The sequence below is a fragment of the Papio anubis genome, chromosome 18 (genome assembly GCF_008728515.1).
Source record: "Papio anubis isolate 15944 chromosome 18, Panubis1.0, whole genome shotgun sequence".
Taxonomy (NCBI): Eukaryota; Metazoa; Chordata; class Mammalia; order Primates; family Cercopithecidae; genus Papio; species Papio anubis.
This window is the reverse complement of record NC_044993.1, coordinates 64596144-64668232: the sequence shown is the minus strand read 5'-3', so window position 1 is coordinate 64668232 and position 72089 is coordinate 64596144. Positions and strand designations below refer to the sequence as shown.

Sequence of the window (72089 nt, the reverse complement as noted above, 5' to 3'; positions counted from 1 at the left end):
CTTGTTCTTGAAAAACAAATCTTCCCCATGATCCAGTGTTTGAACCAATTGTAGCCTGCACCCCACTACTCACAAGATGGTCCAGAGACCCACAGCAGTGGCAACACCCTGGAACTTGTCAGAAATGCAGAATCTCAGGTCCCATTCCCAACCTCCTGAACCAAAATCTTAATTCTTATACAAGACTCCTAGGCGTTTCAAGGGTTTACTAAAGTGTAAGGAGCCCCAAGTCTAGGCCAATCAGACATCTCTGCTCTGAGGCCGAGGCCTGTTATGGAACTGCCTAAGAACATGGCTAATAAAGGAACAAGGTGAGGTTTGAACTCATGCCGTCTGATTGCAGACTGAGAGGTTGGTCCCTCTATTGTGTGGACTGGCAAGCATGAGGTGCCTTACTGAGATAAGCAGGCAAGGACCTTGACCCTCAAATTATGCACAGCCTCACAGTGGAGAGAGAGAAACAAACAGGAAATGTTGATGCAGAAAGCTAGATGCTGTGACGACAGGTGGGGGTGCTATGGCAACGCCATACTCAACAAGGCCTAGGATTCACCAAGAGCAAATACTTTCTAGTACAAGGAGATAAACGCAATGTGTTCAGGCAAGTGCACATAGCCTGGAATAGGGCTCACAAAGTTTGGGAGAACAGCTGAGCAGGAGCCGTGGGAAGGAGTGAATGAAGCTCTTCAGGTGGCCAGTGGCCAGATTGAGAAGGTCAGCAAGCCCGGTACTCAGCAGCCTGCAGAGATGACGAAGATGCTCACTTTTGCTGCAGGGAGCTGCTGCTCTAGGACAAAGCCTACAGACCTCCCCCTGCCTCTCATGGGGATAATACTCAACAGTTACAGAACTTTCTCATGCATTCCCTGAAGTGATCTTCATGTGACCCTAAGAGGCAAGCACGGAGCCCTGTTGTACAGACTAGCAAGAAGTGCAAAGAAAGTGAGTGACCCAAGTTACCATGTGGCATGCTTTAGAGTGGATACACAGTGGAAAAAAAAAGGCATTTTCCTTCATATCTGATCAAGCAGAGGAGTTGCTCCATAATTGTCAGGTCATTTTTAATTTTTTATTTATTTTACATTTTTTAATTTTACATATTTTCATTTATTTACATATTTTTGAGATGGGGTCTTGCTCTGTCGCCCAGACTGGAGTGCAGTGGCACAATCTCGGCTCACTGCAACCTCCAGGTTCCAGCAAGTCTCCTGCCTCAATCTCCTGAGTAGCTGGGACTACAGGTGCGTGCCACCATAGCTGGCTAATTTTGTGTGTTTTTAGTAGAGATGGGGTTTCACCATGTTGGCCAGACTGGTCTTGAACTCCTAACCTCAAGTGATCCACCCACCTCCCAAAGTGCTGGGATTCCAGGCATGACCCACCACGCCTGGCATCAAGTCATTTTTTAAATGTTGACATATTTACCTTCCCTACTTCTCTCCTTTGTGTTCCCACGAAATGGACTGGGAGAGATGCTTAATGATGAGGAAATCGAGGCACAGAAGGGATAAGCAACTTTCTTAAGAATCTACAGCAACTGGCCACGCTGGGGAAAATGTCTTAGTAACACCAATCGTCAGCAGACACTACTTATTACCAACAATGTTATCAGCCAGGCTCTTTGTTACCATTCTCTCATTTAAATTTTTCATCAGCCCTAGGATTGGGTATCATTTGTGTGATGATTGTGTAAACAAGTTGGCTCTCTGGAATATTATGGAGTTGAGGAGGACCATGCTCAGAACCCAGGTCCCAAACCCACATCCTTTGTCACTAGGCCATCCTGCCTATGGGCCTGCCCGTGTCTCTCTTCTACCCAGGCATTTCACTGGGACACACATGGCTTTTATTTTCCTGTTCACTTTGATAAATACACCTTTCCCGTGTCTCACCTTATACGAGAGTTGGAATTCAGTTGTGAAACATGGGCACCCGCTCTGCTCTCAAGGCTAGTGACAGCAATCCCGAGGAATCCTGAACTCAGAAGGAGCCACAAGACAGCAACAGGCTGGAATGACGGATGTTGCAGCCCCGAAAGCCAGCTCAGTCTATCACTTCACAAACAGAAACATGTCTTTAATTATATCAGTTAGCTCAGCACAGGGAGGGGGTCTGGAGACAGATGATCGGAGTCTCCAAACAAGCAAGGCTTTTCAAGCTGTGCATCAATGCGGCGGGTGCACTTAATTCCATTTGTCACCTGTTTGACAGCCGTCAACCCCTTGATTGAGCTGGATGAGCTGACATCATGCATTTAGCCAAAATCATCAGGCTCCTATGTTTTGATTTTTAAGCTTATTGATGTCTAAAAGAAAAGGAAGAAAATCGAATCTCTCGGGATCAAAGTTTCTGTTGAGCAGAAAGAGTGTTTAGTTTTATTGGCCACCTGCTATTGGGGATTATTGCACAATAGCACTCTGCAATGATTTTTTGGAGAGAAAGTTTCATTCACTGGCGGGGTGAGAAAGACAGGCATTAAGTACCTAGTGCAGTTTCTGGCACAGAACTCAACTCAAAACATGAGAGACTCTGTCAGTTGTATTGTTGTTACAAGCAATAATGTAAACCTTTTCAATAAACCCTTGTTTCACTGCTGTATCCCCAGACTTAGCACAGTGCCTGGTACATAATAGATGTTCAATAAATACCTGTAGATGGAATGAATGAATGATGAATGAATAAAAGCAAGCAGATGAGTATTATAATTCCTGTTTGCAGTGTTTGTCATTTGTAGTGTGTAGTGTGTTTGCAACAGCACGTCAGGAACCAGAAACGCGGATGGTGTGGCAAATGAACCTGAGTGCTTCATGAATGGATAAAGGGTTCACATGCAGATCACTTTCAAGCAGAGTGCCAAGCACAGGGCAACTGTCAAAAGACTGCCTTTAGCTGGGCACGGTGGCTCACATCTGTAATCTCAGCACCTTTCTTTTTGGCTACCCGGCACCTGAAAAATGTTCCCTCCTTTGCCTGGGGCATTCCAGGCAGAGCTCAATTCCCACTGTAGAAGGTAAAGATGCCAAATACCCACTTTCTCGGGCCTTAGCAACCACCAGGCTCTGCCAATCAGCTGTGCCTGCTCCAGAGTGATACTGGAGCTATGGGCACCAAAAAATGAGGGACAAGAGCAATCCATTTTTAAAACAGATGCTGGTGGTGGTGGCGACTTTTCTGATTTCCCTGGACACAAAGGGCTGCTGGGCTAACAGTACAAGTAAGGCTGGGAGAGACGGCAGCCAGTTCTGCTGGGAGATTCTGGGAGCTGACGCTGCTTGCATAGCTCTGAGCCTACTCCTTGACCCTCTAATGGAGAGCTTCCTTACAAACAGTCAGGCTTAGCTTGTTACCTACAACCAATGTCCATAACCATTCATTCTGTCGCTTCCCCAAGGTCACAGCTACTAAGTGGCAGAGCCAGTTAACAATCCTAGGTCTAGAGATTCTAAAGGCCACGCCCATCTTCACTGAGCTTCTAAAAAGAAATAGTCTGTCATTAAACCATGTGGCTGCAGAAGATGCTAATTGAATGTCTGGTTTGAGTCAATCATCTTTCCCCCGGTTGGTGCACATACATGTCACGTAGAGATCTGGACCAGTGGGCACGTATGGGTGCATCACACAAGCTTTTTTGGGGATACTCTGTACAGAGGCCAGCCTGGCCATCTGGGACTCAGGGTTCTGGTTAAAAGGAGAAATCCATTTGTCCAGCATTAATCAAAAGAAGCCTTCAAACTCAGGCAGAACTGACTCAATTTTTAATTGGGTTCAAGTCAGATAATTACTCAGCTGCCCATAAAATTCATTTTAACTTATTAAATGGAGCTTCCAAAATAGCATTGCTATGGAGTGTGGCCAATTGCATGGGTAATTTGTCTAAAGAAAAAATACATTGGTCTGAAACCTGAATCCTTTCTTGCCCAGTGGCTGAAGGACTTGGGCAAGTGATTCAACCTTTCTGAACTATAGTTTCCTTGTCTTTAAATGGGTATATTTATATCTGCTTCATGGCAATGTTGTGGGGACACATGAGATATTTATGTAAACTAGCACATGGTCTGGCAGAGAGAAGGTGCTGGGTAAGTAGTATAAGAAGAACACCCTTAGGACAGATTCCCAGAAGTCAAATGAGTGAGTAAAACTGCATGGAACAGTCTTCAGCGTTCTTCATTTAGATTCTCACTTTTTTTTCCTAGAGGGTTGTACCAATTTTCACGGCCACTGACAATTTATAAAAGCACCTATTTTGTAAAAGTTTTTAACCAGATCTTTGCCAATTGATGAGGGATGCTAAGCAACAGTAACCAGAAACGTGAATGGTGTGGCAAATGAACTTGAGTGGTTTCCGAATGGATAAAGGGTTCACATATAGATCAGTTTCAACCAGAGGTGCCCTGCCAACCATAGGGCAATTGTCGAAAGACTCTGCCTTCAATGGTATGCAAAAGGAGCGTATTTGGAGCAAAAGTAGCATCCACATTATTGTGCATCTGAGCTTAGATCGTAACTTTAAAAAAAAAAAAAAAAAGAGACAGGGTCTCACTCTGTTGCCTATGCTGAAGTGCAGTGGTGCAATCCTCACTGCATCCTCAAACTCCTGAGCTCAAGCAGTCTTCCAGCCTCAGCCTCCCAAGTAGCTGGGACTACAGGCATGCACCACCATGCCTGACTAATAGATCATAACTCTTAAAGTTGCAAGGGACCTGGCAGGCTCATCTAGCATTCCCTTAGTGTAGGGATTACTGAAGCCAAGGAATCCGAGTATTTGAAAGACAGTGTCATTAGGGAGATTACATGGCAGGTGGTGAAGTTGCCTTTGTGTGAATTCCCAGAACAAAATGCTTTAGAGAAACAAGAAAAATAGAAATTAAAGAACATGGGATGAATTCTGCAGCCACAGAAATCCTGACTTTTCCTGCTAGAGTAGAGAGGACGACCCTTCATCTACCCATTGCAAGTTGAAAACATGAAATCATTCACAGCAGAAACCTCCAGCCATGTGTTGATTTGTGAAGTTCTTCTGGCTTTTTCTCATGATCTGGGTCATTCACAAAAGGGCTTTTAAAAACTTTGAAGTCACAGAGAACTGTGTCCTAATTCTAGCTTTACCATGTACTATCTGTGCATCCTGGCTACTCTGCCTTAGTCGGATTTCTCATTCTCGGATTTCTCATTCTCAGGTTTCCCATTAGCCTGCTTTGCCTGTTTACATTGTGTGCCTGTTAAGACTGAGTTAGTGACTCTTGCATCAGAGTACTCTGAGAGCAATTTGAGAATCAGGCTCCTTTCTGTCCTCTGCCAAGTCCATCAGTTGGGAGAAAACTATTATAGACCCCCAGACCCCCAGCTTGTTGGTATAAACAAGAACAATGTCCCAATTCTTTTTTCTCTTTTTTGAGACCAAGTCTCACTCTGTTGCCCAGGCTGGAGTGCAGTGGCACGATACGGGCTCACTGCAGCCTCTGACTCCCAGGCTCGAGCCATTCTCCTGCCTCAGCCTCCTGAGTAGCTGGGATTACAGACGCTCATCACCAAGCCTGGCTAATTTTTGTATTTTTAGTAGATATGGGGTTTCGCCATGTTGGCCAGGCTGGTCACGAATTCCTGACCTCAGATGATCTGCCCGCCTCGGCCTCCCAAAGTGCTGGGATTACAGGTGTGAGCCACCGTGCCCGGCCAACAATGTCCCAATTCTACTGCACCTGGGTGACTTGCAAGTGTACTGTCAAAGGACCTATTGAAGGTGGTGGTCAATCTATGTTTTGGAGATATGAATGGCACACACCTGTTTGCACCTGATCCAAGCAAATAATGATGCGTGATGTACTTGGGCCACCTGTTCATCTCGTCAAGAGCAAAAATACCTACCTAATGCAATTTGTTCGGCAGCCTCTCAACAGGGGATGCCAAGACTCCTTGAACATTAAGTATATTAATGTCCCCCTTTGGAGAAGATGTTCACTTTTAACCAATGTTAAATTCTTCGGCAGCAAGTTCTGGCCAGGAAATCTGTCCCTGAAGTGGGGAAAAGGATCCAAGTGTTCAGCTGAGCAGCGCCTCATGAATAATTTCAATTTCTTCTAAAAAGGAAAAAACAATAGAACTTCATCGCTTGTTGCATCCATGACTGCATGCCAAGGCTGTTTGAACCAATCGTTCCAGCCTGGCAGGGGAGCATGCCTCTGTCCCAGAAGGATGGTCCTAAATGATTTATGGCTGTGGGACATATACCCTAATGCTTGTCTTTAGAAACAAGGCTGCTGGGGAGAGAAGATCTAGAAAGAAATCTGATTGCAAACTTCTAATTAATGTATGTTTTATTTATGCTTATGAAGCCTAAAATATTAATGGAGGCAAGTGAATGCATAATTGATATGCCCCATAGAAAATATGTATTACAGTGCATGTACAGAAAACTCCAAATGTCCTTCTGTCGAAGATGTAAGAAGAATCCTGCAGCTACTGGCAACTTTGGAGTGCTCGGCATTACTGAAATTATTGAAATCTCTGTATTCTGGCAGTTGGTATCAAAAGAATGTTGTTTTCAGTATCTTGCCTTTTGGATGAACATACCATTTCTTTGGAGGAGAAGATGAGGTTAAGAGAGATCTAATATTAGTGGAGTACCTAATATGTGATTAGGCAAGTATTTTTCCATGCTAATTTCATTTAACCCTCATGACAATATCAAACCTATTATGAATCCTATTTTATGCTTGAAGAACTAGGATGCAGAAAGGTAAAGTGACATTTCCAAGGTCACACAATGAGTGAACAAAAAAGCTGAAGTTTTAAACCTATTCTTTTTATACCACAGCAATAATTGCTGCGGGCAAGGTTCATTAATGAATGCTACAAGTAGTGGGTGACGAAAGAGTGTGTGGATGTGAATCCTGGCCCATCATTCAGAGAAGGAGATTGTAAGCAAGCCACGTAATCACTCTATGACTCAGCTTCCTCATCTGTAAAATTGAGATGATGATGGTACCTACCTCATGAGTGATAACATATAAAACCTTAGGCTGGGCACGGTGGCTAACACCTGGAATCCCAGCACTTTGGGAGGCCAGTGCAGGTAGATCATTTGAGCCCAGGAGTTTGAGACCAGCCTGGGTAACATGGTGAAACCCTGTCTCTACAAACAGATAAACAAAACTACCTGGGCATGGTGGCGATGCACCTGTAGTCCCAGCTACTTGGGAGGCTGAGGTGGGAGGATCACCTGAGCCTGGGAGGTCGAGGCTGCAGTGAGCTATGATTGTGCCACTGCACTCCAGCCTGGGTGACAGAGTGAGACCCTATCAAAAAACAAAACAAAGAAACAAACAAAACACCTTAGCATCTGTCACATAATGAGCATGTGATAAACTAGATATTATTATTATGACTACTTGGTGCAAGACACTGCGTTAGACATCAGACAGTCTGACATATAAATGAATTATTATACTACAGGGTAATAATAATTTTAAATTTACCAAAACTTGCAGGAACACAAAGAACAAACAGAAATTCTTCCCAGGGATATGAGAAATGCTTGATAACAGTGCTGATTTTAAAGGGTTTTGATAACTAAGAGTTTGTCAAGTGGAGAAAGGGGGAAAGGCATGCCCGGTGGGGGTTACAGCCTACACAAAAGCCTGAGGCTGTGCCCTGGGAAGAGCAGGAATTTTAGCATAGTGGGAGCAGAGATTACACTGCCGGTCAGGGAGCAGGGAGGTAGTAAAGGTGAAGGTCTCTGTAGCTGACGCAGATGCAACACACCTTCCCTGCTCTCCACCAATACCCCTCTGCACCCTGCTAATGCAGCAACATCAGAGTCTCCCCAAGAGTCTTGAGGTTACCTTTTGGCTTTTGCCTGTTTTTTGAAGAAGACTTAGCTGTACAGCACAGAATGAGCTATCTGACTTCTCTAAACCATTTTTCAAGCAAAACCATCTACATCTCTTCATCCCCATCACCATCACAAACAGCCCAGGCCTCCAACATCTCTCATTTAGGTGGTTCCAAAAGTCTCCTAACTGGACTCTGCACCCACTTGTATCCATGCCCAATCCCTTCTCCACCGCAACCACAGGGTCTTTGAAAACACAATTTTCATCATTCCATCCGACTTTCTTCAAACCCTTCCATTATTTCCATTGTTTCTGTAATAAAGGCCATATTTGTGATTATGGCTTGGAAGACTGTGCACAATTTGGACCCTACCCACATGTCCAGCCTTACTTTAGACACCTCATTCCACTCCAGTCACTCTGATCTTCTCTTACTTCTTCCAACCTGCATGTTCCTTTGCACTGCATGGTCACTGCCATTCCCTCTGCATGGAAGGTCTCCTTGCCCCCAATCCCCACCCATCCTCTAGTTAAGCTCTTTTCACCCTTTATAACTCAGCTCAAGTATCCTTTCCTTAGTGAAAACTTCTGACTCTTTATAACAAGTCCAAATCCCCTATGATGGCCTCCAACACATGGGCCTCTCCTTAATAGCACTGGTCACAATTAAAATTCCCCAGGGAGTATTTTATTACTTCTGTTTCCATGAGAACGTGAAACACACCTGATGTTGCCAACCGTTAAAATCCCAGCAACTGTCACAGTGTCTGACACACAGTAGAGATTCATAGATATGTACTGAATAAATGAATGAATGAATGATGCATTTCTAGTCTCCCAACTCCTGCATCTGATAAGACATGATTTTTTCATTTAAAAAAAAATGTGTATTGAGTGCCTACTATGTGCCAGACGTTGTCCTAAAGTGCTTTGTGTACAGGAAAGCAAAACAAAGATCCCTGCCCTTGGAAAGCTTACATTCCAGCAGGGGAGACAGACAGTTGACAATCACATCACAGGCAAATATCAATCACTTAGTAGTGGGAAGAGTGCTGTAGAAGCAAGAAGAGGTGCAGCAGGATGAGGGCGATAAGCAATGCCAGTCACAGAGGCAGTTTGCAATATGAAAGAGGGTGGTGAGAGTGGATTTCATTGAGAAGATGACATTTGCACAACAACTTGAGGGAGGAAGGAGTGAGCCAAGTGGTACTTGGAGGAAGAGCATTCCAGACAGTCTGGCCAAGGTCTTACAGTGAAAGCATGTCTGGTATGTTCAGGGAATAACAAGGAAGCCAGTATGGTTGGAGCAGAGAAAATGAGTGGGAGAGACTGGGAAATGGGGTCAGGGTGAGAATGAGGCACCAGATGTTGTAAGAAATTAGATATTTACACTGAGTGAATTGGGGCACCATTAAAAGGTTTTATGCAAAGGAAAGATATTAAGGAAGATGTGATTTGAGTTATGCTCAAGTGGCTGTGTTGAAAATAGACCACGAAGGGGAAGGCTGAGAAAGAAGGAGAGAAACCATTTGGGAGAATTTGTGGGAATGGATGGCAGATAATGGTGGGTGAAAACACAGCAGGAGTGGTGGAAATAGTGAAAACTGGTTGGATTTTGGATATGTTTCAGATAGAGCCAACAGTTGATAGACTGGATATGGGTAGAAAGAAACAGTGAAATCGAGAATGAAGCAACTAGAATGACAGCTTACCATCAAAGTTGGAAAGGATACAGGAGAGCAGGTATACAGTGGTCTAGTTTGGGGCCCTCTGGTCTTGAGATGCCTGTCAGACATCCCAGGGGAGAGACCAAGTAGGCTTTTCTGTCCATGAGTCTGGAAAAGGCATATTCTTCAATTCTTTTCTTTTTGTTCTTAGCGGTAATTTGTTTTCTTCTTATAAACACTTAGGAATACAAAGGGAGGAAATTTAAAATGCACCAGCAGATTCATTTGGATGAGCCTTTTGAAAAGAGTATTAAGTCAGGTCATGTAACTCCCTGAAAAATGTATCTAATGGAAAGGCAAATGATGATGATGACAATGGTAATGATGATTTTGATGAAGATAATGGAAAGAGAATATAAGGAATGAGCTCAGAGACAATAAAAAGGAAAGGAAGGAAGGAAGGGAGGGAGGGAGGGAGGGAGTGAGAGAGGGAGATGGGAGAGAGGGAGATGGGAGGGATGGGGAGGGAGGGAGGGAGGCAAAACACCATTTTTAGGCATTCAAGTATTCAAGTGGCAAAGCGATTCTTTATCTTTAAGGAAAAAGTGGCCTCCTTGGGGTGGAGAAAGTAGAATAACAGCCAGATTAATGTATTGGGTTTGTCTGTTTCTCCAAAGTGAGTGCTGATCAAGGAATGAACTCTATTAGAAATCCCAGAAGCTTCATTAGAGTTGAGTTTACTTATCTGCCTTGGAGACAACAGAATGCCCAAGGTTCTCCCTGAGGCCCTAAAGTGCACAAAGGCTCTTTTTCTTTTTTTTTAATTTATTTATTATTATTATTATACTTTATGTTCTAGGGTACATGTGTATAACGTGCAGGTTTGTTACATATGTATACTTGTGCCATGTTGGTGTGCTGCCCCATCATTTACATCAGGTATAACTCCCAATGCAGTCCCTCCCCCCTTCCCCCTCCCCATGATAGGCCCCGGTGTGTGACGTTCCCCTTCCCAAGTCCAAGTGATCTCATTGTTCAGTTCCCACCTGTGAGTGAGAACATGCGGTGTTTGGTTTTCTGTTCTTGTGATAGTTTGCTAAGAATGATGGTTTCCAGCTGCATCCATGACAAAGGACACAAACTCATCCTTTTTTATGGCTGCATAGTATTCCATGGTATATATGTGCCACATTTTCTTAATCCAGTCTGTCACTGATGGACATTTGGGTTGATTCCAAGTCTTTGCTATTGTGAATAGTGCCGCAATAAACATCCGTGTGCATGTGTCTTTATAGCAGCATGATTTATAATCCTTTGGGTATATACCCAGTAATGGGATGGCTGGGTCATATGGTACTTCTAGTTCTAGATCCTTGAGGAATCGCCATACTGTTTTCCATAAGGGTTGAACTAGTTTACAATCCCACCAACAGTGTAAAAGTGTTCCTATTTCTCCACATCCTCTCCAGCACCTGTTGTTTCCTGACTTTTTAATGATCGCCATTCTAACTGGTGTGAGATGGTATCTCATTGTGGTTTTGATTTGCATTTCTCTGATGGCCAGTGATGATGAGCATTTTCTCATATGTCTGTTGGCTGTATGAATGTCCTCTTTTGAGAAATATCTGTTCATATCCTTTGCCCACTTTTTGATGGGGTTGTTTGTTTTTTTCTTGTAAATTTGTTTGAGTTCTTTGTGGGTTCTGGATATTAGCCCTTTGTCAGATGAGTAGATTGCAAAAATATTCTCCCATTCTGTAGGTTGCCTGTTCACTCTGATGGTAATTTCTTTTGCTGTGCAGAAGCTCTTTAGTTTAATTAGATCCCATTTGTCAATTTTGGCTTTTCAAAGGCTTTTAATGGGAGAACACAATGAGAAAAGAGAGGAGAAGGCAACCCCAGTTCTACAGAGCAGGTCTCATGGGCTAACCACACAGTGCATAATGGGTATCATCTTAGTTAATCATCACAAAAACTCTGTGAAGTGGGAATCAACTCCTTGCTAATGAAGAAAGTAAGGCCTAGAGGTTCTGAGTGACTTCCCCAAGGTCATGTAGCTCTACGATGGGGAGGCTGGACAGAAACCCAATTCTTTTCTGAGTTCAACTTGAGGATTTTTTCACGATGCCAGACAGGATCCCTTGAAGGGGACTTTGAGGTGCTAGTAAAATATCCTGAATAATTAGGTATCGAGAGAGTGGTAGAATATATACTTGGCTTCCCTGGAAGCCTTTAGAATGGCTACAAATGGATGCTGATCCCGGTGCCAGCTTCAGGGACCAATAGACCTACTTTGTACGACTTTTTTTTTTTTTTTTTTTTGAGGTGGAGTCTTGCTCTGTTGCCCAAGGCTGGAGTGCAATGGTGCGATCTCTCAGCTCACTGCAACCTCCGCCTCCAGGGTTCAAGCGATTCTCCTGCCTCAGTAGCTGGGACTACGGCTGTATGCACTATGCACCAACCAGCATGCCCATCTAGTTTTTTGTATTTTTAGTAGAGACGGGGTTTCGCCCTGTTCTCCAGGCTGGTCTCGAACTCCTGAGCTCAGGCAATCTGCCCGCCTCGGCCTCCCAAAGTGCTGGGATTACAGGCATGAGTCACTGCGCCCAACATCTTGTACAACATTTGTATAAGGTTTTGACTCACAAAGCTCCATTGTGAGGCCTTTCCACCCTGGACAGAGAGCTTTATCTTTGAAGACTTTATCTTTGAAGAATGATGTCTGCTTTGTCATGCCGTATTCCCAAGAGCCCTGTATATCTTAGGAGATCAATAGATAAAAAGTAGTTAAGTGAATAAATGCAGCAAGATCCTGAATCACTAAATATTCTATTATATTCATTATAGTTGTAATACTGTGAAAACTTTGTTTTATTTTTAATATGCTATGCATGTATCCATGTTTTTTGGGCACCTGCTATCTGCAGTGTGTTGGATAATACAGACTTGCTAATTAGCAGAAACTTGGCCTCTGCCTTCGAGAAACTCACATTCCAGAGAGGGAAAAAGAGATCAAATCACAGACTGCATTGCTAATTATTCAATTATCATTCCAGGTGGGGAAAGTACAACAAAGGGAAAGTCTGCAATGCTTAGAAAGCCTATCACAGAGAAAGAGGTCCCGGTGCAGAGATATCTGGGAAGGCTTCCATGTGAGGAGACAGTGACAATGAGATGAAAAGGAAAAGTGCAAGGTTGTTTTTTTTTTTTTAATTTAAAAATCAAAATCACCTAAGCTCTTTGATGTTCTGGCTCCTCAACCGTAGAGAAAAATAATGGCTGAGTTTGTGCTCCCAATATGGGAGGGGCACCCAGCCAGTGTTAGTCTCCTTTCCTCTCCCACGCTCACATTTTCACCTAATTCCCAGGTCAGGAGTGGGAGCCACTTCCACTGCAGCATTCAGCAGAGACCTCTCCCTTTTTGCCTCCCTCCAAACTGCCTTCTTCCCATCCCCAGACACTTCCCTTCCATCGGGAGAGCCATGCTTCAGAGAGGAGATGAATGGGGTTCCCTCTCCCCCTAAGGGATTATCATCAGTGTCACAGCCACAGCAGGGAAACTAGACAGTGATAGCTCTGTGCTGTCATTTGCTTTCACAGAGCAGACAGTGGCCTGATGTACGATAGCCTTGAGCTAAGTTCATAGTGAAAGGAAGGCCTTGGAGGCTTGCAGGCCTGGACTCCCACTTAGCTCCTCCCTCGGGGCCATTCTTTCCGCTCTGCTTTACTGGTAGCCATGGTCTCCAGCAATGAGTCATTTTCTCTCAGATGCCTGGACTGATTATTCCTGGTGGATTCAACAGAAGAATCCAAGGTCAGCATGGACAGATCCTTGCACTAGCTTGGAAATCAGACAGATGGAGTAAACTCCCAGCTCAGACCTGTGGCCTTGGGCAAGCTGCTTCCCAACTTATGATGCCATATTGGAAAATGGAATTTTACAGAAGCTACTTCCCAACTTATGATGCCATATTGGAAAATGGAATTTTACAGTAGCTGCTTCCCAACTTATGGTGCCATATTGGAAAATGGAATTTTACAGAAGCTACTTCCCAACTTATGATGCCATATTGGAAAATGGAATTTTACAGTAGCAGTGCTTACCACCTGGGTTGTTCTAAGGACTGAATAACATAGTTGGTAAGGTGGGTAGCTCAGTACTTGGCAAACGGTTAACCAAATCATTGCACATCTACTGTCAGTTTGGAGTACATCCTTCTACATCATTTTCCTCTTCATCTACAAAAACATATACATATTTGTGTGTTTTTCCTCTTTTTCTTATACAAAAACTATGTATATATAATGCTATGTTATATGCAAATATACAATTATATATGCATATTTATTACATGTAGAATGTATTATTTTGGGTTTTTTTCTTTCATTATACAGTGGCAAAGAAGAATGTATTATTTTGTAAATTACTGTTGTTTACTCAAAAATATAACGCTTCTATTGCACTCAAGGAGATCTTCCACATGCTCACACATAAGCTCATATATAAGCTTACACACATATATAAACATCTTCTTTATCCTTTCTAACTGCTACCTAGTAGTCCACAAAGTGGAACACCATAAAAGGTTGATGGACATTTAGTTTTGCTCCCTATTTTTCACTATTGTGAACTGTGTAGCTACTAGCATCTTCATACATCTTTTCTTACGCATATGTGTGAGGATTTCTCCAGCACAGGTGTCATTTCTAAACAATGAGACACAAGTCAAGGACTTGAATCCCTCTTCCCACATTTGGGTGTGGACCATATTTGTTCTTAGCATATGGAAAACTGAATCAGATTAAATTGTGATTACAATTTCCCTTTTTCTTACTTCCGAACATTATTTATTATTATTACAGTATTTGCATAATTTGTATATTGCATTACAAATTCCTTCTAGCCTAATAATATATAAACATTTATTTAAAAATAATTGTTTTTAAATTTTTGTATTTTGACATAATTCTAGGTTAATGGGAAATAACCAAATACAGATAGATGTTAACAGATAAACAGTTAGATAGATAGATGATAGATAGATAGATAGATAGATAGATAGATAGATAGATAGATAGATAGATAGGTGCAGTGACTCATGCCTGTAATCCCAGCACTTTGGGAGGCTGAGGCCAGTGGATCACAAGGTCAGAAGTTCAAGACCAACCTGGCCAAGATGGTGAAACCCCATCTCTACTAAAAATACAAAAATGAGCCAGGCATGGTGGCGGGCACCTGTAATCCCAGCTACTCAGGAGGCTAAGGCAGGGAATTGCTTGAACCTGGGAGGCAGAGGTTGCAATGAGCCGAGATCATGCCACTGCCCTCCATCCTGGGCAACAGAGCAAGACTCCATCTCAAAAAAATAAATAAATAGAAAAACAGATAGATAGATGATTGATCGATAGATAGATAGATAGATAATAGATATCCAGATACCCTTTACCAAATTTCTCCCACAAGCATCTTGCATAACCTTAGCACAATTCTTAGCCAGGAAACTGACATTGATGCAATCCACAGAGCCTATACACATCTCTCCTGTTTTATATGCACTCATTTACATGTGTGCCTATGTTTCTGTGTAATTTCATCACATGTGTAGATTTGCTTAATGATGACCACAATCAAAACCCAGCATTGCTTCTTCACCACAAGGCTCCGTAGTGTTCTCCCTTTATAGCTGCCTGTGACCCCCGCCCCCTGCCAATCCCCAATCTGTTTTCCACCTCTATAATTTTATTTCAATAACATAATATAAATGGAGCCATACAATATGGAACCTTTTGAGACTGGCTTTTTTCACTCAACATTATCCTCCAGTGATCCATTTAATTTGTCAAGTATTTCCATAGTTCCTTCCTTTTTATTGTGGAGTAATATTCCAGCTATGGATGTACCACAGTCCGTTAGCCACTTATTCATTCATTGACGAACACTTGGGTTGTTTCTGGTTTGGGACTATCGTAAATAAAGCCTCTAGGAACACTGGTGGACAGGCTTTTCTACACACCTAAGTTCTTATTTCTATGAAAGAATTGCTTATCTGACACTGGCAGGGTTCTATGGTGAGCAAGTTTCATTTGCAAGAAACTGCCAAACTATTTTCCAATCCATTTTGCATTCCCATCAGCAACATATGAGCGATCCAGTTTCTCTGCATCCTCACCAGCATTTGATGTTATCACTATTTTTTATTTTAGCCATTCTGACAGGTGTGTAGTGAAATGTCATTATGGTTTTAATTTGCATTTTCCTACTCTCTTATGATGTTAAGCATTTTTTCATCTGCCTATATGCCATCTGTATATCCTCTTAGGTGAAATATCTCTGCATGTCTTTTGCCTATTTTTTAATCGGAGTCTTTGTTTCTTTACTGTTGAGTTTCAAGAGGTCTTAACAAAATTTCTCTTTTTAACTTTCATTTTGGAATGCCAGATGTGCTGAATAAGAATTCTGATCAGAAGGACACTGCCTATGGAAATGGGGAAGGACTATGCTGAGCCTCATTTAAACAATTATCATGCTTCTCTGTGATGTGTAGTTCCACTTCAGGATTCCTTTCTATCCAATTTTAAACCAACAGTCCATTGTGGACTTTGAAAATGTGTGATGGAGAAAAAAATAATTTTAAATGACAATAATCAAAATTCTCTGGCAGCCCGCAGTGTACTCCTGACTGACCCATCACCCGGCACTGAGCCATGAGTACTCCCATCTGATCCCTTAGTGGGCTCTCATACATCTTTCTTTTATAAAAAGAAAGAAAAGCATATATGATTTTACATATTGCCAAGAAATGAAATGTGTTATGGGCAGAAGTGTAGGTTCTGGAGTCAGACAGCTCAGGATAAAATCCCAGCCACATCACCTAGTAGTGATAGTAGGGCTACTTGGTATGGTTTTGCAGGTTGTGCACTGCATACATTTCCCTCCCACGATTTAGGGAGATGAGTTGGAGCTGAAATACAGATTGCTTTGCGTTTGCTAAGCTATGCAAGCCAGTCTGGAGGAAGGGGCTGCTTCTTCCTTGTGTAACTATGAAAATCACTTGCCAAGCTGTACACTGGTATAGCTGTACCTGCCAGAAAGGGCATCTTGTTCCAATTCAAAAGGGAATACCAGTTTCAATTTGCACACAGGCTCTTACAGGCTAGCAGGGGCCCTATGCTGTGTCACCTTGATCAGGTTGCTTAACCTCTCTGGGCCTTAGCTTTCTTATCCTTGAAATGGTGATAACAGTCGCATCTATCTCAAATGATTGTTGGAAGGATTAAGAGGGTTAATTCCTATAAAAGGCTAGACCTAGCATCTGGCATATGATAAATGCTCAATAAATGTCATTGTTGTTAGTACTACTATCTTTTAGTGATGTGGATGGACTGGCTCACCCACACAAACCAGTCTGCAAGCCAACAGTTGGAAAATGATAGTTCAGTATATTGCACAAGATCAGGACAATACAGCTCTTTATTAAAACTGCAGCACTTCTGACTTATAGTCACAAAATGCTTCAAGGAACAGAATGCTCCCCTGATCTTGGGACTGGGGAGATGAGTCGATGTGGAGAGGCTGGCAGAGTGTCCTTCGTCCTGGAGTCCAGCCAGGCTGGCTTTAACATTCCGGGTCAGACACCCAGCCGCAGGCTCTCTCCTGCCAGCCTAGTGTGCTTCTTCTTCAAACAGTTTATTTATTTTTTTCTATTTCTTGCAAGATGTAGGATTTTCTTTTCCTTGAGAAAATCCCATCTGTCCTCTGCCAATATTTTCTCTCCCAGAATAATAGTCTGAATATCTGAAAAGTTCTTCATAAGCTGACTTGCCCATTGGTTTCTAAAGTCCAGAGCAGGGAAAAAAAATCATGTTGAAAGCATATGAAACATGCAGGTTCTTGGACCCTGACCCTGGAAATCCTGATATAGTAAATCTGGAGTGAAGCTCATGCATTTTTGTTTTTAACCAGCACTTTCAGGTGTTTCTAATGTTTAGTTGGCCTTGTCCAGCCCCTTTAACACTCCGAGGGCTGTGATCAGCTCCAGGTCACACAGTAGTGCGAAGCAGAGCTGAGATTAGAACATAGACTTCTGTGTGGTGTTATTTCTCAGCAAGGTGCAGCTGCCCCTACTACTTTCTCTTCCCTCACCAGGCTTTTCCCCCTAGTGACCTTAGGGGCCTTAATTGAATGACCTTGGATGACCTTGAATGCTTCAAGGTCCACTCCACCCCCAACCCACAATAAAACTCACAGGCTCAGGGTCGGTTCCTTAAAGGACATGACTTCTGGATTCAGTGGTAAGATGCTCATCAATTCCTACCTGCAAAATCCCCAAAAGGGAAAAATGTTTGAGCCTATCTGGGGCACAGCAAAGAGCATGGGGCAAAATGGAGTGTCTTCACCCTTACAGACAACACTAGGAGGTGAAGAAATTCTGGGGAATGGGAAGAAAGGGAGTATCTGGGAGGCTTATCCAGTGAACGGCCCATTAGCCCATTCAGTTACTTCATGAAACATCCTATGCATGAAATATTAACTGAAGATGGACTGGTTAGCAGTTACTGTGCTAAGCCCTTGTTAGGACCAAATTTGGCTATGGAAAAAAAAAAAAGAAAGAAATGCAATCACTTTTGTGTGGACTGCAAAACCTTCCTTAAAGATAAATAAAACATTCATCCTTGAAAATGCACATTCAAATTGTACATAGATATAGACACACTTGTGTGGACAAAAGCAAACATACATCGGCACACCAAGTGGGCACACATTCATACGCTTACAAGCAGATATGTACTGCCACATTAAGAAGTACACACACATGCGCACACACAGACACACATGCACAATCACAAGTGCAATTTCCTATCTACCATATATGTACAAAATTGCTTAAAATGAAACGTATTGCACTGAATTATTATCTCAGTCACTGGATGGTGAGTTCTTGAGGTTGGGAAACAGTGTCTTACTCACCTTGGTAGCCCCAGGGCTCAGTACAGGGACTGGAATAGAATAGACATTCAGCAAAGTTGTGTTAAACTTTACTGAGTACAGGCCCACACACTTGGACCTGAGCTAAAACTGTCCTCCCATGGATACAGATGTGAGTTCCTTCAGAGGTTTTTCATTGCATCAGCGGAAATCAGGCCTAACTGTGGATGTAAATATCAAGGCAAAATCAGATTGCCTTACTTGCATTCCTATTTGAGAAAGCAGCAAAAATGCTCCCCAGGCTCCAAAATTGATGGCTATAAAAAAGGGGGAGCCCAGAAGAGCTACTGAGCCTGCACCCCACGTGGGGGCCCACCCCACCCATGGAGGCTCAGAACCCTAGCCAACAAGTAATGATCACCCCCATGGGTGGGTCCCCACTCCCTGCCACGCTTTCCCAAACATCCTGTATTTGTCTAAAATTAGCCCTTTCTGGTCTGTGCTTGAGAGAAAACCTTTAGTTCCTCTATTTGTTTTTTGTGACAACAGTAACACATTACCACAACCTGGGTGGCTTAAAACAACAGGACATTTGTCTCCTCCTAGTTCTGGAAACCAGAATTGAGGTGTCAGCAAGACCACACTTCCTCTAGGGGCTCTAGGGAAGAATCCATTCTTTACCTTTTCTGGCTTCTGGAAGCCATCAGAGTTCCTTGGCTTGTGGCTGCATCACTCCAATCTCTGCCTGCATGGTCACATGGTCTCTTTCTGTCTGTCTAATCTCCCTCTGCCTCACTCTTATAAGGACACCGATTATTAGATTTAGGAAACACCCAGAAAATTCAGGATACTGTGGTTTGAACGTGTCCCCCAAAGTTCATGTGTTGGAAACTCAACCCCCAATGCCGCAGTGTGGAGAAAGAGGACGTTTAAGAGACGATTAGTTTATGAGGTCTCTGTCCTCATGGATGAATTAATGCAATTATCACAGGAGTGAGTTAGTTGTTATCAAGAAAGTGGGTTCCTAATAAAAAGGATGAGTTCAGTTCTCTTTTTTCTCTCTCTCTCTTTCTCTCTGTCTCTCCTTCCCTCTCTGTCTCTCATACTCTTGCTCTTCTTCTTTTTACCATGGGATAACACAGCAAAAATAACCTCAGCAGATGTGGGCCTCTCAACCCTGGACTTAGAGAAGTCCAAGAACTGTAAGAAATAAACCTCTATTCCTTGTAAATTACCCAGTCTCAAGTATTCTGCTATAGCATCACAAAATGGTCTAGGAAGCAGAATAAACTCCCTCTCACAATCCTGAATTGCGTGACATCTGCAAAGACACTTTTTTTCAAATAAAGTCCTATTCACGGGTTCCAGGTTCAAGAAATTAGGTCATGGATATATTTCGAAGGGGAGCAGGGGAACCCCAGAAGCCCACTACAGTATCTACAATCACAAAGCTGGTAAAATAATAGGAAAATATTCTCAACTTCAACTTTTTGAGCAGAGTTTTATCTAAACTGACAGGGGAGCTAAGATCATTTTTAAGAAAATGCAATTTATTTTTATGGACTGACTCGCCTCATTTAGAACTATCTTAGACAATACTGATTGATTACAAAGCTTCTTATGCCAGAAATATTTCAGTATTAAAAAAAGAATATATTTTCACACCCACTACGGTCCTGAACAGAAAGTGTGCACATGTGATTTTTTTCTTCTATGTTCAACCAGAGAATGGCAGAATGACTATCTCTCACTCCCTTCCAGAGAGAGCTGGTTCTCCTTTGGCCAACAAGCTTTGGCAAACCTCAATTTGAGTACAGCTCAGTCTATTTGTTCATTTCACTATAAATGTAACTTCTGCCATTATCGCTTCTCTGGTGAACACTTTTGACTCGAAATGGCTGAAGAAGCCACAAATGAGTCTGGGAAGAGTATTACACTGAAGGTTACAATGTAAATTTTACAGTGGCTTAAGGCAAGTGGATGTCTTCAAAGAAATAAAGTCCAGGAAAGAGGGTACAGATGGGCAGTTCTTAGAATTCAGTGGAGACCTTTTGGAATTATAATTAGCTTCTAGGCATCGCTCACCCTAAACGATGTGGCCAACTGACTGTGCATGACCCGTGACTGTAGGACCTTGGCCCAAAGCTCTCCATATCTTAGAGAGTCTGAGAAGGACCAACAGGGATAATATCACCTTCACAGAGACTGTGGAATCACCTGGGAAGTGCAAAGAAAGAGAGAGAAAGAACAGGAGAGAGGAAGGGAGAGGGGTTTCCAAGATCCCCACCCTAGAGATCTTTCTCCAGTTGATCTGGGGTGGTACCTGGAAGCTTTGTATTAAAAAAAATTTTTTTTCACTCCCTTACTTAGAAACTTTGACCCAGGGCCAAGCTCAGGAGCCACTGCCACATAGAACCTACTTTAATGAACAGACGAAAAGCTGTTGGCACTAAGCATTGATTTTCTGTCGCTCAAATTTCTTAAGGGCAAAGATCAAGTCTTCTTCATACTTGAAGTCTTCAGTGACTAGCGCAGTGACTTCCAGGTAACAAGAATCTATAAAGCATGTTGAAATTGTAACATTAGGAATACATGTTCCAATGTGTGTGTTGAATAATTTCTTGAGTGACTTGGCCACCTCCTCAATCTGCTATATAGAGAATCAGGGACAGCAGTGCTTGGGGAGGAAGAATCCAGAGGTGAGCAGTTTTGGTCAAATCCCCACTCTGGCATTTACTCTGTGACTTTGGACCAGCTGTTTAACCTCTCTAGGCCTCAGTTTCCTCATCTGTTAAATGGGAATAATAATAACACCTGTCTTTCAGTGTTATGAAGGATATATGTACACAACCCAGTGCCTAGCACCTAGTAAGCACTCAACAAATGCTAGCTGTTACTAATAGAATTATTACTAATTTGCATACATTAAAACATGCCAGTGATCTCCATTGCTCTCCATTATCCCTACGGTTAAGCAAAAGAAAAGTGCCTTGGCCTTGCATAGTAGACCCTCTCAAGAGATTTTAGACACATTGTCTGTCACCACTAACCTTCTGATAATACTGAATTGCTAATGGTTCCCCACATTTAGTGTGCCCCTTTTCACCTCGAAACTGTACATAGCATTAATCCTTCTGTTCCCACTCTCTCCTCAGTTCTCTCTGTCGGTGATCTTCTGCTGAACTTTAAAATGGTAATTCAGTTGCTCCTCTCCTCCAAGAAGCCTTATCTCCCTGCTAGTTCTTCCTTGCTTCCTTTATAGAATCGATAATCCTCTCCCTTATCCTAGCTCCATATTTTGTCTTCACTTATATCTTTAAACATACTACATTGTGTTGAAATTTATCATCTTTTATTTAAAAATGAAAAACCCATCCTGTCAACATAGGTTCTGAATTTGTGGGTTTTGAACATATGCACTTTTACAGTATACATTTGTATCAGTTAGTTATTGCTGTGTAACAAGCCATCCTGAACTCAGTAATTTAAAATAACAATCATTTATTCTCACTCAGGTTTCCGTTAGGTTGGATGGGAGTTTGCTAAGCTCAGCTGAGCAGCTTGTATTCCAGCCTGGGACCAGCTGGGCTTGGCTGCTCACTGTAGGTTTGGCCCAGATCTGCTCCAGGTGTGTCCATTCTGGAGCCCAAGTGGAAGGGTCCAGCAGCGACTGAAAGGAAGCTCCTCTTCCAAATGCATTTCAAGTTTCTCTGCTTGCATCATTCCTGCTACGATCTCATTGGCCAAGTCACATGCTGAGCCCAAAGTCAACAAGCAGAAAGGTGCACATAGCCTATCATGATGTCAGCAAGACACATGGTCAAACTCAGCATTGGTCCCATTGGTCCAGTGAGCATGAAGGTGGGAGGCAGGGAGTGGATATTTTTAAGCAGGAACTGATCCACCATGATAATTCTCAAATCTTTCTATGATTCATTTCGCTTGTCAAGTGCGTTAGTCTGTATTTAGACACCTGCATTTCCGTGCTCAAATAGCCTTAATAATGAATGCATTGTAATGATATTCTGAACTCTAACAGGGAATTAAATTTTCCCTTTTCAGTCCCTATTACATTTGTGTGTGTTTATGAAATTATTTAGTACTCTGTATTGTAATTCTCCATGTGTGTCTCTTTCAATGGTGTAACATTATTCAATGGTGTGACAGATGCTATGGTTTTCTGACCTAGTGCTCATTCTCGTCCATTTCTTTTCCGCTCACTTACACTATAAACGACGCAGATGACAAATGTCCTCCCCCGCAGCTTCCATTGCAGCTAGGAGTGACCATATAACAGAGCTCAGCTACTGAGGCATAAGCAGAAATCTGCAAGGAGGTCTCAGGGAAGTCTTTTCTCTCTTAACAAAACAGTATTCCTCCATTAGCCCTACCCCTTCTCTCCCTCTTCCTATGGATGTGATTAGCTTGACAAGCATGAAATAAATAACACAGAGAACCAGAAAAAGCTGGTTGGCATCTTTGGTCCACTGAACCAACACCAGTATCTGCCTATCAAGGCTTCATGTAGTAAGATTTTCCATGAGGTATAGCTAGACACACTCCCAACTGTGCAATTCTCTAGGACAGGGGTTTGCACAAACTACAGCCAATAGGACAAATCTAGCCTACCACCTGTTTTTGTAAATCAAGTTTTACTGAAATACAGCCATGCTCATTTCTTTGTTGTTTAAGGCTGCTTTTCTCCTGCAACGGCAGATTGAAGTAGTCGTAACAGAAACCTTTGGGTACACAAAGCCTACAATATTTGCTCTCTGACCCTTTATAGAAAGTTTGCCAACCTCATAAGACAAATGTTGCCCCTTATTTCTGTTTTTCATCCCTCAGTGTCTAGCACAGGGCTGGTATACCATGGACAAGCAATAGTTGTTTGATATAATAGCAATAGCATTAGATGCCATTTATTGAGCACTAACTCTTTGTTAGGAGCTATGCTAAACACTTTTCGGGTTTTTTATCTTATTTCATCTTCCCAAAATCCAGGTTGATTGAAATGACTGCCTTCCCCAGTCTACAAAGGTGGAGACTAAGGCCTAGAATTGTTAAATAACTTGCCCAAGGTCACAAAGCTAGTGAAGGGCAGAGCCAGCCCTCCAATATAGATTTGGCAGACTTCAAAGAAAATGCTCTTCACCTCCAGGCTCTTTTCCCTCCCAGCTGTCCAGCTGAATTTGACCAGAGACCATCTTTCATGAGGGAGGACAGTGGCTTTTGTCCTCTTCCTCACACCGCGCTTTGTGGGCCAAGTTTATGAACAATCTTTTTTCCTTGAGAGACTTAATCACACCTCACTGGAAAAAAGAACCTCTTGGCAAAACAATGACTCTAAATCACAGAAATGGGGATTTTACAGCTACCAAATAAACAGAAGATGTTGTAAATTTTCCCTTGTGTGCTGGCCAAGTAGTTTTGCATCTGTCAGGACTTCTCAGTGGTCATTTTTCCCTCTGCCTACACCAAGACATGCTCAGACAAAGCGAACTGTGCATCTTGCCTATCAGCTACCCTAAACTTGAGACAGGTATCTTGCCTTATCTTCTGTTGTTGAAAAAAATCTTTCTTGCTCATTGTCAATGCCCTCCCAGAACAACCTAGCTTTTAGAAAAAGACAAACACGTGCCCTCGTGCATCTCAGAGTCCTCCTACCCAGATGTTCAAAGTGATTGTTACACAGATCACTCAGCTGTCTCTGAGGGTGGGATCAGAAAGAGATGGGTGGGCACTGATGACACCAGAGTCTCTTCCACAGCTTGATTCAAGGGTCTTACTAGAAGATGAGGGACACTTTCAGACTGAGTTAAACATAGTTGGTGGAAATCCCATGGATTTCTTTTAGCAGAGTAAAAAGAGTCCAAGAAAATCAGCTTGGGATTTAACTTGAACTTTTTTTTTTTTTTTTTTTTTTTTGAGACAGAATTTCACTTTCGTTGCTTAGGCATTAGTACAATGGAGCAATCTCAGATCACTGCAACCTTCACCTTCTCGTTAACTGGAACTTCCATTCAATTCATCAGTGAGCACATTCTAAGAGAAGAGGAAACTAATTAATACTCATTGAGTGCCTACTAAACACTCCAAACACTACACCCTTCATGCCATCATAGAATTTTTTTTTTTTTTTTTTTTGAGATGGAGTCTTGTTCTGTCACCCAGGCTGGAATGCAATGGCACAATCTCGGCTCACTGCAACCTCCGCCTCCCAGGTTCACGCCATTCTCCTGCCTCAGCCTACCGAGTAGCTGGGACTACAGGGGCTTGCCACCACGCCCAGCTAATTTTTTGTGTTTTTAGTAGAGACAGGGTTTCACTGTGTTAGCCAGGGTGGTCTCGATCTCCTGACCTCGTGATCCACCCGCCTTGGCCTCCCAAAGTGCTGGGATTACAGGCGTGAGCCACCGCGCCTGGCTGGTAGAATATTTTACGCACCATGTGTCAGGCCTCTTCTAGGTGCTGTGCACATACTAACTCATTTAATTCTCCCAGTGATCTTATAGAGTAGGTGCCATTTTTTTATATGAGAAAAAATGGGGCATAGACAGTGTATCAGTTACCTATTCCCAATTACAAACATCCCCAAACTGTAGTGGCTCAAAACAAATCAAGCATTTCCCCATTTTCCACCCCGGCCTCCTAGCGTCTGGCAATCACTGCTCCTCTCTCTAAGGGTACAAATTTCAGTTAGACAGGAGGAGTACATTTTAAAGATCCATTGCACAACATGGTGACTGTAGTTAATAATAATGTATTGTATATTTCAAGATTGTGAAAAGAGTAGATTTAAAATGTTCTCACCACAAAAAAAAAAAGGACAAGTGTGAGGTGGTGGATACATTAATTAGCTTAAGTATTCCATAATGTATACACATATCAAAATATCACATTATGCCCCATAAATATGTACAATTACTTTTTGTCAATTAAAAAGAAATTTTAAAGAATCAAGCATTTATTGAACTCATGATTCTGTGAATCCATTGAGGGTTTTTCTGATCTGGGTCTAGCTCAGCTGATCTCAGTCAGGCTGTCTCATGCAACTGTGTTCAGCTTGCAGATAGGCTGATGGTTGGAGGATCTGGAATGGCCGCACTCACCTGTGTCGGGGATGGAAGGCTGTTGGGTCAAGGACAAGACACCTGTCTCTCTCCACCCCCAGTCAGCCCACCTGAGCTTCTTCACATGACAGTAGTGTCCCAAAGCGGCAAGGGGACAAGTGCACAGCACCTCTCCGGTCTCCACTGCATCACATTTGCCATTGTCCCATTGGCAAAGCAAGTCACATGACTCATTCCATAGACACTGCAGAAAAGGACTTTTCGGGAGTGTGGGCAGAGAGAAGTCTGGATGTACTGAGGCCATTACTGCAGCAATCCACCACAGAGAAGTGATGCCACCTCTCTAAGACTCCACAGTTAATAAGTGGTGGGGCTAGAATTTCAACCCAAGTAGTCTGACTCCAGAACCCACATCTGTAAGGATGATGTTACTCAAAAATACATAATTTCATTTCATTCTTAGACACCTTGAAGAGAAGGTATTACTAACCCTATTTTAGATTTAAAACACAAAAAGCAGAGACTCAGTATTGTTAGAGAATTTGCCTGAGATCATACGGCTAGAAAATGGGAAACATCTGGCTCACTTTTATAAGTCATTGTTTCCTTCCATTTTCACACATACACAAGTCCACAAACACACTGCACTGGCCCTGGGTGAGGGTCACCTTCAGAACCAAACAATTTAAATACCCACAGTGAAAATGACCCATTAAATCCTGGATCACATTATATCAAAGTACTATATCTTACTCCTACTCACTTGACGTTATGGCTACTTGGGTTTTTAGACAAAAATTATGCAAGGTATCTTTAGATGATGTAACTTATGAGTATTTCCTTATGCCATTTTGTATCCTCCAAATTAATATTATTTGTTCTTATGACGGCCCCATAATGAATTTACTCATTCCCCTATGGTCAACCTTTTGCTATTATACACGACCCTGTGATTAATATTCCTTGCATAAAACTTTATCGCCCATTTGTGACCATATTCCCAGCAGTGGCATCATTGGGTCATAAGCATGAACATTTCAAGTCTCTTGATACCCACTGCAAATTGTCCCTCCAGAAAAGATATACCAGTGCTTGCATACCAGCTACCCACGAGAGTGAGACTCCTTGCATCCCAGCCTCACCAGGACTGAGTATTAACAAGCATGGATGGGTCCATTGGATTATTCCCCATGTGTAATGGGATCAGGCTTTGATTGACTGCATCCATTTGCATACCATAAGAGCCTTCCCACAGGGCCCTAATACTCATAGTCCATTGACAAAGACACTCTCTACCCTGAATTAGTATTGCTACAATTTATAACCTCTCCGACACTCTTTATTTCACGTTTCTCCCTGACCAGTGCTTCTTTTTATAGACCACATTGTCTTTAGCTATGAGCAACTACAGCTAAGTCTTTCTCAGCCTAGGAACTTGAGCTCATTTTTCTGTCTATCTTAACCCTGATCCATTGTGTATTAATTTCATGGTTCACTGACTCTTTTCTAATATCCACGTTAGTTGTTGGGAGGGGAGAGGAAGTCACTTTGTTTTCATCACCACATACTGCCTACAACACACGTGCTCCCATTTGATCCTCATCTGAGCTATAAGAAGTGGACAGAGAGGAGAACTAAAACTCACCGAGGTTAAATGGTTCTCAGTAGTTCAGAGCTACTAATGAGCAATGCCAGAACTTGAGCCTGGCATTGTTCTTTCTACGTTATCTTGCAAGGGGAAGAAATTGGGCCCAAAGCCACCAATTTAAAAGTTCATGTAATAAGTCATGAGGTACTGGGGATTTCAGTGAGGGATACAATTACAAGAAAGAAGAGGAAGTGATTGAATCTAAAAGTCTTGTGAAAGAATGACCACTAGGAGAAGCCTATCTGTTTTTGGAAAATGTATTTCAAATGGAAAGTGAAATCAAAATACAGAAGAAAGGAGAAAATGAAGAGTGATACGTGTCTTTAAACTTCCAGATCCAGTTGTCCCTAAAGCCAATTTCTCTACTCCTGCTATCCCTAGTCACTTCAGCTAAGAAAGCCCCAATTGCTTTGCCTATGCCAGCTGGAGTAGAGTTTCTGCCACTTGCAACAGAGAGGGCTGAGGTGTGCATGCACACCACCACTCCAGACCCACATACAGAAATACACGCAGGGGAAAAAAAAAAAAGCAATCTTTGAATTGGAGTGTACTGCATTAGCATCCAAGACCTTACCATCACTCAATCTGCCCTCCTTCCATCTCCCAACTGAGGCCTCTCATATTTACTGATAAGAACTTTCTAATCTTCTCCAGTCTTCCTGGCTCACCAAATATCAAAATCTCCATGCCAGAGTTCTAGTTCTTGGGAGCTCTACAAATTTGCTCTCTTGGGATGCAGGAGCAAAGGTTGAGGCTGTGAAGGGCTTTAATCAATAGTGCATGAGCCTGAAGAACAGGCAGGAATCAATAATATATTTCCACTATCAACTTTTTCTTATCCTCAAAACAACAGCATCAAAACATGCATGCCAAATGGCAATTGAAAAAGTCAATTTAAAAAGTTATTATTCTCTTTCTTGGTCTTTATTAAAAGGCACAATGAATAGGCTTACTGTAAGGAGGTGAGAGATACTCAATTAGGAAAAAAACAGAAAATATGGTATTTTATAGTGATGGGGTTTCCCCCAGCTTTCGCAAAGAAAGTCAATTGCAGTTTTTAGGATGGGTCTGTGGAATGATGCGTGATAAGTAAGAAAAAGGAGGAGAGGTTATATTCGGAGCTCAGAACACAGTGAACTTCTGGGTTTATGTAATGAGAAATTCCTCTGTTAATTTATAAAATAAATTTCTTAGTCCATGCTACATAGTAGGCTTACAGTGAATGTATATGGCAGTTGGTTAGATGGTAACCACTCTCATTGCCAGACGACTCCAATAGGCAGCTGGTTCGAGAATCACTGGACTTGATGACGTCTCCAGGTTAGGTACTTCTTAAAATTTCATATAGTCCAAAATAGTCTTTCCAAAAATTGATGATGACCTTAGCATTGAGGCTCATGTTTGACTGAATGATTAGACAGAGCTGCTTTACTAAAATATTTTATCTCAGTGGACGTATAGATATTTCTTGACTCCTGGAAAATACTTCAAATGGAAAAATGGTAAGAAATATAAAATGTGTAAAATCATCCTTACATTTTATTTATTTATTAAATCACTAACTCCTTTTTCTTATCATGTGTCAAACATTTGTTATATAGTAGATATTTTTGGGTAGAGCATTGGATAAAACCCAGACCATGATCTCAAGTAGATCACAGTCCACTTGAGCAACACCAAGAGCATTAAATTCAAATAAAGAAGTGTTGGGTTAAAATACAATGTGCCTCTCTCTAGGACCAGGGGCTATTGCAGAAGAGGTGGGCACATGACATTGCAAGGGCTGGTTTTGAAGGACAGAATTACTTCAGACCCCCCAAATCAAGGACAGGCACACAGATGCCTAAAGAGCTGACAGACTCAGGTACTCTGCCTCCTGGGTCATTATGTGGCCCATTTTCATTCATGCCAACTACAAACTTCCCATAAACTTAAAAGAGAATTACCAAGAGGATGTCAAGATACCTGGTGACAGAGTCTTCTTGTATAGTTGTTCCCAGTTAGAGGTTTATGCAAATAGAGATATAATTTTTAAAAATTTGACCACTTTAGGAAAAATTACTAAAGAGACTGTAAAAGGCATCGTAGCACAACAAAAACCTCTACATTCCTTAGCTTAAAAGCTTTTAGCAAAATGCTTATGTTTTATACAGCTAATTACTACAACTCTGTTACTAAAACCAAGATTACAGTACCTCAACACATAGAACTTATACATATATCAATTCCGTAATCTGCCTTTTTGGCTTTGTTTTTTTGCTCTTATGTTGCTTAAAAGGTTTTAAGAGTTGATGGGTTTCTGCCCACCTCCATTCCTGTCTGTCCTAGAAAGTTTAATTGACCATAAGTCTTTTGGCTCTAATTCCCTTGGCCATAGGAGTCTCACTGAAGGACAAGATGGACCCAGGGCAAGCAGCCACACCACCCCACAAAGATAGGGAAGAAAATAAAAGTTTGGTCATTGATGCTGCGTCTGGCAGATTTTGGACAAAAGGGGCAGAATACAAACTAAAAATAAAATTCTAAGCTCCTCAACTGACTGAATGTATCATCTCTTGGACAAGGAGACCCCATCTGAAAACTGAGTTATCAGCCATGATAGGATGGGAAGGTCAGACACATTTATACTCTGTTATGGTTTGGCTCTGTGTCTCCACCCAAATCTCATGTGAAATTGTAATCCCCATGTGTTGGAGGAGGGGCCTGGTGAGAGGTGATTGAATCATGGAGATGGGCATCCCCCTTGCTGTTCTTGTGAGAGTGAATGGGTTCTCATGAGATCTGGTTGTTTAAAAGTATGTAACACTTTCTGGCCAGTCTACAGAGGATGCACAATAAGGGTTTCCATGGATTCTGTTTCATCTTTTGACATCAGAGGGCCAAAACTCCATCTTCAGATTGCCGCCATTTTTTGAACATGGAGAAGCAAGAAGCTCAATTGCACAGGTGTACATTTCTCCTTTCATAAATATGCACGCCTCCTTCTGTAGCTTACTGAATATGTATATTTGGCCATCCCAATGGGCATCAATTCCTGTTCCCTTTGCTCCTTCCGCGAACGTTTGTTTCTGGCTTCTGGCTAGAGGCTGTGTTTCCCAGCCGGTCAGAATGGCCACTCTGCAGGCTGCAACTCTTTATAGTAAGTAAAGTCTCCTCTTCTCCAAATTTAAATTTAAAAAAATACAGTGTGATGAGTGCCATGAAGAAAATAGGCACAGAGAGTCTATGGGGACACTGTGAGAGAAAACTAACAGCCATGGAGGGAGAAAAAGTGAACACAGCTTCTTAGGAAACTACTAGTAGGAGGCGGGGCACGGTGGCTTATGCCTGTAATCCCAGCACTTTGGGAGGCCAAGGTGGGCAGATCACAAGGTCAGGAGTTTTAGACCAGCCTGGCCAACATGGTGAAACCCCATCTGAACTAAAAATACAAAAATTAGCCAGCCGCGGTGGCGGATGCCTGTAATCCCAGCTACCCGGGAGGCTGAGGCAGGAGAATCTCTTGAACTTGGGAGGAGGAGGTTGCGATGAGCTGAGATTGTGCCATCGTGCTCCAGCCTGGGTGACAGAGCAAGACTCTGTCTCGAAAAGAAAAGAAAAAAAAAAAAGAAAACTACTCATAGGAGGGAGAGAGGTTGAAAGGAAGACAGAAAAGTGAATGTAGAGTCAGGCAGGCCAGGAGAGGAGGCTGGTGAGGTTGCTGAAGACTAGAATAACCTGGGGAGCATTAAGAAAAATTAAAATGCCCCGTTTCCACCCAAGATGAATTAAATCAGAATATTTTAGTGGTAAGACTCAGACATCATTTCTTTTGTATTTTTTTAAATCTCTCCAGTTGATTCTGGTGAACTGTCAGTTTGAGAAATCTGGACTAAATTATGAAGTGTCTTGTTACTAATCTAAGGAGTTCAGACTTTGAATTATAAAAGGAAAAGTCTTCTAATACTATAATGATCATTAGACCTGAGAAAGAGCGTTACACTTTCAGATGCATTTAAATAGTTCTCCAGGACCATCAATCCTCACTTATCTCTTTGAACCCTGCTAAAGAGAAAACCAACTTCTAGAAGGCATCAGAATAGCATAACAGTTAAGGCAGAGCTTGTGTGAAAGAGCCTGGATTCAGGTCCTGGCAGAATATTTAACTCTTTGTGGGCTTCACTTTCCATATCTCTAATATTTGGCTATGTGATTATTTCATAGGGCTGTTGTAAAACATTTACAGAGAACTTACTAGGTGTCAGCCTCTTTGATAAGCCCTAGAAATAAAATCGTAAACAAAGATAATACAATGTTTATTCTCATGAAATTTACCTGCTAAAGAGGAGCATTAGACATTAGTCAAGTAACCATATGAGCAATTATAAAAATATGTACATAATTGCAATTCTGTAATTACAAAGTGATATACTGCTAGAATGTCTAGTGATAATGGCAGTCTGTAAGAGAAAAACCAGGAACTAAGAAACGGTGTAATAGAAGAGCTCACCTGGGAAGAACAGGCTGGAATTTGAAGGAATAGAAACAAAGTCACTGAAAATGCAGAGGAAGGGAAATTAGAAGGAACTGGAGTGACAAGAGAGGCCCAGGCCAAGAGACATGTATAAATAAACAAAGGTCCTGAGAGATGAGGCAATAATGTATATAGACGACCTAGCAAGGTTTAGAAGTACAGTGTGAGTGCTTAATAGTTAATTACCGTCGTCATCAGCGCAGCAGCCATCTCTTCTGTATTAAATCTACAGAGGTGAGAAATAGAAATTGAAGAGATTAATTGAGCCAGATATGTTCTCATTGTTAAACATTTTTAAATATTGATGATGTTAAAGGTGAAAATGTCCCTGCATGCAGTTTAAGACTAGTACTTTGTACTTAATGAAGGTCTCAAGGAAGAAATGCTGGCTTTCATTCAAGTCCAGGACAAACAGCACACTAATGAGTGGCATGTTAATCGTCAAGGAGATATCTTGAGTGACTGCTGAGACAGACTTTTTCTGGAGTACAGAACAGAGTTTTTCCAGCCAGCCTGCACCTCAGGAGATTATCAGCAGTTCTGGCACGTTGATAGTTGCTCCATGATGTCGAAATGTGCTTGAAATGTGACTACCTGTCCTACCTCCCCCTCAGTCTCTACAGGAATGGCTTGAGTGACAACATGCAATAATATCTCCATCGATTTCCTTGGAGCTCCCTTTGGTGGCTCAAGATTAAGTAGTGAAGTAGGGACAGCCATTATCACTGTATATTCCAGCAGCTGATAACATGCATTTGATCAATTATTTTAATATAAGTTGCAAAAGGAGCTCTATGCATCAGGGTGAGAAGCTTTGCTGCTTTCTGTGTGCTAATTTTTCTTTTCTTTTCTTTTCTTTTCTTTTTTTTTTTTTTTTTTGAGACAGAGTCCCTCTCTTTCGCCCAGGCTGGAGTGCAGTGGCTTGATCTTGGCTCACTGCAACCTCCGCCTCCTGGGTTCAAGCAATTCTCCTGCCTCAGCCTCCCGAGTAGCTGGGACTACAGGCGCCCACCACCACCCGTGGCTAATTTTTGTATTTTTTAGTACAGATGAAGTTTCACTAGTCTGGCCAGGCTGGTCTCAAACTCTTGACCTTGTGATCCACCCGCCTCAGCCTCTTAAAGTGCTGAGATTATAGGTGTGAAACTTTTCTTTTCTTAATCTTTTGTTTCCTCAGTCTCTGTGACCTGAGTGTAACTTTGCTCAAGAGATAATGCATGTGTGGCATCCAGTACTGTGCCTGGCTCATAGTAAGCCCCAGATTCTGCTCTTCCTCTTCCATCTTAGCATGTTTGCCAAGGAGCCAGACAATGTGTAATTACAGCATGGGTCTTAGCATCAGACAGACCTGGACTCAGATCCAAGCCCTATAACCTAACCAGCTGTCATATCTTGGGCATGACACATTAATTCTTTATTTATATACTTTCCTTTTTCTCTGAAATTGGACTGCTGAGAAATTTATTCTGTAATTCTTTATTTCTTCAGTTGTAAAGCAGAAACCACATTGTGGGGTTATTGTTAACACCAGTGATAACCCCCTGCCCCAAAAGTCTCCTGACCCCAGCCTATTTAGTAATGATACCCAGTTTACAGAAGTTACCACTCTCGTGGTTAATATGCTAGAACTATCCTCAGTCTTGTTTATTTGTCATGAATTTTCACCTTCTTTCTCCCAGCAAATGTAAGAAAGTTTATTTGACTTTGAGAAAATACTGTTTTGACCACGAATATGGTATTACCTACTCATTAGCACTCTCCTTTTTCAGCGACCAAAAAATTCATCCTAAATTATTCAAGACAAAAATGCACAAAAGCCCAGGTGTTATTAGCTGCAGGCATGGCTGGATCTAGATGCTCAAATTATGTTCTCAGGAATCTGCTTCCTGCCATCTCCCATCTGCACTTGGCTCTATTTCGGCTTCATTTTCAGGCGGCCTCTCCCTCATAATAACAGAAATGGCCTTCAGCAACTCTGCACTGATATAGCTCCAGCTTAGCAAAGCTGATGAAAAGAAAATAACTATTTTTCAAGTAGTTTCAGAAAAATTCCAGGACCTAATTCTGATTGACTTTAATCATGTGACCACCTTTAACCTATCTCTGTAGCCAGTCTTGCCTGAGTCAGGGGCCCATACCTGGAGTGGAAAACAGGTGAGTCCCCAGAGAAAACACAGGAAGTTCCTTCCTGAGGAGGGATGCCTGGAGTGCAGACAAAACCAATTCAGATTCACTATCTATAGGCATTTTTCACTTTTTCCTCTTAATCTTAACTCTCTTCCCCATAAATCAATTGTTGACAGAAGAAGCTCACTTTGATCAGTTGCTCAGCTGAGCCCTCTTCCTGGCCTCACTGATTCCTCAGCCAGCCTTTATCTCAACTCTGGAAGACACCAGGCCACCATCAATTTGCAGCATCTGCATTTATTCCAATCTGCACAGCAAGAACAAGCATCAGCAATGGAGATAATTGTAGCCAATCATGTGGCTTCCAATCACGTGCTGTCAAAACATGTTGAAGCCCCTCAACAGCACAGTCATTTGAGCACTAGGAACCACCAATTTAAAAGAAATCAGCCACTTTTCTTTCTTCACTTATTTCTAGCCTCCCTCAAACAAAGATATATTTCTTACTTTGACTTTACAGTGACTTAAATAACCAGCAATAAAAATACAGTTTCCATTGACTATTTACTATGCAGCCAAGCCTAGGGAGGAAACACCAGGTTGCCCCTGCCTCTCCTTCCCATGCCTACAACCATGACAGACATCGCTAATCAATCAGGTACATGTCTCCCCTCCCCATTCTTACATCTGTGACAGACATCACTAATCAGACAACAGGTCACCCCTTCTCATGCCTACATTCATGACAGACATCACTAATCAATCATGCACATACCTCCCCTCCTCATGCCTACATCCATGGCAGACATCATAATCAATCAAACATAGGCCTCTCCTCCCCATGCCTACATCCATGACAGATATTACTAATCAGTTAGGTACTCTCCTGATGAACCTGGGCCTTATCTCTGAATCCTCCCCAGCATAGCAGCTATTAGGAATAGAATGAAATTGGTTTAGTTCATAAGAAAGGAAACTATTTGCCCTCTCAGGTCTTGGCAACGTCTAGGTTCATGCCTATATCTAATAAGTTGTAATCTTCACAACTCTCTCCATTTTACAGGTGAGATGTGAGGCTCAGAGAGGCGTGGCACCTTGGTAACTACCACACAGCTTCCAAAGCAGTCTGATTCCACAGCTTAATTTTTACACCATTCTTCCTCATCCTCATCTATTCATAATGAAAACAGCAAACTGTTCATAAATCCCTGCTCACCCAGCAGCCCAGGCCAGAGCAAGGGCTCCGAGTTTCACAGCATCCCTGAGAAATGGCTGACTCCCACTCACTGTTTCTGAAGGTGCCAGCTGCCTCACTCACTCGGCACTTGACAGCCAGCCACACTACCATTGAGGAGCATTGGGGGCCAGTAGGAGCTACTCCTGAGCACTGTAGTTTTTCAAGTGGCACCAGAGCTGGCATCAGCCCTGCCTTCCTCATTAGGAAAAGCAAGAATGATATTTCGAATCCATGAAGCTGTAGCAACTTTCAGCTTCCCTTTCCCAGACAAAGTAAGCAACAGCAGCATGTCAGAGCAAATCGCACTGGCGGGCCCAACCTGCCAGCAGTGAGTGAGGGCAGAGAGCAGGGAGCAGCTGGAAGGAGGACCCTTATGCCAGACGACATTTGAGAGAGGATTGAACTCTCACAGCAGGGGTCAGAGCATCCAGCCTAGAGAAGGGAAAGGAGGGGAAGCTCACTTTCAGTACAAGCAAAGCAAAATGAAATAAGATGAAATAACTCACTGTAGCTGTAACTGCCCTTTATTTGCCAGATATTGCTCTGAATTCCTGTTCTTCCTCTACCTCCTCCCTGACATCTTACTTAGTACAAGAAGCTGTGAAGTAGATAAGAGAATGCACTATGAGTCTGAATCCAGTACCAGTAATTTGCTGCCTGAATAACCTAGAGAAAGTGCTTCAGCTTCTCTGTGCCTCAGTTGCCCCATCAATATAATGGAGATAATAGTATTTTATACTTTATTACAGACTTGATCATTCTTGGCACTATTGACACTTGGAGCCAGACAATTATTTGTTTCTGGGGAGCTGTCATGTGCATTGTAATTTGTTTAGCAGTATCCCTGGTGCCTATTCACTGGGTGTCAATAGCACTTATCCACCCACCCCCAGTCATGTCAACCAAAAAAGCCTCCAGAAATTGCCAAATATCTGGGGTGGAGGGAAGGAGAAATCACCCTGGACTTGGAACCACTGGCTAATTGGATTCTTAGGAAAATTAACCAAGTTAATATTATATGTTGTAAATCATTTAGAAGAGTGGCACATCAAAAGAGCTTGCTAAATATTAGTTATTATTGCCATGTCTCTGTCCATGTCCCAGACCATTCCTTCTCACACATTCCACACCCACTGATATATGGTTTGGCCATGTCCCCACCCAAATTTCACCTTGAATTGTAATCATCCCTGTGAATCAAGGGCCGGACCAGGTGGAGATAATTGAATCATGGGGATGGTTTCCACCATACTGTTCTCATGGTAGTGAATAAGTCTCATGAGATCTGATGGTTTTATAAAGGGGAGTTCCCATGACCAAGCTCTTTGCCTGCCACCATGGAATACAGGCACCTTTGCTTCTCCTTTGTCTTCCCCCACGATTGTGAGGTCTCCCCAGTCATGTGAAATTGTGAATCCATTAAACCTCTTTCCTTTATAAATTACCCAGTTTTTTGTATGTCTTTATTAGCAGCATGAGAACAAGCTAATACACCCATATTTATGGCAGACATTGCTAATCAATGATAACTCTGTTCCTGACACCCTTGGGAATTATCTGTAAATCCTTCTCAACACAGCAGCCATCTTTTAAGATCTGGGTGCTCTTTGGGAATTCTTCGAGACCCAGGAGCTGAACCTGACACTAAGAAGCAGCTCTGGGCACTTACTTTATTCCTGCCTCAGGATAGCCCTATGAAGTCTCTATGCCCACTTAGCAGCTGAAGAAACTGAACCTTAGCAAGGCTTGGCCTAAGGTCATGTGGTTACTAAATGACAGCACCAGATGTAAACCCCAAAGCCCATTTTTCGGCTGTCCCCAAAGCTAGATATAAAATCCACAACAGTCTGACTTCACAGCTCATATTCTTAAGGATGACTCTGGATAGTTAGTGCAGGATTCTCCAGTTGGGCTGCACTGGTGAACCATCTCTCCAAGGAAAAGGTAAAAGCCGTAATGTGTAGTGTTTGCCAATTCCCACAGTGTAAATACTCTCACTATAGCCGATTTGAAATTAGGGATGATTTTAAAACTGAATCACAAAGTTCCTAATGATGTAACAACTGGTTCTTGAAGGCTGGTGCAAGCAGTTTCCAGTGCATCAGAGTGGCTTCCAGTCCATTTTGGAACAAGGCAGTGTATCAGTAAATAACTAAATCCCAGGAAATCTTAAGTCAGCAAAAGCAGCAGATGAACTAGCTAAGGCAGAGACTGCTTCACTTTCCAACCCTAAAGTTTTTATGGACATGCACACAAAAACCCACTTTTGGATTTGAATTCTACAGCTGCGCTTACATAACCTAACACAGTAAACTCTAGATACAATGTCCAGAAAATTAGTTCAGGCTGACATTAACTTTATAGCCTCACTAATTGCCCATGAGTTCTTTTTCGAAAAAAAAAAAAAAAAAAAAAATCCTCCCTCTTTAGGCTGATTGTTTCTAGCAAACAACTCAGGAATAAATATTAGCAGCAGGATGGAGAGTCTGGACCGATGTAGGATTTGCAGACGATTTCCCCTCCAGAGACACACTGCAAGATGTGCTTCAGTTAGCCACTGTAGCTCCAGGCCAGCACAGGCAGCATCGGGGATCCATCTCAGTGGGCTATGTGAAAGATGTGTAGCTCTTATGTAATTAGTATAGAAGTTCTACGCTTAGTTAACGTAATGAGCATTAACTGTGTGCTTGTTCTGCTCCTAAGAAAACTAAGGCTTTTCCCACTCTTTCTCGCAACTCAGTTCCCCACCCAGAAGGCAAAAATGAATGATTCCATCTTGTCCCTGTCAGGCAGCTTTTCTTCCACCGTGGTGCACCCCCAAAAGCTCTGTCAACACTCAAGCAAACATGCTCGACCGTTTTGCCATCTCTAATGCTGGGCAGAAACACATCTGAGCAGCTTTTGTGACCCAGGTTGCATTCTGGAAAGCGAAGATGGCTTCCCTGGAAGACGTTTCTAGAAAGCCTAGGGCTTAATGCCAAAACACCACCATTTCCCATAAGGTCACCAGACTAGCTTAGTTTTGTACAATGGCCACAGATCTTTGTTTCTCAATTTTCCCCAGCAATCCCTTTCACTTCAAAAAAAAAAAAAAAAAAAAAATCAAGCACCAAGAGGATTCACTGGAGTTTAATATTCTGAATGCAAATGATGCTTAATTTTTTTTTTATAGATTCTGCCACTAGGTCTTCATCAAAGAATTCTCCAAGACATGGATGATGTATAGATTACATAAAAGCAACCAGGAAGAGGGGTAAGAACATGGAATTTAGAGTCAGATACAAGCCTGGGTTCAAATTCTGCCATATGTGTGCTCTATGTCCTTGAAAAGTTACTTAAACTCTCTGTGCCTCAATTTCCTGATCTGTAAGATGGAGACAGTAATATTAACTTCATAGGGTTCCTGTAACTAGACACACAAAACAATAAGAGTGGATGTTTCTAGCCCAGCTGGAGGCACGTGGTGAGTACACTCCACTAGGGATTAGAAAATCACCTGATTTTCTAATTAGGGGTTAATCTTTTAAATAAAAAAGGGATTCATTTGAAGATACAAGGGTCTGGAGACAGACTTTCCTTTTGTTCCATTCTAATGACTTTAGAATGTCTCTAATTATCTTCACTATTCTTTCTGTCTGTAGTAGTTTATGGCCCTGATAAGGACCTAGTTTGCTTCCTGGTTTGTAAAAGACTTTTTAAAAATGGGATCTTCAAAACCAGATGCTTCTCCTGGCCCCAGAAGAATAGAAACCATTAGGAATGGTTCTGTCCACCATGGATGACATAAAGAAAATATAATTCTGCTGAGAATGACCCCAAATCCTCCCCATGTTGTGCTTGTATAGGGAAGTGGCTTCTAAATCCATGTAAGCGTGACTCGAAATGTTCTTTAAGACATTATCTAAGCTATCACGAGGCTCTCTGCAGAGACTCAATGAGGATATTAAAGCTCTCAAGGGTATCGTGAAACTGCTTTGTCTCAGCCTTTTCCAAGTTTCTAGGGAACCCTTGGAGGACAACTCTATAGAAAGGAAAGGTACTGGCATATCAAAGTCTGAGAGCTAGCAATCCTACATCCCATGAGCCTCATATTTATTATCCTACTCTCATCTTTTCTGGTTTCTAATCAATTAATTTATGTGAAATCTCCCCTATAACGCTTTGTCAAGAACCACTCCTTAGCTCTTCTTGCTGGGATACAGAGGATGGAGTGGTTGTAGGTCTGGTTCCAGGCACTGACAGTGGCTAGGATTAGAAACCTCTCGAGGCTGGTTCATCTTGGCCCCATGAGAGGGCTTTGGGGAAAATGATGCATAAGGGAAAATATAAGAGCTACGTATCCAGAGATGTAGGATTGGAAGCCCGTGGAGCTAGAGGCCATTATCCTTAGCAAACTAATGCAGGAACAGAAAACCAAATACCACATGTTCTCACTTCTAAGTGGGAAGTGAATGATGAGAATGCATGGACACATAAAGGGGAAAAACCCACACCAGAACCTGCCAAAGAGGGAAGAGGAGGAGGAGAGAGAGGATCAGGAAGAAGAACTAAGGGGTACTAGGCTTAATACCTGGGTGATGAAATAATCTGTACAAGAAAAAACCCATGACACAAGTTTACCTATGTAACAAACCTGCACATGTACCCCTGGACTTGAAATAAGAATTAAAAGTAAATAAATAAATAAAGACTAACTAACATAAAAGATTGGAAGCCCAGGTCTATGAGGCCATGAGGAGACCGTCACTAACTCTGACCCTAAAAGACTCTTCCTTTCCCCCTGTATTAGCCAGGACTCTCCAGAGAAACAAAACCAATACAATACCGAGAGATATAAAAGGAGATTTATTATGGGAATTGTCTCACACAATTATGGAAGCCAAGAAGTCCCACGATCGTCCATCTGCAAGCTAGAAAATTCAGTCCAAGTCTGAAGGCCCAAGAACCAGGAGGGGGCTGCTGGTGTGAGTCTGAGTCTGAAGGCCCAAGAACCAGGAGCTCTGATGTCCAAGAGTGGGAGAAGATGGATGTCCCAGCTCAAGAAGAGAGAGAATTCACCCTTCCTCTGCCTTTTTGCTCTATCTGGACCCTCAGTGGACTGAATGGTGCTCATCACATCATTCAGGGCAAGTGTTCTTTCCTCAGTTTGCTGATTCAAATGCTAACCTCTTGCAGAAACACCCTCTGGGACACACCCAGAAATAGTGTTTTACCAGCTATGTAGGCATCCCTTAGCACAGTGAATTGACACACAGAATTAACCACCACACACTCTCTGCATTGACCCTTTGTAAGTCTCATCCCAGAGAAAGAAAAACATGGAGAGATACAGCATCTTACATAAAATATTTTTTTAATCATCATGTAAAGGCCAGAGATGACCTGATCACTGTTATTTAAAGAGTGGAAACATGAATATGGAATGAAATTCACCTGAGAGGAAGATGTTAGTTTGACACTGGAGAGAAGAATATAACAAAGTGGTCCAAGAGAGAATTTAGGGTTTATCTACCTATTAATTCATGGAAAAAAAAAAAATTCACTGAGTACCAGCCATGTGTCAGACACCGTTCTGGATGCTGGGGACATACCAGTGAGTAAAAACGAGTGTATTTCCATGGTTCCACTCTCCTTCCTTTCTCTCTTTTTTCCTTCCTTACTTAATCAAAACATTAGTGTTTACTAGTGCCAAGAACTGGGCAGGATACTGAGGCTCCAGAAAATAGTAAACAAATAGATGAACAATTGCTAAGCAGTATGAAAAATAGCTAACCTGCAGGGAATGAGAGATCAAAGACTACACATTGGGTGCAGTATATACTGTTCGGGTGATGGGTGCACCACAGTCTCAGCAACCACTACTAAAGAACTTATACATGTAACCAAACACTACCTGTTTCCCAAAAACCTACTGAAAAAAAAAAATACTAAAATAAATAAATACCACAAAAAAAAAGAAAAGAAAATAGCTAACCTGTATAGAGTACTTTCTATTGGGCAAACACCCTGGATGAAGTCAGTGAATGTCAATGAATCCTCACAACAAACACTATTTGTTTTTAGACCGAGTATCTGTATCTCACAGGTGAGGAAGCTGAGGCTCGGACAGTCTAGGGAACTTGTAAGATCACGGAGCAAGGAACTAGTGGAACCAGACATCAAATCCACAGTCTGATTTGAAGTTCATATTCTTAAACATGACTCTGGATGGTTAAAGCATGTATATTCTATAGTGGAGGTGTGCTGGTAAACCACGTCTCTGAGAAAGAAAAAAATAAAGCATGAATTTGTAACATTTTCCAGTGCCTTTGGTGTACATATTCCCACTGTGGTCAGTTTGAAGTTACCAATGGATAACAACTAATTCACAAAATTTCTGAAAATTTAGTAATTGGTTTTGCAAACTGGTGTAAGTCAGGCTTCAGCACATGACTAAGTACCAATTGTTGGTGGATACAGAGAAGAAAACCACCTAACTCACCTTTAGGAATTTTGTTGTAGAATTCAAGATGAATGAGCCATAAACTCCTTTCCCACAGGCCCCTGGAAGAGCCCATTTCCCCCAACCCTCGCTGAGCCCGCCACAATTTTTAGAACTGGTTGTTCAGCATTTCCTGGGATTGTCTAAAACGCTGTATCCTTCCAACAGTATCCTTCCAACAAATTACTTCTTGCCCAAGCTGAGTCAAAATGAACTTTGTTATTGAAAAGCAAAAGATTCTTAGTAACTAATGCAGAGGGATGTCTCCATCAGAATCAGGAAAATAATATTCAGCGGAGCAGCAGCAACGTGTTGATGTCAATTAAATGCAGCTTTAATAGATAGACATGCTCTTCTGAAAATTTAGGGAGCTGTACTCCCAGAACAATAGAAATTGTCATTCTACCAAAGGGAAGTCTAGCAACAACATCCCTGGGTGCACTTAAGCATGTGTTTATACACCATTAGCTACTTGGCAGAGTGACTGAGGTTAGAAAAGCTGGGGGCAATGGAAGAGATCAGTGATGATGATGAATTATCCCTGAAATGATAACAGAAGCCCCTAATAAAATGTAATTCAATTTTAAACGGAAAAGACTTACAAACAACATTTTAGAAATTCAGCTAGAGAGTAGAGCCATAAATAAGTATCTTTTCTGAGGTCTACCTGAACTTGCAGTCAGGTGGATATGAGCCTGAATCTCAGCTCTTTCCTAGCTCTGTGACCTTAAGCAAGTACCAGCCATGTGTCAGATACATCTTGAAGCTAGCTTTAGGCTCCTCTTGTGTAACCTGAGATAAATAATTCAGGGTGTCTCTGAGAAATAAATGTAGAATGCGCGGATCCTATAGTGGCATCCTGGCCCATCATTAATATTCAAAAGATGATAGTTAATGTTGAAATTGTCCCTATATACTGCATAAAAGTCTATCAGTAAAGAAGAAAAGGAGAAAAGCAAAAATAAACCAAGTTTGCGGCACATGCAGCTTTCATCATTAGGTCAGCTTGCTCGCTCATAGCTGTTTGGTGTCTATTGTTTTAGAATCATGCAGACCTTCTTAGAAGATTATAGTTCCCCTTAACTGCTCTAGAGATAATAACTTGAACATTATAAAATATTCAGTTTTTCAATTGAGATATTCTTTTAGGTCCTGTATATCAGTGAAACTACTGACATCATCTGGTCTGGAGGCCCCCATGAGAAACTGACTCATCAAGAAATGCAGTTTCCAAGTCCTGATGATTTCATCCTCCTTACCCCAACCAACCAATGACCCAAATTTCCAGCCCCTTGCCCTCCATGATCCCCTTTAAAAACCCTAGCCCAGAACTCCCTGGGGAGATGGATTTCAGAGTCTCCTCCAATTTCCTCACTCAGTGCCTTTCTCTGCTGTAAACCCTGCTGTGTCACTGTATTGGTCGGTTAAAATGCAGTGAACATATGCATCTGTTGGTCCTATAGCAGTACTGTCAACAGTCACAATGATGACAGTGATCATGATTACAGCTCAAGTCTTGCCCCATCTAGAACCTCTTCCTGACATCTCTATCCCTGATCAGTTTTTTTAACCTTTGGGGATAGCTCTGATATAGTTCTCATCAATTATCTGTATCTATAGTTATGTATAATTATCTCATCAATTATCTATAGTTAAGTAGATAATCACCTGTTTTACTCAAGAGTAAGAACTGTGTTTCAATTAGCTTCTGTGTTTCATGTAACAGTAAAAGTACAAGATTTGAAGTGCAATTGTATTTCAGAGAAGTTTGATCATTTTCTTAAGGTTACATAGCTTATAACTGTCAGAGTTCACTAAGCTAAAAAATAGATCTGTGCTACTCCACAGCCCAAGCATTTTACTTCTATGTCACCTCTCCTCCCTAGTAGGTTCTTATCTGTTAATTAAGCTTAGTGCTATGCTCTTGGGACCCACTCATTGTTGTAGTTGTTGTTGTTGTTATTGTTACCAATATTCTTGTTGTTGTGTTTCCAAATTCAATGTTGATCTGTGTGATAAGGGTCTTTCGATTGATCACAGCTGAAATCAATGTCAAGTACACACAGAAGATGGATTCTTGCCCTTCTCTGAGCTCTAGCATTATAGATTCAGTGTTGCAGGACTGGACTAGAAACTGTCTGGCAATGCCTAATCTGTTGCATTTGGCACCAAAGATGATGGTGGATAAAACTCATGATGGCATCATCCTTGCTTGGTTGCACCTGGTAAGGAATTAGAAGTCCCCTAGTGTTTGTGTCCAAGCTAATTTAGATTTGTTTTCCTTACTAAAACTCATGGAGGTTTGACCTACTCATATAATAGACGCACATGCCTGCCAGGGTCTCCTTGCAAATAAGGATTGCGGTAAAGGATACCTGGAAACACCGCTGGTCCTCCAGGGTCTGTGTACTCTGAGCATTTTGCCTTCAACGTAGACCTAGAGTCCAAGCAGGTTGCTAGGATTCTAGTTCTAGTTCTATAAACTGCAGACTGTGTGAACTTGAAATAGGTAGTTAATCTCTCTGTGCCCTATTCCTTTATCTACATAATAAGGATTATACCCCCAAAATATAGCCTGTTGTAAGGAGTTAATGGGATGCCATGTGTAATACAGCTAACAGCCTTGGCTCCCAGGCAGTCAGTGCTGCCCTGAGCTCAGTTACCAAGAAGGACCAAGAAAAATGTGCAACTCTGGTTGGCCTCTATGAGGGTAAAAGAAATTCAGATGATCTCAACCCTTCCATTTCTGCTTCCCTCCTTCACCTATCACACACCCCTGAAAATTTTCATGCTGCCATCTCCACACTTCAGGAAAAACACACATGCTCTGGAGTCAGAGCTCTGAATTCAGAGACCTGTGTCTCCAAAGACTAGCTGTATCCCACTGCAAATTATTTCTTCCATTCCAGCGTTTCCACAGCGTGAATGATAATGTAAACTAAATAAAACAAAAATGGCTTGCACATGAAAATCACAGAATCCATGCTGTTATTTTCTCAGATATTTTAGTCTTACATAAAGGAAGGGTTGTTTCTTCTGTTGTTTTTGCAAGTCTTCTCTCTCCGTCTGTCTGTCTCTGCCTCTCTGTTTTTCTCTGTGTGCATGTCAACTATCTCAGACTCTTTCTACACACTTCTTTAAATTCTTTGTATTTTTCTCAGACTCTCCCATGTCTCACACTGTCTCTTTCTTTAAATCGCTGTCTTTATCTCTTTCTCTCTCTGCCTTTCTCTCTGTGTGTATGTGTGTGCCAATTCTCTCAACCTCTTTCTTTATAATTCTCTTACCCACTCTGTCTCTCAACCATAGTAATTTAAAGTGTATCCTCTAAATTCATCTGCCTGAATTTGCAGACTGGCTCCATACTTGAAGAACCGTGTGAACTTGGGTAATTTATTTAGTCTTTCTGAGCTTGTTTTTACACTTTGAAAGTAAGACAAATAACAATGTTTCTGCTGCATAGGATTATCACAAAGAAGAAATAAAATAATGCAGCCAGAGCCCCCACCGTAATACCTGGCAAACAGCATGCATTTAACAAATATTCACTGTTCTGATTATCTGTTTCTCTTGTCTCCTTGATCCCTGTTTATCCTTGTGTCTATTTCAGGTGCATTCTCTTCCTTTCTCTTTCTCTGTTTTCTGGCTCTCTCCCTCTCTCCTTTCTTCCCTCCCTCCTTCTGTCTCCTCCTCCCTCTCTGAACAGAGATCCACTGTTGCTCCTTTCCTAAATTTGTTTAGCCACATCAATCTCTTGGTCAGGTGCAGATGTCAAGCTGCCCACACACAAAATAAAAAGCTACGCTTGTGGTGCCAAGGAAGTATGGGCGGCTTAGGAGCCCTTACCAAGTTGCTCGGGAGATGGCCCAGGGGTTCCGTGACGACAGGGCCAGCGCTGGCAATGTTTTCCTATGCCATGGTAACCACCCGCCGTGCGTCACTGCAAGACAAACGGTGCCGCTCGGTAAGCAGAGAGATTAACAGCGTAGAACGTGGAGTATGAGCTCTTCAAAGGGAGCAGAATGTTCAACTGTAATTCATCTGAACTCCCATTTTTAACTCAAAACACAAATGCAGTTGCCAATAGAAGTCTATAAAGAATTAATTAGGGAACTTCACAAACAGTCAAAACTCATAAATTTATCACTGTCAAGAAGAATCATTTCCTCTGTCAGACGTGAAGTATGGTTGTCAGAAAACGGAAACAAAAAAAAAACACTCAAAGAAGCAGGCCTGCTGTCTCATTTCTTTTCTCTAATTTGAAGAGAGAACATAGTTTAGGGCTTGGAGGATTCAGAAACTGACAATGCTCCCAGACCCTAAGCTCCCTGAGGCTAAGGGCGGCTATGTCTGCAGTGTTCGTTGCCAGAACTCCAGTCTGTAGCCTGGTGCCTGGTACAGAGGAGGAGTTGAAAATATTTATTGAATTGACTAAAATTTAAAAGGAGGCAGTGGGGAAGGGATGAGATTGACGGTCCAGACTTCTGACATTAAATCTGGCTTCCCTCCAATGCTCTGTCCTACTTCCTGTGAAGCAGGAAGTGACACAGTGGCATCATTCCCCTTCCTGAGAATTCCTGACTATTCTGATCCCATTATTACTCTAACAACCCCAGTAATAAGAGCATGGCTTTGGAACATCAGCAGGCCCAGCTCTATCCTAACTTCTATTAGTTTCAGCTTTTTAATGTGTAAAATGAAGCTAATTCTTTCATTGATGTCACACAATTTATGGAGATTGAGTGATAAACGCATTTGAAGATAGATATTAGCTACTAGTATCATTACTATAAGGAGTGAAGAGGACCATATTAGTTTACTAGGGCTGCCATAACAAAATACCTCAGAGTGGGTGACTTAAACAACTGAAAATTATTTTCCAACAGTTTTGGAGGCTGAAAGTCCAAGATCAAGGTGCCAGCAGTGTTGGTTTCATTAGGAGGCCTCTCTCCTTGGCTTGTGGATGGCCATCTTCTTGCTGTATCCTCACATGATCTTTCCTCTGTGCACACACAACCCTGGTGTATCTCTGTGTCCAGATTTCCTCTTCTTATAAGGACGCTGGTCACATTGGATTAGAGCCCACCCTAACAGCCATGGTATTAACTTAATCATCTCTTTAAAGACCCTATCTCCAAACAGTCACGTTCTGTGGTGCTGTGGGTTAGGGCTTCAACATATGAACTTTGGGGGGACAATACCCAGCCCATAGCAGGGACCTTTAGTATAATCATACTTCTCAATAGTTTAAGAGAAAACAAAAATTTGTCTTCCGACTGGCACTGAACTGAGTTTACCCTTGTAAATCCGCAAGCTAAAAAATATTTTTCAAATCTGACCTGCCAGCATGCAAAGAGCCGGGAAGACCAGAGATCTAGGACTAATGCATGCAGCACAGGACCTCAGTCAAGGCTCTTGCCCTCTCTAGTCCTAATCTAGGAGGAATAGGTTGCACCACGGGGTCCCTAAGATTTCATCTGCTATAATTCTAGCTATATGATTGCTCAGATGCTGAAAGGATCTGTAAAGGCTTGTATAGAAAGTATGAGTTCATATAAAAAATAAGAGTGTTCCCACCTCTATATTGGAAGTTTAGCTTCTGGAGCTCTCCATTGCAGTAAGCATGTGGTAGAGGACACTAAACTTTGGGAGAAAAATGGGAAAAAGGTCAGGGGATCAAGGTTAAGAACAAACTCATGAAGGGCTGTATCATGGTAATGCCTCCAACTTGCCTGGCATCCAAAAGATGGGTCTTTCTTTACCAGAAAGAAAACCTAGCACAGAATCTTGACCACTCATGAAGTGCAGCAGGTGTTGCAAATAATTACCGTCAAAATGCATTTCAGCCTAATCAGGGTCCACCTCTGGGAGTCGTCCCTGGGAGTCTTTTCTCCAGCCTCTTGCCTCTTTCTCCTCTCCTTACCCTCATACCCTTGGTATTTTCTATTTCTCTGCCAGGGTCTTGCTCTATCAATGAAGGAACTCCTTACAGCCCTTGGCTCCTGAACATCATCTCTGATTCCTTCTTCTGTTATAAGAAAAAGCTTCAAGCTCTTCACGTTCCTCAGGTGAGAGATGGCAGAGTGCGGTGGTTAAGACAGGCATTCTGGAGCCAGTCTTACTAGTTTTGAATTCCTGATCTTTCACCGATCAGCTGTATCAGTTACTAGGAAAGTTACTGAAGCGCTCTGTGCCTCCATTTGTGAATATCTGTGAAGTGGGAATTGCAATTGTTCCTCCCTGTTGGGGCTGTTATGAGGGTTAGATGAGCTAATATGCAAAAAGTGTGAGGACAGTGCTGGCACATAGTAGGTGTACACATGTTAACTGCTTTTCCTGAGAGGTGAGCACTCATACTGGTGGCTGAGTTTGGGCAGAACAGTTTACTGTAGTGCATAAAGAAAATATCTGTTGTCATTACCTTTTTAATGTCTATTTTAATATGTGTTTTATAAGATACACAATATATGAACACAATAGTGTTTACAACCTATAAATAAGTAAACATATATATTGTATGGAAGTGTTTGACGAATTCTAATTCAGTGCACAACCGAAAGAGTTTAGAGGCCACTGATCTATAGCCAACCAACCCTTACTTTTTAAAAAAAAATGTAACTTGTACAATAGTATTTTTCAGAACACACCCTTTTCTTGTTAATACTGACTTCTTCTCTGAGTATAATGTAGTTGTCACTGTTCTACTAATGAAACCTTAGTCTCTTTATTCTGTCTTACTAAAGACTGCCAGTCCGCCAAGAATAGAGAAGGAAATTTCATCCAGCTACTATACATTTTTACACTCACCTAAACACAACAATAAAGGCAACATCGAAAGATAGAATGAAAGAATACTAGGGACCATCGGCACCTAATAAAGCAGTAATTATAGCCACTGTACAACTCATAACTCATTTCCATTTGCTATCTCTTATTCATTAGTACTCACTTTGAAAATCCTGGTTTTCCATGACATATGTGTCATTTCATTTTCAGTTTCTTTCAATGTGCATTTTCAAGGAGGGCTGCATTTCTCTATGTGTACCTTTTTAAAATTATAATGCCCACTGCATTTCTCATTTTAGATATTGACTTCCAACTCTTGGGACCCACTGTGGTTGGAGACATTCAGTGAAATCTGGATACTTGCATTGGAAATAACTTTAGGCAACCTTGTTTCAACCTTTTTGGTGTCACTAGTAGGAATTTCTTCAGTCTCATTGGCAATACCCAGAATTTTGTAATCTCAGCTTTCTCCATATAAGTTCGTACCAAAGACACCTGTGTCTTAAACATCTGCCTTTATTATACTGACTAGAATTGTCTGAAAATAAAGGATGGTTTGCTGTGCTGGGAATAGGTAATGAATTTGCTACCTCTAACGCAGCACTTCTCAACTTTAGTATATCGACACTTGGGGCTAGATAATTCCTTGCCGTGAGGGGTCACCCTGTGCATTGTGGGGTATTTAGCAGCATCCCTGGTCTCAACCTACCAGATGCCAGTAGCAACTCTCCCTGGGCCGTGACAAACAAAAATGTCTCCAGATATCACCACGTGTCTCCTGAGGGGCAAAATCATCTCTGGTTGGGAATCCTGTTTCAGAAGTAGTCAAGAAGAAGAAGAATACCCCCCTTCAAGGGGGTGTTACAGCAGGAAGCTTCCTGTGCTGGGTGAGAACTTGAACCAGATTTTAAATTCTATGGAAATTCTGTAGTGCTACAACAGCACAAAATAGTTTTTAAGTCAGTGGTGTTGATGGGGTGAAGTAGAGAGAGGAACGGGGCAGGAATGGGGGAAATTTAGAATCTGGGTCAATGGACTTGGGATCCACTCCGAGATCATGTGAGAGTGTTCCCACTCTCTCTCTCCCTCCCAAAGCCAATCCCTGCAGGGGGTCAGTAGATGAAGGAGGAGAGGTGAGATGCTCACTCACGAGTTAGGAGATTTATACCAACAGGTGATGCTTTCAGAATGTGGTGAGTCTTCCAAGTTTGTTTGTTTTCCAGACAGAGTCTCACTCTGTCACCCAGGTTAAGCACAGTGGCACAATCTTAGCTCACTGCACCCTCTGCCTCCCGGTTCAAGCTATTCCCATGCCTTGGTCTCCCAAGTAGCTAGGATGACAAGTGCCCTCCCACCACATCCAGCTAATTTTTGTATTTTTAGTAAAGACAGGGTTTCACCATGTTGACCAAACTGGTCTCCAACTCCTGACCTCAACTGATCCACCCGACTTGGCCTCCCAAAGTGCTGGGATTACAGGAATGAGCCACCGCACCCAGGCGAGCCTTCCAAGTTTTACACCGTATCTCCAGCAGCTCTGTGCTTCCACATCCCTAAGTACCAAGAGTAACCTCCTTGCTGCAGTGCTCGAGGGAACTCAGGAGATGTGGAAAAGGGGGACTGCCATAGCATCACTGTACTTCTTCCCTGAGACCCCCACAACCAGCACAATCCTCATGGACGTTCACTTTCCATGACATAGGGTGCAGACTGACACACTTCATCATTTTCATATGAAATGATTTGCAGTCTCAGAGGCACAGACTGACTGCAAAGCTATCATAAACCCCTCCTGATTTATTTCTCTTATTATTAAATAACCATCTCACTGGAGCCTGGGGACTTGGGGTTTTTTTTAGGCCAGCCCCCAGCTCTGAAATTGACACAGCCTAGATAATTAGAACTCGCCTTAAGGACCTCATTCTGCCTACCTCCCCAAAAAGTTTGCCGTTGGATTTCTTGACCTTCCCATGTGAACAGCGCTTGTGTTTAGCTGGGCCATATTTCAATTTAATTGTCTTGCCCACGACACACTGACTGTCTCACATGCTGGAAACAGAATGAATTAGAAGAAGTTTCCTGTTCTGCCTCATGGAGTCTTTTCTTTCCCTTATGCTATGTTTAGCCTTTGTGTGGGCACTTGGCTGATGCCAGATACAACTTATTGCTTTAATTCCTGTTTTGATGAGACACTCTCTTTGCTGAGGGTGAAGCTCAAGGGTGAAAGAACTTGCTGAGATATTCCATCATCTACCTCATCTCCTGTGGACTGGTAAAGCTTCTTCCATTTGGGAAAAGAGAGTGTCTTCTTTCAAACACAGAGGAAGTATACTTTATTGGAAGGATTACAATAAAGGAATTCATTGGAAGAATTGCAGATAAAGGAATTCTGGCTGCCTGTCCTGCAGTTGTGCTTTCTACTTAAGCAACATCTACTGCACACCTGCTGAGTACCACATTTCATGCCAGGCAAGGGTGACACAGCTGTGGCTAAGTCACAGTCCCTCCCCCTGAGGAATTTGAGAGCCTAGTGTGGAAGCAAACTGGTAAATAGGTATTAAAATATGATGTGGTAATAAGAACAAAAGCAATGAAAGGCAAGCAGTTCTTGTTTTCTGGGACACTTACTATGTGTCAAGTCCTATGGCAAAAAAGAAGGAATGGAGTCCAGGCTCTGAAGCCAAACTGCCCCAGTTTGAATACCATCGTGGGCACTTAGGAGTGATGTAAACTTGGAGAAGTCACTTTCTCGCTTCTGGCTTGTAGATGTGGTGTTTTGAACCAGTCATGTAGCCTCTCTGAGCCTCAATTTTTTCATCTGTAGAATGGGAACAATCATACTCCTTACCTCTTAAGACTGTATTCAGGATAAAATGAAATAAGATGTAGAATGCAATAAATGCTCCACAAAGGCTCGCTGTTACTATCTCTATAATCTACAAGGCCAGTCGTATTATTCTCATTTTAAAGATCAAGAAAAGAAGGCTCAGATACATTGTATGAGTTGTCCAAGATTTTACGTTCAGTAAGTGGCAATCCTGCCATTTGAACTGAGGTCTGTATGATGCCACAGCCAGGGTTTGAACTAGAGTTCAGTAGGAAGAAACTAACGTTTTTGAGAATCATAAGGACAGAGAATTTGAGGGGACAGCTTGAGCCTCTATCCTGGGTCCTATGACGTGAAGACAAGAAGAGTTCCCAGGGCTGCAAGAAGAGACCATAGCATCTCTGCTCTGTTACTCTTCTTCCTCTCTGCTCCCTTAGTCTCTATTCCTCTGTGTCATCATGAATCTCTGTTTCAACTTCTCTACTTGAATGTCTAATTCAACTTCTAATTCAATTCATTCAGTTTCTCCACTTCAATATCTAAATGGCATCTCAGTGTTAAGATATCCAAACCCAGACTCAGGAAATCCAACCACCCCTCCCATGCTGCTTCTCCCCCAGCTCCTCTCCATCCTGGTACATGGCACCATCATCTCTCAACCAGTTAACCAAAAGCTCTCAAGCTATCTTGATTCCTCTTTTCCTCATTAGCAAAACTCAGCAATCCCACCTTCAAACCAGTGACTGACTCTATTCACAGGTCTCCACCTCCTCCACCACTCTCCTGGCCCAAGGCATCACCCTGTCTCAACTGGACGACTGCTGGAGCCTCCTTAGAGGTCTTCCTGTCTCCCTCTTGCCACTCCACAGTGCACTCCATGCAATATCAAAGTGAGCTTTTGAAAACAGATCTTATGCACTCTGCATCAGCCCATGTGGTCTCCTTCTGTTCCTTTTCACCATCAAGTACTTAGCCTTAAATGTTCTCTTTTTGATTTTTAGGTGTCGGTTTCCTTCACATCATTGGATCTCAACTTAAAAATCACAAACTTTGAGACAACTTGACCACTCAGTCTCCCTCTGACTCTTCTTCTGTTTTTATTCTTGCGTAGCAAGAATTACCAACAACCAATATTTTTTCTGTTTTTGCTTCTCCCAACTAGACTGTAAGTGTCGTGGGAAGAGAGCCCTTGTCTATTTTGTTTATGTATCTTCCGTATCTTGAACACAATCTGGCACACAACAGGGTCTCGTACATAATAGGTACTCAATAAATATTTATATACTATAAATACATCAACGAGTGTGTTCCTTCCACCCTCCTTTCTGTCCCTCCTATCTCTAGCTTCTCACCTCTTAAATTTATTATTCAGAATAAGAATGGAAGACATATAATGTCTCATGCTTAGTCATTTGTAAACAGTAAGTAAAACCCTAGAACTCCCAAATTGTAATGAAGAATTCTAAATTGTAAAATGTGACATGTGGATGGTTCCTCTGAAATGTTTACCAGCCTCCTGAAAATGGCTCCTTATCTTCATGAATACAAATGAAGAAGGATTGCTCAACGATTACCTTCAAAGAAGCAGCAGCCTGTCTGTAATCACCGTCAGATTCTCTCTGCTGAGGCTCTGATGCGCACCCCTGAATTCACTTCATTAGTTTTAATTATCCCCGCCATGAGCAGGCAAAGACTTTAGAGCTATTTTAGAAATGGAATTAGCAAACTTATAGACTGGATAACTTTCTCCAAGGTGTTTAGCTGTAATTGTCCTCGTGCTGAGTAGAAACAGAAGTAGCATCAGCTTATCCATTTGCTGAATTTATATTGCATTTTGGGGAAGATGCTGTTTGATGACTTTTTTCATTTGTCTGGATTCATTAACATCAAATCTACCTAGACTGACCTAGCCCTGGCTGAACCGTTGCTACATTCCTACTTTTTCCTATGACATAATTCCGAGTTGAGCCACATTTCTCTCTCTCTTTCACACATACACACACCCTCACTAGCAGCAGAAGCAGCAGCAGCAGCAGCAAATCATGCCATAAAACTCTCTCTCTCACACAGACATGTACACACATATACACTCATGCACACGAACATATTCACACAAAACAACAACCACACAACTCAACCTAATCATTTCTTACCATTGCCACCATAATAGTGTAATATAAGCCATTGTCATCTTTTACCTGGACCACTGTGACAACCTCCTTCTGGGCTCTTGTGTTTCTGCTCTGCTCCCCGCCCCCTTTCTCCCCATCCATTCAGCGACTAACATGCTGCTAATAAAAGAAAATTCGAATCACATCCCCCCACTGCTCAGAGCCCCCCGCCTGTCCATCCTCACATGTGGATTAAGTCCTCACCACATCCAACCCTAACTGAACCCTAACATGGCCGTAACTGATCTGGCTCCTGCCACTTTTCCGACATTGCCTTGAATTACTCACTCCACTCCAGCCATCTTGCCTCCCGGACATTTCTGGAACCCGCCAACCCCACTCCTGTCTCAGCACCTCTGTGCTGCTATGCCTCAGCCCGGAACACACTGCAGCAAATGTCCACAAGGTTTGCTTCCTCACTTCACTCAAGTCTGTGTTCAAATGCCACCTCCTCTGAGAAGCCTCCCATAAGTACTCTAATGAAACACTACCTTCGGTCTTCTTCATCCCCACACTTTGATTTTTCTTCCATAACATCATCAGCCGTCATCATTCTATAATCTAGGTCGGGCGTGGTGCTTCACACCTGTAATTCCAGCACTTTGAAAGGTCAAGGTGGGCAGATCACTTGAGGTCAGCAATTCGAGACCAACCTGGCCAACATGGTAAAATCCTGTCTCTACTGAAAAATGCAAAAATTAGCCAGGCATTGTGGTTACATGCCTGCAGTCCCAGCTACTCTGGAGGCTGAGGCAGGAGAATCGCTTGAACCCAGGAAGAGGAGGCTGCAGTGAGCTGAGGTTGCACCACTGCACTCCTGCCTGGGTGACAGAGTGCGACGTCATTTCAAAAAAACAAAGAGATTATATAATCTAAATATTTGTTTATTCGTCATCTCCCTACATTATGCATAAGAATGTGCTAGCAGGAGCGCTGGGGTGAGAAAAGAAAACTGGGTAAAGGGTAAACCGTTTCAGTTAGACAGGAGGAATAAATTCTGGAGAGCTATTGCACAGCAAGGTGCCTCTAGTTAATAGCAATGTGTTGCATATTCCAAAATTGCTAAAAGAGTGAATTTCAAATGTTTTCACCACAAAGAAATGGTAAGTATGTGAGGTAATAGATAATGTTAATTAGCCAAATTTCCTCATGTGCAATATACACACGTATCAAAGCATCACACTGTACTCCATCAATATATGCAATTATTATTTATTGATAAAAATATAATTAAAGTCTGGGCACGTTGGCCCACACCTGTAGTCCCATCATTTTGGAAGGCCAAGGCAGGAGGATCACTTAAGCACTGGAGTTCAAGACCAGCCTGGGCAATATAGTGAGACTCCATCTATATTTAAAAAAAAAAAAAAAGAGAGAGAGGAGAAAAATAATTTTTTTTTTTTTTGAGACAGGGTCTTGCTGTGTTGCCCAGGCTGGAGTGCAGTGGTGCCATCTCTGCTCGCTGTAAGCTCCGCCTCCCAGGTTCACGCCATTCTCCTGCCTCAGCCTCCCGAGTAGCTGGGACTACAGGCACCCACCACCACGCCCAGATAACTTTTTGTATTTTTAGTAGAGACGGGGTTTCACTGTGGTAGCCAAGATGGTCTTGATCTCCTGACCTCGTGATCCACCTGCCTTGGCCTCCCAAAGTGCTGGGATTACAGGCTTGAGCCAACGTGCCCAGCCAGAAAAAGAAAAAATTTTTAAAAAGATGAGTCAGGTAGAAAAACAGAATGACTGTAAAAGTGAGCTGACATGCCTGGTTTGGCTAAACCGCTGTGGTGGTGGAAACTGAGAAGCCAATTTCAGAAAAATCGTTCAGCTGGGATTAAAATGCACTTCTGTGGGAAACCTCAGAATCTGGGTGTACTTTCGTATTAGTCCGTTCTCATACTGCTAATAAAGACATACCTGAGACTGGGTAAATTATAAAGGAAGGAAGTTTGACTCACCGCTCAGCATGGCAGAGGAGGCCTCTGGAAACTTACAATCATGGTGGAAGGGGAAGCAAACACGTCCTTCTTCACATGGCGGCAGCAAGGAGAAGTGCCCAGGAAAAAGTGGGGAAAGCCCTTTATAAAACCATCAGATCTCACGAGAACTCCCTCACTGTCACGAGAATAGCATGAAGGTAACCATCCTCATGGTTCAATTACTTCTCACTGGTCAGTCCCGTGACACATGGGATTATGGGAACTATAATTCAGAATGAGATCTGGGTGGGGACACAGCCAATCCATGTCAACTTTCCACTCAAGAAGGCTCAAAACATCTCTCATCCATCATCCCAATGCTCACCCTCCCTCCCCATCACTTTGGGTCACCCAGTCCTTTGGGTGCATTGCATCAACATTTCACAATATCTGTGCAATAGAGATACTATCCACAAATACCAAAATGTGAGTTTCAACTTGGCAAATATATCAAGAACATTAAAAATGTCCAACTCTTCAATGCAGAAATCCTCCTTTTAGAAAATATCACATGGAAATACTCTGAAACACAATGTTTCATGTACAATGTTATTTACAACACAGGGAACAGGAAACAGCCCAACTGTCTCCTAGTATGGCACTGGTTAAACAAATGAGGGTACGTTACTATGATGGACTTGTGCAGTCATTAAAGTTACGTTTATGAGCATTTTTAATGTCATAAGAAAATACTTATTCAATAATGACAAGCAAAATAATGAAAATGCAAAATTGTATTATTTCAGTCTTAACTATGCAGATAAAATAAATTTTAAAACACTGGAGGAAATATACTAGAGTGGCTAACTCTCAGTTTAAAAATTATGTTTTCTGCTTTGTAATATTTTTCATGTTTTCCGAAGTGGCCTGATGGGGATTGTCTCCACCTCATTCTATTCCCAGGAAATAATGTTGTGCCCCCTGCTGTTCTGACATAAGAGAGTCAGGCTGGGAAAGATGAAGAAAAGCCACACTTATTTAAAGTTATGATAAACTGAAATTATGCTAAAAGACGGCCAAAGAGAAAGCTTTGTCTGAAAGTTGTTTCTTCAAGCTTAACTTAAAAAATACGCTCCTGCATCCTTTCCTTCCTAGCACAACACCTGAAGGATCTGACTCCTACTACCTCAAAGCTGAGCCAGGTCAGGGACTTAAAAACTGACATTCTGGCCAAAAGTTGAGAGGAAGAAGAAGTGGGGTACTAGAAAGAGCAGGGAAATTAGGAAACCAAGGGAACCATCAGGGAGGAGGAAAACTGGAAAGAAAACCACAGGAAAAAAAAAATGAGAAACCCACCCATCTACAAGGGTCAAATAGATAACCAAGCTGTCTGTAAGAAGCAAAAGGGAGGCCAGGGGCAGTGTCTCACACTTGTAATCCCAGCACTTTTGGAGGCCAAGGCCAGCGGATCACCTGAAGTCAGGAGTTCGAGACCAGCCTGGCCAACATGGTGAAACCCTGTCTCTACAAAAAATACAAACAAAAATAATAATAGTAATAGCCGGGCATGATGGCCAGTGCCTGTAATCCCAGGTACTTGGGAGGCTGACGTGGAAGAATCACTTAAACCAGGGAGGCCGAGGTTGCTGTGAGCCAAGATGGCACCATTGCACTCCAGCCTGGGCGACAGAGTGAGACTCCATCTCAAAACAAAAATAATAAAAGAAGCAAAAGGGAATGCTGGGGACTGTGGCAAACTGGAAGGTTTCTACTCTATTGAATGGGGAACAGTTAAGTCATTTCCAGGTAAATGTTACCACATGCAAACCCAGTTTTTTCAGGCTTTTCCAATTTTTTCAATCCAGAAATCCATATTTTTATGCAAAAAACCTCACCTTTTAAAATACTGGTAAATAAACATTTACACTCCATTTAAAAAAATATCAGTATCATGAAAACAGTAGGAGTCGAGGCCAAGCATAGTGGCTCACGTCTTTAATCCCAGCACTTTGGAGATTGAGACTGGTGAATCACTTTACCCCAGGAGTTTGAGATCAGCCTGGACAGCATGGTAAAACCCTGTCTCTGCCAGAACAAACAAACAAAAACAGCTGCGTAGAGTAGTGTGCACCTGTAGTTCCAGCAACTAGGGAGGCTGAGGTGGAAAAATTGCTTGAGCCCAGGCGGCGGAGGTTGCAATGAACTGAGACTATACCACTGCACTCCATCCTAGGTGACAGAGCCAGACCCTGTCTCGAAAAAATATATATATATATATATATATGGAGTTGATTATTTTTGGTACTTTTCTCTATTTTTTAAGTAAGAAAAAATGAACAAGGGCAAAATTAAAACCCCCACTACATAGACCAAATAAAATATTGACAAGTCATATTCAGTTTTCAACCATACCATAGTGCAAGGATTCTCTTTGACCCATCTGAGACAGACTTAGCATGAATCAATGGGTAATTAAAAGGAAGCGCAGAGGATTTTTCTTATTTTTACTATCATCCATGATTTTTTTAAGAAGGGGCATCACCACCCTAACCTTCCAAATTTTAAGGGGTTACAAGAAAATGAGTATCTTTTATCATCAAGCAATCAAGGGCTGAAAAAAAGCTAGGATGGAATGAGGCTTGGCAAAGCTTTCCTCTCCCAGCTTAGAGAATGGACACATCTTCCATCTTGCCCAGCCTCAGCTCTTTGAGTGAGTGTAGCTGTTGTGTTTAAATGACATATCCAGATTAATTTGTTTGACAAATGAACAGAGGTGTGAGACATGTTGGGTCATGGAGACAGTTATGTCGTCTCTGTCTTTATAAATCATCCCTGCTTCTCCTGAGACAATGCCAGGTTAACTCCTGGATGCCTCTGATTCAGATGGTAAAGATGGGTACAAATCACCCTTTTTCTAAAGAGTTCAGTTAGACAGATTGTGGCGGTGTCTACAGGGCCAGAAATGATCAGAGTCTTACAAAAGTAACACAAGAGCATCACAATCAATTTGTATAGATGCCTCATCTTAGGGGTCGCCATCTGGTAACCAAGGGAAAATAAGAACTGAGACATCTTACAATTCAGAACCGGCTAGTGAGACCCAGATGTCCTTGATTGTTCTCCCCACTGACTCATGGTCCTGGGGTTCCCTGAGCCCAGCACATTGGTTAAGAGATTCTGCTAATGACTGTAGAGTTAATGATAACCAGCAATAACTTTTACCTATGCAAAGCCTGCTCTGTGCCTAATAATTGACCTGCGTTTCCATTTACTATTTCCAAATCTTGAAGTAGATACCGGCAGTCTCATTTTACAGATAAGGAATTTGTAGACTGGGTGGATGAAGTGACTTTTCCAAAGCCATCAGCTGGGGTTTGAGTGGGAATTCTGATACTGTTCCAGCCCACCTTTCAGAGATTGTCGTGACGAGACCATCACTGTCGAGATGTTTTCCACATACATGTTTCCCAGAGGATCAAGACCTTCATCAGTTTGACTCTCTTTTTTTTTTCTTTTTTTTTTTTTTTTTGAGATGGAGTTTCACTCTTGTTGCCCAGCCTGGAGTGCAGTGGCGTGATCTTGGCTCACCGCAACCTCCGCCTCCCGGGTTCAAGTAATTCTCCTGCCTCAGCCTCCTGAGTAGCTGGGATTACAGGCATGCGCCACCATGCCCGGCTAATTTTGTATTTTTAGTAGAGGTTTTTAGGTTTCTCCATGTTGGTCCGGCTGGTCTCTAGCTCCCAACCTCAGGTGATCCACTCGCCTTGGCCTCCGAAAAGTGTTGGGATCAGGTGTGAGCCACCACTCCTGGCCCACTTTGACTCTTAAAAGAAAAAGTAATTTTAAAATACAGCTTCAAAAGAAACTGTAGAGTATAGTAAAAAGAGGGAAGTTCAGACAGATCAGGAATTGCATGTGGACTCAGTCCACTTCCCTGCCATGAGAACGCAGACAAATCCCTAAAACTCTCTGAGCTTTGGGTTTCTTGTCTGTGAGAGAGACATGGTCATTTGACACACATTTAACATTATGTAGGGATAATTTCTTTTCCTAATGGGAGACTGGCAGAGGTATTTGCCACAGAAACCACAGCATGAGAGCCCAAGTTTACTTCCTGAAATTACAGTTTGACCATTGCCAAAAGGCCGCTTCCCTGCTTTTCTCTCCCCTGTTCTTTTTTTTTTTTTTTTTTTTTTTATGAGATGGAGTTTCACTCTTGTTGCCCAGGCTGGAGTACAATAGAATGATTTTGGCTCACTGCAAATTCCGCCTCCCGGGTTCAAGCGATTCTCCCACCTCAGCCTCCTGAGTAGCTGGGATTACAGGCACCCGCCACCACACCCGGCTAATTTTTGCACTTTTAGTAGAGACAGGGTTTCACCATGTTGGCCAGGCTGGTCTCGAACTCCTGACCTCAGGGGATCTCCCCACCTGGCCTCCCAAAGTGTTGGGATTACAGACGTGAGCCACCACGCCCAGCCTATTTTTTTTAATTGATAGATAACATTGTATGTTTTATTATGTATAACATGATGTCTTAAAGTGTATATACATCTTGCCATTGAAAGTAATGGCAAAAAACACAATTACTTTTGCACCAACCCAATAGTTAGCGAATGCATTTCTTCACGTGGTTATTATGTTTGTGGGGAGAGCACATAATACCCACTCTACATTTTTCAAGAATACGGCATAACATCATTAACTACAGTCACCTTACTGCACAATAGATCTCTTGAAATTTATTCCTCTTAACTGTAATTATGTATCCTTTGACCAACGTCCCCCATTCTCCCCACCCCTCTACCACTACACTCCATATTTCTGTGAGATCAACTTTTTTAGATTTCACATGTAGGTGAGATCATGCAGTATTTGTCTTTCAATGCCTGGTTTATTTCACTTCATATAATGTCCTCCAGGTTCATCCATGCTGTCACAAATGGTAGAATTTTATTCCTTTTTGTGGCTGAACAGTTTTTCTGCTGGGTATATGTACTGCATGTTCTTTCTCCATTCATCCTTTGATGGACACTTCCATATCTTGGCTATTGTGAGGTTAGGTGAGTTCCATATCTTGGCTATTGTGAGGTTAGGTGAGTTCCATATCTTGGCTATTGTGAATAGTACTCTAATAAACGTGGGTGTGCAGATGTCTCTTTGACATGGTGATTTTACTTCCTTTGGATATGTATGCAGTAGTAGGATTGTTGGCTCACACGATAGTTCTATTTTTAACTTTCTGAGGAACCTCTATACTGTTTTCCATAATGGCTGTGCTAATTTACATTCCCACCAATAGTGTGCAAGGATTCCCTTTTCTCCATATCCTCACCAACACTTGTTATTTTTTGTCTGCAGAAGTGTTCCAGAGGACTCACGACATATTTTAAATCACCTTTATTTAGGTATATTGTGGTACACTAAGATACACACATTTTCAGTATACAGTTTAATAATTTGGACAAAGATATACACTTATATCATGTAGTGGCAAAGACAAATTAAAAATAAGAGGCCTAACTTTCCCTGTTCAAAATAAGGAAAGAGACTTCTCCTTCCCTTTTCTTAGAGCATTTACTTTAGAAAACCTCTAATTGTAGGCTCTTTCTCTGTCTCTTTAAAATGTATGTAAATCTTTTTAAAAGTGAACTAAGCCTCTTGCCAGCTTTAGGAGCCAGAAACAGCTTTCTCAGGGACCTGGGTACCCTCTCTTAGAAATGTAATCATCAAGAAAGATGGCGCCTCTGTCTCCCAATTCCTGTGGGAGAATAGGAGTCTAATCCAAGCTGGAGTGGGCACCTCACTGCAAGTTACAAAACTGCCTCCTGTCATAAAGATGTGAGAAGTCTATTTTTCCTTAGGATAAAGCCAATTAGCAAGCACAGATGGCCATTCCAATTACTAAGTGAATCTAGGGTGAACTATGTATGACAAATGTTGCTGTCAAATTCTCTGACTTGAGGACTATTTATTGTTTATCTTGAGAATCTGCAGGTAGTGTGTTGTATCTGCTTGACTGTATAAAAGGGTGAGATTTCTTTCTATCTTTGCAATTGTATGGCAGATTGCCTGTGATGTACATCACATTCTGGATTAATGCTTATTCAGTAATGAAATTGTCTGCCTTCTCTTCTACCTTTCTGAGTTGAGAGGGGATTTTGTTTTGAATTATATGGTATTTCTCCAACAGTCACCACCACCCTGATCGAGATACTGAAAATGGGTCAGGCGTCAAGACTCACACCTCTAATCCCAGCACTTTGGAAGGCAGAGGCGGGCGGATCACTTGAGGTCAGGCGTTCAAGACCAGCCTGGCCAACATGGTGAAACCGCATCTCTACTAAAAATACAAAAATTAGCCAGGCACGGTGGTGTGTACCTGTAATTCTAGCTACTCAGGAGGCTGAGGCAGGAGAATCTCTTGAACCCTGGAGGTGTGGGCTGCAGTGAAACAAGATCACACCACTGCACTCCAGCCTCGGTGACAGAGTGAGACTCTGTCTCAAAAAAAAAAAAAAAAAAAGGAAAGAAAAGAAAAGAAAAAAGACACTGAAATTTTCCGTCACCCCAGAAGTTACCATGTGCCCCTTTGAAATAAATCCTCAACTCTCCACCCTAGGCAAGTATTGATGGTATTTCTGTTGCCATAATTTTTGCTGATTCGAGAACTTCTTAAAGTGAAATCATACAATATTTACTCTTCAATGTAAGGCTTCTTTAACCCAGGCTGTTTTTGAGATCCAAACATGGTTCTTGCATGTAACAGTAAGATGTTCATTGTAACTGTACAGTACTATTCCAAAATTGTTTTTCACTCACTTGTTGATAGACATTTGGATTTTTTTCCAGTTTTTGACTATTAGAAATAAAGCTTCAGTGAACATTCAGGTACAAGTCTGTTTGTGAATGTACATTTTTATTTCACCTTGGATAAATAGCCAAGAGCAGAATTGCTGAGTCTCCTGAGTGTGTATTTAACGTTTTAACTGACATACTGTTTTCCAAAGTGGTTGTACCATTTTACACTCCCATTAGAAAGTTCCTGTCATTTCATATCCTCAGCAACACTTGACATACTCATTCTTTTTAATTTTGGACATCTTAAGTCATAAGACATAAGTCTTATGTTGTAAGTCTTAAGTCATAAGACATAAGTCATAAGTCTTAAGTCATAAGTCCTAATCATAAGATTTTTCTCCTATGTTTTCTTCTTATAGATTTAAGCATTTATATTTAGGTCTGTGATACAGTGTAAATGAAATTTTGTGTATAGTGTAAAGCAGAGACTGAGGCTCACATTTTCCTCTCTAAATATCTTCTTTTTCTATCACCATTTGTTGAAAAAACACCCCATTTCTCCAAGTGAGTTATGTTAGTATCTTTGTCTAAAATGAGTTGATCATATGTGTGGGTTATTTCTAGACTCTGTCTTTACACCGATACTACACTGTCTTGATACTGTAGCTTTGAAATTGAGTAGTGCAGTTTCTCTAATTTCTCTCTTCTTTTTCAAATGGTTTTGGTTATTCTAGATCTTTTGTACTCTACAAAGCCTGCTTGGGTTTTGATTGGGATTATGATGACTATAGGTAAATTTGGAGAGAACAATACAATAACAATGTTATTAGTTATCTACTGCTACATTAAAAAAAATCTCCAAACTCATAATAACAGCATTTAGTGTCAGAACATTATCTATGGGTCAGTAACATGGGCATGACTTAGCTAGGTCTTCCAGCTCAGGGTCTCACTCAAAGATGTAAACAGGGCCAAGACTGTGGTCATCTGAGGGTTTGACTGGATCCATTTCCAAGCTCACTCAGTGGTTATTGGGAGAATTTAGTTCCTCACAGATTGTTGAACTGACAGTCTCACCCTTATTGGTTGTTAGCTGAAGGCTACCCTCAAATCCTTGCTATATGGATCTTTCCATAAGGAAGCTTACAGCATGGCAGCTGGCCTAATCAAAGTAAGCAAGAGGGAGTTAGAAGAAGATAGAAGTCAGTCTTCTAGAACCTAATCTCAGAAGAATCATTCTATCATCTTTGCCATATTCTGTTCATTAGAGGCAACTCACTAGACTCAACTCATACTAAAGGGAGAGGATTACACAAGATATAAATACCAGGAGATGCTGATCATCGGGAGCCATATGAGAGGTCTGCCTACCACAATCATATTGAATATGCCAATCCATGAACATGGTATCTCTCTCAATCTCCCCTCTTTCTCCTTTTCAGTTTCTCTTAGCAATGTTTATTGGTTTTAATATTAAACTTTTGCATATCTTTCATTAAATTTATTCCTAAATATTTTATTTTTGATCTTCTAAATGATATTTTAAATTTTATTTTTTAGTTCCTTATGATCAACAAATTTAAATACAAGTGATTTTTATATTGACCTTGAATTTTTTGACTTTGCTAATTTCATGTATTAATTCTAGAATTTTATGTAGAATTTTCTATGTAGACAATCATGTCATCTGAAAATAGAGAAAAATTTTACTATGCCTTTCACATTTCCATACCTTTGTTCTTACTTTTCATGCCTTGCTGCACTAACTAGTTCCACCATCTAGCAAAAAATTTAATAGTGGTAAGATATTCTTGCTTTGTTCCTAATATTGTGGGGGGTGGGGGCAAAAGCATTCACTAAACAGTATGTTAACTGTATGTCTTTTATAGGTGCTCCTTATCAAATAGAAGATGTTCCCTTCTGTCTCAATTTCCTCAGAGTTTGGGTTCTTTTACTCTAAAAAATGTTGATTTTTATTCTCTAAGGAAGATCGGTTATGGAGTAATCACCTTTAACATGTGTAGCCTTGGCATTATGCTTTGTTAAAGTAGATCTATAAAATCCCCAAGGTTTTTCCTAAGCCCCTCAAACTCCGAATGTTGATGTCTCTGCAGATTTTGGCAGGGCTTGATTTTAAGCTTTGTTAGAGAAGATCTAGAGAAGACCTTACTCTATGATATGTTCCCGCATGGTAGGAGCATTTTTTCTGGTTTCTCATCTGGACAACCAACATGTTAACAAGATTTCTCAACTGTGAATGGGCCACACTCTCACATCTCCTAGTACTCATTAACCTGCAGTATTCTCTTCTCTCAGCCCATGGCAGTGACTCACTGGTAAGTCTTGCATAATTTTGCTTTGCACATGTGCATCCCTCAGCCAAGGAATCCCTGAGAATCCCTACAGAGACTTCCTGAGATCTCTGTTCAGCTTCCTCCTTTCCAGTGCCCTGCCTTATAGCTTCCAGCCACTTCAGCAGTCCTGATCTCTGATCTCTGTCTCATCAGATCAGTAGCACTGCTACTTCCTACCCAGGCTCCAACTCTCTGCACCATGACCCGAAGACTGTCCCAGCCAATACCACACTGATGTGTCTTACGTCATGAGTTTCCCACACTCCAGGATCACAATCTTGGGCTGCTTACTATCCAGTGACTAGCAGCATACATCATAAATTTTTGTTTAGTTTTATACTTTTTTAAAGCAAGGAGGCTAACCCAAAGCCAGCTGCTTTGTCAAGGCTGGAAGTGGTATGATTTCTGGCATTTTGATTTGGGAGAAGGACGATCCTCTTCATAAAGAACCCACTTCCTCTCATTCCAAATTACTTTGTGCAGTAGCATTGTGGGTCAAAAGCCCCTACTAAATGCTTCTTCTGGTATCTGAGTATGTCAGGACATGTCCAGAGGGTCTGTGGGGCAGGCCACTTTAGGGCCTATACTCATCCTAACAGAAGAGAGCTCCTAAGAGAAGTGGTCCAGGGTTGCGGAAGAGGAATGAGTCTCCATCACTCAAATCTTCTTCCACTCCAGCAAGGTGGACAGAGCTTAAAATCCTAGAAAGATGGAAAGAGTGCACAATAACCAAAAATTCCGTTTGCTGACATTTTTGAAGAAAGTTGGTATCAATTGTAATAATAATACTGGTTGAACACTTACTGTATTCCAGCCATGGCTAAAGAGAACTCTCCATAAACTAATTTATGTAATTTATATAAAAACTTAGTGATAAAGGTTCTGTTACTATCCTGATTTTGCCGATGAGCTTAACCAGTGTGCTAAGAAAATAAGTACCTTCCCCATGGTTAACCAACTTAACTAGTAAAAATGGAACCTGTGTGCCTTTGATGATCATTCTACACTCCCGTTCAGTATGATGTATACCAAGCAATCTCAAATGTATTATCTCTTTTAATTTTCTTAACTACTCAGTAAGGCCAGTAATTTACATATGAGAAAGCTGAGGCTCATAAATGGACAATTAATATACCCAAAGTCCTTTACGTGATGAGTAGGAGCTCTGAGCTTTGAAATTGATTTTATCTGATTCCAATCCAATGCTCCTTCTCTGGCCTCCCATGGAAAAAGCCCAGGAGCCCCCAGGGAATTCAGTAAAAAGAGAAAAAGCATTTCACGGCTACTTTGTCCTACAACATCTGGCATTGATGGTCTCAACCAGGGACATATCTCAGCAGCAGGAAAGGGAAAGAAGTGGATAAGAAGTGCTTGGGCTTGGGCGAGGGTGTAGATGAATGGGGGTTCTACAACTGTAGATCCCACACCGACAGAGAAATATTGTTTGTGCCTGGTGTTGAGACCTAGTCTTACCACTATACTGAATTGGCCTGAGGGGGAAAAAATGTTATCCATTTTATTTCACAAACTGCTTTGGAAAGTAGACAAGTCTAGTGTTGGCAATTTTGGTCTCTCCACAGCATGAGCTGTTTCCAGTTGTAATAAGATAAATGATAGAGGTGCTGGCCCACAGGAAAAGAGGAAGGCTAGCAATCTGGTCGGGGAAGTTTGCTTACACCCCTACTCAAACACGGTCTGAGTATGCCTCAGAGAAAGAGATGCAATATGAATCAATTTGAACCTAAAATGACTCCCCAAAAGAAGAGTCCCCTGATAAGTAAGCAAGCCTCATGTAAAACAACAGCTCAGTTACCTGCCCTTCTATTCCACTGCAACTCTACCACTTACTAGCGGTGGGTCCTTAGGCAGGTTATGTCACTTTTCCAAGCCTCAATTTTGTCATTTATAAAAATGAAAATAATAATGGTGCTAAGAAGACAGCATCTGTGAAATCAACCAGTGACTTTAATGCTCAGGGGAGGTCTTTTGAAGCAATTAACACTTGAACAAGACCTGAAGGATGAGATCAAGACAGACATACAAAAATCACATAAAAGAATATCCCAGGAAGGGTCAGGAAGCATCAGGGGAACAGCAAGTACAGAGGTCCTAGAGCAGGAAGGGATATATGTGTTCAAGAAAGTGAAGGACAGTGTTGCTGAAACACAGAAAGCAGGAAAAAGGGGAGAGAAAATCAGCTTAAAGCAGGGTCAGATCATGTAGGAATTTTAGGACATGGTAAGAACTTTGTGTTTCATTCCAAGTGTAAAGGATAGTTTTTAGAGGATTTTAAAGTGAGAGAATAACATAATTTGGCTCATCCCAGAGTAGCCACGGATGAATTGGATCTACAGTGCTTACTAAAGTAACGAGTGCGGCAGCTGGAGGTGGAAATGCACAAAGTAAAAACTCGGTAAGTCGTAGCTGCCGTGCCTCTCATGGTTGTACCTCTCTGGCCTTGTCCTGAGCAAAAGACATTGCTAAAAGGGCTCACTTCCCTGAAGTCAGAGGAAAGTTCCAACCAGGCCACCAACACCACCCCCCACCCCCGCCCGCACCCCCAGGCCTGGGACAGCTGACTCAGGGGCAGAGCGATGTGATCCCACTGAGCTTATTAAAGCTCCCCAGCTTGCGGATGTGGCTATGAAGGTTAGTGATGAGAGAGCATCCTTACCTGGCTTTAGGGCATTACCTGCTGCTGGGGCTGCGCCTGGATTCCTGACCTCCAGAGGAGGAGGAGATGATGTTTCTCTGCCTGTGCTCGCTTGGCTGTTTTTATTGCTGAGACAGGCCATTCAGGTAGCTACAAATGAGGGCAGGGACCATGGATGCAATCTGCCCACTCCCTGAGTCATAGAATCCTCCAGGGTCTGTGCTAGGAGGGGCCTTCCCCTCATCTAAGTATAATGCCAGAAATAAGCTACTGTTTGTTAAGCACCTACGATGGTCTAGGCATAAGGCAGTTACATCGCCTCTTTCAAGTATTTAACCACTCTTCCAGAGAAGGATTTTTTCCCTCTATTTTACAGAGACTCAGAGAGGCTAAGTAAGTTGCCTAAGGTCACACAGCTATTCAGTAGCAAAGCTAGGATTTTAACCTAGTATTTTTAACGCCCAGCTTAGACTATATGCTTCTACATCCCTTTTCCCCCATCCAAGAGATGAAGACAGTAAAGGTAAGAATGCAGAAGCAATTGCTTTAAACCAGATGCCTCTATGTGTTTTTAAAAAAACTTTTGTCACAGAAGGTAGGTTCTGGCATCACAGTCTGTCTATGTGATCCTCAGAGAGCAGGACAAGTTGACCTTGATGCTCGCTTCTGGCTTTTAAGTTGACAGATTCTGCTTCTGTGATCATTTCTGAAAAGATCCACAAAGTAGGTTGTTTAAATAAGACTGAAAACTGAACCAAATCAACAAATATTTACTGACCCCTTGATGTGCCAGGATTTATCATTTAGTAAAGATTCATATACTATACTTCTGGAGTCTGCTTCTGGTTAAGCTGGAGAAGCAGATCTGATTTGCCCTTGCACCTGAAATAACTATGAAGACACAAAAAGATACAAGAAGGAATGGTTTTGTTGTTGTTGTTGTTTTGTTTTGTTTTTGTTTTTGAGATGGAGTCTTGCTCTGTTGCCCAGGCTGAAGCGCAATGGCACGATCTCAGCTCACTGCAACCTCCACCTCCCAGGTTCAAATGATTCTCCTGCCTCAGCCTCCCGAGTAGCTGGGATTACAGGCACTCGCCACCACACCTGGCTAATTTTTTTGTATTTTTAGTACAGACAGGGTTTCACTATATTGTCCAGGGTGGTCTTGAACTCTTGACCTCATGATCTGCCCACCTCGGCCTCCCAAAGTATTGGGATTACAGGCGTGAGCCACCGCACCCGGCCAAAGTAATGGTTTTAAAGCCAATAGACTGCAGACAATGGAGGACGGTGACCCCTATGAGGTGAGAAACAAATGAGTTAAATCCTATGATTCTTACTGCCTTGACAGAATTTCCAGGAGCAGCCCAAGGAGAGGGAAGCCAGGAAGAGCTTCCTCAAGTCCATGGACTCTTGGAGTTAAGGAGATGGAGGTGTAAGGCCAGGAAATCCAAAGTAAACAGAGTTTGCAGGATATAGAGGAGAGAGACCTGCAGAGGCTCCCCTGGTGTATTGAGCAGAACACTGAGGCAGCACCTGGATGTGAGGAAACTACCCAAGCCCATGGAAAGAACATCCAAAAGGATTAGAAGAAACACTGCCTGAGACTCACATAGGGTCAGAAACAGTGCCTGTTCCTACTAGTCAGACTGGGAAACCTCATCATTCACTGGGCAATAGCTAGAGTTGTTTAGAAAGGTGTTGCCTCAGCATTGGTAATGTTGTAAATCTTAGAATGGTAAGGGGCAAAGGTAAGTCCCGTAGATGAAACCTAAATATTTCCCTTTTTTCTTGCAACATAAATTGCCACAATAATTGAGGGGAAAAAGTTGGGGCAGATTGTAGCATTATTGCATATAAGTTCCTAGTGGAGAATTTCCATCTTGAACCAGGCTTAGCCTAGAACAAAGACTGGTTTTTTGAGAAGCAAATAAACAGTTTTGGAAGGAGAATCACAAACCCAGTCATTAAGTCATACCTGGAACAACTTTAACCAGGATTTTACAAAAATCTACATCTATAGAGCAAGTGATAAGCTCAAGGTAGGTTTTTTAAGTGTAAGTCATTTATTTTCCATCATGCACCTTTTTAAAAGAGAGTTGCATAGGGACAAAAGTTTTCCAGTGATGTTTTTAACATACAGCGCTCCAAACAGAGTACAATGTTAAATACTGATTAATCAGTAGCAGAAAGATATTTTAAGTTTGATTTAACAAATATTCACTTCTGTAAGTAGGATGGATACTGCATGTATATATATAAAAAATCCACTGAACACCAAGTAATTACCAATATGCTAGAGGAACGAGAGATAAAACAGAAACAGATGGTTCTTATTCTCAAAACTAATGAGACACACTCATCTGAATAATATTAAACTTTGGGAGTATCATAGGTATGAAAAGCCTGGGATCCCTTCACTAGAATCCATAGAGTCACAACGTATATGTTGCTGTGCCTGTGGTCTGACTCATAGCAGGCATTACTAATTGATAGGGACACTCAACGGATAAGCCAGACTGACAATTGATTAAGGAGAAACCATTTCACCCTGGCTATTAGATTATCTCCTTCTGATGGTTCTCCTCAACCTAAACTCAAGTCTTTGAACAGTTCCCATGTCCAAAGTATCTTAGTTGATTTCATGCCCTTTAGTTCTTTGAGAGACAAAATATGTTCCTCCTGGTTTGCTTTTGGCAACATTTGTCCACTGCATGCCCTTCTGCCCTTCTCCATCCTCCAATATCATCCAGTAACGTTGCCGTTATCATCAACATCATCATCAGTATCATTTTCTGAACGCTAACTATGAACCAGACTAAATACTAAAATTGAGACTTGGCCAGGTGCGGTGGCTCACATCTGTAATCCCAGCACTTTAGGAGGCCGTGGTGGGTGGATTGCTTGAGGACAGGAGTTCAAGACCAGCCTGGCCAACATGGTGAAACCCTGTCTCTACTAAAAATTTAAATTAAAAAAAAAAAAATAGCCAGGTATGGTAGTGGGTGCCTGTAATCCCAGCTACTCGGGAGGCTGAGGCAGGAGAATTGCTTGAATCCAGGATTCGGAGTGAGCTGAGATCACACCAATGCACTCCAGCCTGGGCCACAAAGCAAGACTCCGTCTCAATAAATAAATAATAAAAATAAAATTGAGACTAGAATCTAAGGAGGTATTAAATATTTTCCAATTTGTTTCAAACTTTTACGACTTTCTGAATGAGTACTTTATCTCCATTTTACAGATAAAGAAACTGAGATTTAAAGAGGCAAAGTAACTTGCCTATGTTTGCCTCTTGAAAACCAAAATTCAAACCTATAGGCTATGACACCATAGAAAAACTCATGTGTAATGTGCAAAGATTATTTTCTGTGTCAATCCAGGTGTCCCAAACTCTCTAAATATAAACACTGCAAAGGAATTGTTTATTTGCTATTATTGTGACTGGAGTCCTTTGACCATAAACTTAGAAGTTATTTGAGAAGATTGAAAAGTCTCTCTTTGTTCCAATTCGGAAGCATTCAGCCAGTATTAAAAATATTACTGCAGCTCTGTGTGAATTGCCTTTTTTTTTTTTTTTCATGATAAATTTTGTGTCATGAGGATTTCCTAAGTGGCTTTCCAATAAGCATTTCCGTTCGAGTTTCTTTTGTAGTGTGCAGATGGTAATAAAATAAAGCTGCCATTGCCGTCCTTGCTTTTAACCTTCGTCACTACACATCATAAATAGTGTAGGAGTTCTCACCAGGGACTCCTGGGGTATATATAAATTGCTGTTATTTCTGTGGTTTACCACTTGGACCTGGAGTGATTTATCTTTGCACAACTAGGGGCTGCTATAGAATTTATCATCTGAGCGGAGGCAGAAAGCCAATGGGCCCGTGTTCATTGAGCAGCTAAATGTGAATTGCGTGGTACGGACAGAGGTCAGGTTAGGTCTGATTAACTCATAAATGAATGTGCCCACTGGATGCATCCTGGGAAACCACAGCTGCTAATTAAGTATTACAAAATGCAAGCTTCATGAACGTGGGGGCCTTGTCTGACTTCTTCACCATTCAAACCCTATCACCTGGCTCCACGCCTGGCACACCATAGATGTTCTATCAGTATTTTTGCCAACATTTTATTATAAAAGATTTGAAACATAGCAAAGTTGAAAGAATTTTTCAGGGAAAGTTCATATACTCACCACCTACATTCTACCATTTAAATGTTATTATATTTGCTTTATTTTATACATATATAATAAAATTATATATATATATATATACACCCATCTATTAATCCACTTCATTTTCCAAAGCATTTTAAAGTAAACTGCAAACATCAATACACTTTCCCCTAGGTATTTCAGTGTGCATATCATTAACTTCTGTTCAATATTGTTTTGCACTTTTTTCTGTTGATGCAAATTTACCTACAGCTTAATGTATAAATCTTAAGAGCCCATTTACTGGATATTGTGAATTGAATTGCATCCCCACTAAAATTTATATGCTGAAGTCTTAACCCCAGTACTGCAGAATGTGACTGTATTTTGATATAGGGTCTTTAAAAAGGTCATTCAGGTTAAATGAGTTTATTAGGAAGAACGTTAATCCAGTATGACTGGTGCCCTTAAAAGAAGAAGTGGTTAGGACGTACACACACAGAGCAAGGAAACACAGGGAGAAGACCTTCCCCTGCAAGCCAAGGAGAGAGAACTGGAACAGATCCTGCCCTCAGAGTCCTAAGAAGGAACCAACCCGGTCCATATCTTGATCACTGACTTTTAGCCCCCAGAATTTTATGAAAATAAATTCACATTGTTTAAGCCACCCAGTCTGGAACATTTTGTTATGGCAACCTTAGCAAACTAATACACTGGGTTTTGACAAAGGCATTCGCCTGTGTGACTCAAACACCTATCAATATACAAAACATTAGTACTCTCCAGAATGTTCTCTCAGGCTCTTGCTCAAGCAATTTCCAACAAGACGCTACTCTGAATTTTTATACTCTAGGTTCATTTTGTCCATTCTTGAACTTCATGAAATTAGAATTATGCACTGTATACTTTTTTACGTAAGGCTTATTTTGC

At 41.8% G+C, this 72089-nt stretch overlaps 1 long non-coding RNA gene across 3 annotated transcripts; it reads right to left on the bottom strand.

Annotated features, from left to right (window-relative positions):
* Nucleotides 1-16952: 16952 nt before the first annotated feature.
* Nucleotides 16953-45436, bottom strand: LOC103880305. Of its 3 annotated transcripts, XR_004179853.1 has the most exons (6): nucleotides 45348-45436; nucleotides 31843-31882; nucleotides 28361-28628; nucleotides 20846-20981; nucleotides 17746-17814; nucleotides 16953-17332 (listed from the first exon to the last, which is right to left on the bottom strand). It is a non-coding gene; the product is annotated as an uncharacterized LOC103880305 (long non-coding RNA). The 3 variants fall into 3 exon arrangements; XR_641268.4 differs by lacking the exon at nucleotides 20846-20981; XR_001898030.3 differs by lacking the exons at nucleotides 16953-17332; nucleotides 17746-17814; nucleotides 20846-20981 and adding an exon at nucleotides 25372-25534.
* Nucleotides 45437-72089: the final 26653 nt, after the last annotated feature.